The sequence below is a fragment of the Sceloporus occidentalis genome, unplaced genomic scaffold (genome assembly GCF_023333645.1).
Source record: "Sceloporus occidentalis isolate IW3139 unplaced genomic scaffold, rSceOcc1.0.p SCAF_169, whole genome shotgun sequence".
NCBI lineage: Eukaryota > Metazoa > Chordata > Lepidosauria > Squamata > Phrynosomatidae > Sceloporus > Sceloporus occidentalis.
In genome coordinates, this window is record NW_028317149.1 from 6,336 (window position 1) to 78,424 (window position 72,089).

The 72,089-nt window shown below is 40.1% G+C and overlaps 1 protein-coding gene across 2 annotated transcripts; it reads right to left on the reverse strand.

The window, feature by feature from the left end:
• Window positions 1-15,652: 15,652 nt before the first annotated feature.
• LOC149279353 (unconventional myosin-If-like) lies at window positions 15,653-56,506 on the reverse strand. Of its 2 annotated transcripts, XM_089501245.1 has the most exons (28): window positions 56,372-56,503; window positions 48,812-48,901; window positions 47,817-47,911; window positions 41,228-41,315; window positions 38,349-38,438; window positions 37,791-37,922; window positions 37,307-37,441; window positions 35,606-35,738; window positions 35,154-35,350; window positions 34,044-34,124; window positions 33,108-33,194; window positions 32,435-32,521; window positions 30,692-30,859; window positions 30,549-30,563; window positions 29,644-29,729; window positions 29,217-29,298; window positions 27,406-27,512; window positions 27,215-27,313; window positions 26,816-26,960; window positions 26,205-26,319; window positions 25,625-25,794; window positions 25,051-25,196; window positions 22,383-22,529; window positions 17,254-17,402; window positions 17,043-17,120; window positions 16,782-16,971; window positions 16,108-16,277; window positions 15,653-15,729 (listed from the first exon to the last, which is right to left on the reverse strand). In XM_089501245.1, the coding sequence occupies exons 1-28, from the start codon at window positions 56,447-56,449 to the stop codon at window positions 15,653-15,655; spliced, it is 3,237 nt and encodes a 1,078-aa protein (XP_089357371.1). In that variant the 5' UTR covers window positions 56,450-56,503. The 2 variants fall into 2 exon arrangements, with proteins under 2 accessions (XP_089357371.1, XP_089357372.1); XM_089501246.1 differs by lacking the exon at window positions 30,549-30,563 and having other exon boundaries at window positions 56,372-56,506.
• Between the last annotated feature and the right edge of the window lie 15,583 nt (window positions 56,507-72,089).

Below are 72,089 nucleotides of genomic sequence, written 5' to 3' on the forward strand. Positions count from 1 at the left end.
ATATCTTTTGAAAAAAATGTTAAATATTATTAAAAAAAAATATGGTAACATGTAAAAATCCCCACTGTCACCAAAAAAAAATCGGTTTTTATGAGCAAGTGCTACAATTCTTTATCTTCACAAAAATTCCCCTCAAAAAGGTGGCCTTTTACCTCAAATAACCCAACTAACCCATGCACTCAGGAGATGTTGCTGAACACATATTGGGGTGTTGTTTGGCAGTGACATACCAGGAGCTGTAAATTTATACCTGGAGTACAACGTGTGTGGGGAAAAAATAAAATTTTTTTTTTACTACCATAAAGTTTGACAAAGGCTGATGGTAGAACTAAAGCATGGAAATGGTTAAAATACCAGCATTTGAAATACCTTGGGGTGTCTAGTTTTTAAAAATATATGGTTTGATGGGGTTCATTTCATTGGCTTGCTTCAAAGATACCCGAAATAGCACATGGGGAAGAATGACCAGCTTTGGGGAAAAAATGGTTTTGAAATAGCAAACCACTACTTGTACTTACTGCCCAATAACTTGCAGAAAAAAGCAAAAAAAAAACCATTGGGTATTTCTAAACTCAGGACAAATAGTAGAGTCTATTTAGCAGGTTTTTTCATTGGTTAGTGCAGATGAGTAAAAGTTTTTTGTTTAAAAAGTGAGAAAAGGTAATTTTTTAACAAAAAATCTTATTTTTTTTATAGTAAATTAGATGAAATGATAAAAATAATGGTATCTAAAGAAAGCCCTGTTTGTCCTGAAAAACCCCAATATATAATATGTGTGGGAGCATGAAATGAGAGAGAAGAAAATCACAGCTAAACAGCAACAGAAAAATGTTAAAACTGTTAACATTGTTAAAAATGTTAAAAAGCCATTGTCCCACAATATACGAGTAAGAAACAGTATTGTCATTAAGGGGTTAATGTCCCTGACAAGCCAATAAAGAAGAATGCATATTGAAGTACTGTTTGAATTACATTACATTACACTTACCTGAGCAAGAAGCTGCAGCCCTGCAGCTGCCCTCTTCCTCCATGGTCTGATGATCCTTGTCACTGACTGGTTGCTTGAAGTGCATATGATAGCTGGGTTGTCCCTTTAAACAGCTAAAATGCCACTCTTTTCCACTAAATTAACCAATTCCGTCCCCTTATGACATACCTGTACATCTTATGTACGTCTCGCATCTCCCTGGGGCACACGGGATTGATCATCGAGTACCGGTACACTATTATTCAAGGGGTACTTGATCTTGTTATTGGGCATTCCCTTCCAGTAGGTGTCACTGCTGATACCCACCGCAAGTTCACTTGAGGACAGGGGAGCATTAGTAGGGTCTTTCTAGAAATTGCTGGCCTCTCCTATTGCTCACCCTGCTGGCTGATTGCAATTATCGTAAATAAATGCTATTTGCTCCAATAAATGGATATTTAATTTAATGTATTTAATGTATTTATAAATTAAATATCCATTTATTGGAGCAAATAGCATTTATTTATTATGATTGCCGGCTCCCAATGTTTATGAGGGGTGGAGCCTGGATGGTGCACGGCCTCCTGGTTCCCGATCCTGTGCCTCGCTATGCCGGCTATGTGAGTCTCCGCCTCGGTCACTATGGATACCGTGATGCCACGGAAGTCTCACACTTCATTCCATTTACTTGCGAGACTTCTTCCATAGACAACGTCAACGCCTCCTGTGACGCTACGATAGTCTTGCGGTACATGCTTTTTATCGCCATATTTCTTGCTAATAAATAGACAACGTCTCTGTAGAGTCAGTTATGCGCCGTTTCTTTGCATCTGAAGAAGCTCTCTAACGAACCGCGTCCTGCATTTGGCGCCAGCCTGGCCAGGCATAACTTACTCTATAGTGACTTTTAAACCAATGCCCCCACAGTCTTCCAAGAGTCCGTAAGCGACTGCTTTCAAGACTATATACAGAGGTTTGTTTTTGCACCTCTGGCGAAGAGAAACAAAGCCCGGAGCCCATTGTACCCAGCAATCACATCATCTCTACCGTTACTACTGTTACCACTTCTTCAACACATACGTTAGAGTCAAACCTCAGACCCCACTAATATGACGTCGCGGGTGAGCTTAATTATGCTTTGGCCAGTTCATATAACCAAAACCTTATATTATGTTTATATATTTGTTGCCAACTTTATCAGGGTGAGAAGCGCAGACAGTTTTTGTTTTTTGTATACATTGTACAGCCAACACACTGTGTTTGCTGCATGCTCACACTGTTTGGTAGGTCTGATATTATACATTTGTATTATTTGAGCCTGAGACTAGCTTAGCGCACCAACATTTTTTCTTTTTCCCACCAATATGCCGGCAGGGAAACTGTTTGTGCACTCCAGGTACAGAGAAGCCTTATTAAATTTGCATCACTCCTCCAAGATTGCAGGTCATTCAGACTTTAGTTTCAGTGGGACAATACTTTTGGTGGGCATCTTGGCGGAAGGACATTAGAGACTTTATTAAGGGTTGTTGTATTTGTGCCACCACCAAGATACCTCGTAGATTAACTCCTGGGCAATTAGTACCACTGCCCATTACTAACCAACAATGGACACACATAGCAATGGATTTCGTAGTTGACCTACCTTCCTCACATTCGTTTACCATCATCCTTACTGTGGTAGATCGATTCCTCAAGATGGTTGATTTAATTCCCCTACTGATGTTTCACTCTGCTAAAGAACTTGCCTGTATATTCGTGAAGGAAATAGTACGGATTCATGGCTTTCCACACGAAATAGTCTCCGATTGAGGGGTCCAATTCTGGAGAAACTTCTGTAAAAAAAAAAAAAAATTACCCTGTCATTTTCAGCAACCTATCACCCTCAGTCTAATGGAGTGCTGAATGAGCCAATAAAAACATGGAACAATATTTAAGAACTTTTGTGAATGATACTCAAGACAATTGGTCCGAATTACTCCACTAGCCGAGTTCTCCCTCAATATTTCTTTTCAAAGTGCCACTCACCATCTTACTGCGTAAATTGCTTTCATCCCGTTTCATTTTCATCTGAAACCTCTGTGCTTGGGATTCCTGATCTCGATTCTCATATTCAGCACCTTCCTTCTGTATTGAACTCTGTACGTAGTTCTTTGACCAAAGCCTCCTCTACTCAAAAGAAATATTTTGATTGTAAGAGAATTCCAGCCCCTGGGGCTAACTGAAGAAACCCATATTACTTAGTGCTGCCAAATAAATCTTTAAGGCGAGGATTATATCCCCCAAGTGCATACTTTGGGGCTAACTGAAGAAGCCCCCAGCAAATGTGAGTAGCCACTTGTGGCCTTCATTTTATAAAAAATAAGCTTTAAGAGACATATTGCACTATTGTGTTTCTCTTTCTTTCATATATTCACATCCGTGAGAGCGCAGCCACTAACCCCCTTGTGAACTACTCTACCTGTCCAAGCCAAGAAGAGGAAACCTTGGCAAGTGGTTCTGCTGCTACATCTACAATAATCTTGTTTATAAAAGGACTTTTTCCTGCCATACAGTGGCAGTACTACTGGGTATAGTTTCTTCATGAGAAACCCTCCTCCTTACTCATAAAGCCCCTCTCACCCTGAAAGGATCCAGTTTTCTTCTTGTCCCGTTCAGGGACGGACGTTCACTGCGGCTGGGGGATGTCTTCCCCGAAGATTTCAAGTCTGGTGAGGTGCACGGGTTGTTGCCTGGGGGTCTTCATCCTCCGATTGCTCCCCGGGTGGAGAGCAGAGCGAGGTGCCCTCTGTAACAGTGGTTTGACGGAGGTTCTTTTATTCCTTTTCTGGCTGTGGGAGCATGCGCAGTGGGTGGAAACCTTTAAAAGGTTTGGATTAGTCCTGTCTGTCTGCATGGGCATTGTTCAGCACTGGACACCATGTCACCAGCCCCCCCCCCGGTTCAGAGGATTTGGAGGTAAGATTTTTTATCTTTTCCTTCATTTTTCTCTTCCTCCAGAAGATTATTTTGTGTGTGTGTGTATATATATATATATATATATGTGTATGTGTATAGGTCTATATGTGTGTATATATATGTATGTGTATGTATATGTATCTGGGTATGTATGTATATATGTGTATGTATGTATATGTATATATATATATATTATATATATAAAAAAAAACTTATTGTCTTTTGCCAGATGTCTAGTCCGGTTTCTCCGGGGGATAAAGACAAGAAACCTGCTTCCATTCCTAGGAAGGCCGCTTTTAAATCAAAGCATGCGGCTTGCTCTGAGTGTGCTACCCCTCTTCCTGATGGATGCAGGAAAAAGATGTGTAATGCCTGCTCGACAGAGCAACTTTCTAAAGACAAACAGAAAGACTTGCAATCCTTCCTGGGATGGTTCCAGGAAAACCTAGCACAGACCTTTGAGGCATTTCAGGTTTCTGCAGCTCAAGCTCAGTCCAAGGTTTCGAGTAAATCCTGCAAACGCAAAAGATCTCGGTCATCCTCCAGATCTGATCTATCATCAGGTGAAATCTCTCAGTCCTCAGGCTCTACAACATCGTTCAGTTCGGAGGATGAGGCTGTTTTTCCTCCAAAAGAACTTCTAAAATTCACCAAGGAGGTGACTCGTATTTTATCAGACGAAGAGGTTGATAAAATAAAGGGCTTTCCTGTCCTTCCCAAGCTGAAGCAACTTATAGAAAGAGAATGGAAATACCCAGGGTAGAGGGCTTTTCTCCAGGCATTTTAAACACCTATTCAGGCTCCAAAGTGAAGCGTTGGGATGAGCCCCCCAAGGTTGACGTCCAAGTAGCTCAGCTGTCGAAAAAAACAACCATTCCCATTGGAGGAGTCTTCGGCCTTAAAGACTCAATGCATAGAAGGGTTGAGACTTCCTGCAGGCGTATATTCCAGGCATCAGGTGCGCAATGCAGAGCGGCTGTGGCTAGTGCAGCGGTCTCTAGGGCTCAAAGTTATTGGATACAAGCCTTGGAAGAGTGTTTAACGGACGATCAAGACTCCGAAATTTCACGACTACTAAAAAATTTGAGATTGTCAAATAGTCTTTTTATGGATTCCTCTCAGGAACTGGTGAAGATTTCAGCTCGCAATATGGGCTTATCCTCGGTGGCCCACAGAGCTTTATGGTTGAGATCCTGGACGGCGGATACAGCCTCTAAGGCATCCCTCTGTGATTTGCCCTTTGAAGGGAGTAAATTGTTCGGAGCCCCATTGGACGACTTGATTAAGCAAATGTCTGAGACTAAAAGGGCTCTCCCTCAGGATAGACGTTCCAGATGGAGTAGGAGGTATCCGTATAAAACCACCAGGCCCTTCCAGACGTCTTCCAGATCACAGAATTTTCTTTGGAGACCGGAAATTCCAGGATCGTCCCAAAAAACAAGATAAGAGAAAATTCTGACAAAGTAGGAGTAAGGCTGCAGCAGTTCACTCATGTTTGGGAACGGACAACACATAACAAGTGGATTTGGAAAATCATCTCAAAGGGATACAAGATCAGTTTCATGTCTCTTCCCAGAAGTCAGTTCCTGATCTCCTCATATCCATCCCATATAAAAAATTTAGCGCTTCATTCGGCTTGCCTATCGCTCCTTTCAAAAGGAGTCATAGAGAGGGTTCAAGCTTCCAAGGTTTGTATTCCAGTCTAACGTATTGGGAACTGCCTCCTTCAGATCAATTGCTGGACGATGGGGCTCTGCATCTGGAACATCTCCAGATGTTCAAGTTGACGGCCTGGCTACTGCAAGGATGATTCTGCGGGGTCAAGGTGTTGAGGATGATCTTTCTGACTTGCTGTTAAAATCTGTTAGAGGGTCTACTTCAAGGATTTATTTTCGGGTCTGCCGTCAACTCTATTTTGCTGTTTTTAAAAGATTGTTTTTCTGCGGGCCTCAGTGTCTCGACCCTAAAAGGTCAGATTTCGGCTCTTATTCATTTTTTTGTGGAAGATCTAGCTTCTCATGTGCTAGTCAGACGGTTCTGTAAGGCCATCTCCATTCAGCGTCCTCCGAGGAGAATTCACTTTCCGGCCTGGGATCTTACCGTGGTTCTTCACTCTCTCTGCTCGACTCTGAACCTTTGGAGAAAGTTCCATTGAAGCTCTTATCGTTTAAGACTGTGTTTCTAGTGGCCAAACGTGTGGGAGAAATTTAAGCCCTGTCATCATCTGAGAAGTTTACCATCTTCCATCAGGATAAAGTTGTTCTCCACCTGCAGCCTTCCTTTCTTCCGAAAGTTTTATCCAAATCCGCTATTAGTCAGCCTTTAGTTCTTCCGTCATTCTTTCCATCTCCCTCCTCTCCAGAGGAAGCTAAATGGCACATGTTGGATGTCAAGAGAGCCCTTGAGTGTTATATTTCTAGGACTTCCACCATCCGTTCCACTGACCAACTGTTCGTTACTTGGTCTGGTCGTTCAGCGGGGAAAGCTGCCTCTAAGGCTACCCTGTCACGATGGATCACGGAAACTATTCGTATGGGCTACCAAGTCTCTGACGTTCCTCTATTATCTCCTGTCACGGCCCACTCCACTAGGGCTGTGTCTGCCTCATAGGCTGAGAAGGCTTCCGCCTTTGCAAGGCGGCTACTTGGTCATCATTCAATACCTTTGTTCGACACTACCGGCTAGACGTCTTCTCACCCTCTGCGGCGGATTTCGGGCGTAAGGTGCTCCAAGCGGTTGTTTCCTGAGGAAATTTGTTTCCCTCCCATTCTTTAGGGATCTTGGTACATCCCAGTAGTACTGCCACTGTATGGCAGGAAAAATTTGGCAGTACGGATTTCCCTCCCTTTGTTCTGAATAAATTATTTGTTGCAAGCAGTTTTGTGTTCTTGTTATTTACTGGATCCTTTCGGGGTGAGAGGAGGGTTTCTCTCTGGTTAACCCTTTTTTTAACCGGTAGCGTCTTGTCCAAATGAAGAAACTATACCCAGTAGTACTGCCACTGTATTAAGGAAAAAGGAATTTACGGTAAGTAAAAAATTTCCATTTTTTTTAAAATGTATTTATTTTTTAAAAAATTGCTTTTAGCGCTTTTATCCTACCCCTTTTGAGAATACCAGCCCCTACTTACATGCACAGGGATAAAGTATGGTTATCCTCGCTTTCTTCCTCGACCACTCTGCCTCTCTGACATTGGTGGCTTTTGCCAGTCCTGCCTGATTCACTTGCATCAGACCTACTCTGCTCCACGGGATCCATCTTACAGTATCATTACACCTGGGTTTCTCTCTAACCACTTTGTGACAATGGCTGATTTTATGTTTTGTACCCTTTGTTACAATGGCTGTTTTAATATTTCTGCGGTGCTCATGTTTAGCTGTAATTTTCTTCTTTCCCGTTTACTGAACCCACACAAGTTATATATTGTTTTTTCAGGACAATAATGGTTTTCGTTTAGATGTCGTTTTTTGATTGTATCATATCACTTACTATTTAAAAAAAAAAAAAAGTATAAAATATGGTGAAAAATTTTGAAAAAAGGACTTTTCTGACTTTTACTAAAAAATCTATAATGAAAACAAAACCTGCTAAATAGATTCTAGATATTTAAAAATACCCAATATATTTTTTTTATTCTGCACGTTATGGGGCAATAAGTACAAGTAGTGTTTTGCTATTTCAAAACCATTTTTTTTTTTCTTCAAATCTGGTAATTCTGCCCCATGTGCTATTTTGGGAATCTTTGAAGCAATTTCCCACACACATTTTACTTTAGGTATGAATTTACAGGTATATGTCACTTTCACCAACATACCAATATGTGTTCAGTATCATCTCCTGAGTATAGTGATACCACCCATGCATGTGTTTGCCTTGCTGTTTGGGGGCAAAAGGGCCACATTTGGGGCATGCACATTTTTCAATGTTGAACCTTGACATTTGGTAATCCTGTCCCCATGCCTTATTTGGTACATCCTTCTTCTCCTGGCCAATTCTGTCTGTCCAATAAAACCATATATTTTTAAAACTAGACACCCCAGGGTATTTCAAATGCTGGTGTTTTACCTCTTTCCATGTACACATTTTACCACCAGCCTTTGTCAAAGTTAGTATTTCTTTGTGTGTATTTTCCTGGTATATGTCACACAACATCCCAACATGTGTTCAGCAACATCTCCTGAGTACAGTGATAACCCTCATGCATGGGTTTGCTTGGTTGTTTGGGGATAAAAGACCACATTTGGGACGTGTGCATTTTTTCAAATTGAAAATTTTACATGTGGTCAACCTTCCCTCCTGTGTTAAGTGGAGGGGAACTCTGATCTCTGACAGCTGGGGAAGGTTGCGCGATGGACGCAGACAACCCCCGCTGCTAACTAGACTTGGGCACCAGGGGGCTCTTCGTGTTCGTCTTCGTGCTCGTCTTCGGGGGGGGGGAAACCTTCGTATTCCGCGAATATTCGCCCGTTCCTGTCTTCTCTTCGGGCGAATATTCGCGGACATTCTTCGTGCTCGTTTAATCTTCGTTTCCTTCCCGGTTGCCTAGCAGGGGTTAATACGGGGTTAACAACACATCGGAGCAGCAGCAGCTGCCGTGAAGGAACGTGTGTGCAACTCTATTGGTCGTTTCGGCAGGGGGCTGGTCTGGCATCAACGAGTGAATTGCAGAACGCACTTCATTCGTTGATGGCAGGCCAGCCCCCTGCCGAAACGACCAATAGAGTTGCACACACGTACTGAGGTGTACTGTACACAAAATGACCTAGAGACAAATGCTCCAAGGAACTTGGCCTCCGTTTATCATACACAATCACACATCCATAGATGTTTAATAAAAGAATAGGGATTATTTTACATTTTTAAATTGATTTTGGACCACTTGTTATACATGCCTAACATTTGCTACCTATTCACAATGGCATACTTTGCAACAACCCAACTTTTACTGGACAGGACTGGAAAAAAGCAGGACTGTCCACCAAAATCTTGGGTGTGTTGGCAGGTATGCGGATGGAAAAATGTTGGACAAGAACTAAAAAATAGCTTAGGGTTAATGTACGGTTATGTTTAAAATTAGTAGCAGTGCACTGGTTTGGTTAAAGATGTATTATGTCTAAATAATAATTTAATTTTAATTTTAATGGGTTTTTAAAGAAAAATTAGGGGTTTATTTAAATGTATTTTAAAGTTAGATTTATTATTTAGTACTTTATTATATTTATTTAATGTTTATACTAGTGCTACCTACCGAGCTATAACTACCAACGTGTATTTGCATACCTAGATAGCTAAATTAGATGGGACAGGAAAAAAGCAGGACTGTCCCTGAAAAAGTTGGGTCTGTTGGCAGGTATGTGGATGGAAAAATGTTATAGTATGAAATGTGAGTTATAGCGTTAATGCTAGTGAGTGTAGAAGTGAAGCCCAGGACAAATAACAAGAGGAAAGGTCCTTGTGATTTGTGCATTGTACGTGTATGTGTTGTGTGTTATGTGTGTTGTCACTGTGTGTTATATGTGTTGTGTGTTATGTGTTATGTCACTGTGTTATTTGTGTTATTGTGTGTGTTATGTTTGGTTGGTTGGTTGTGTATCAGAAGCAAAATAATGAAATGGAAATGGAAAAGGCGAATGAGTGGGCAATTGGCGACCCACTCACCTGTTTCACCCCAGAGCAAAGCATCCAAACACTGTCAGTCCTAGACGTTTGGCAGCGGACTTCCAGAGCTCAGACACAAGGCCCTAGCGTAAGCTGGCCACTCCGGCGGAGGAAGCAGGCGTTGCCACACCGCAAACAGACGCAGCCAGGGGGGAGAAACTACCCTTACCATTAGGGACATTTTGGGCATGACTCTAGCCAGGAAGCGAACTGGCACAGAAGAGATGCTGGCACCACCACCACAACCACCACCACCACCAGCAGCAGCAGCATTGAAAAATGGGAAAGGCGAATGAGAGGGCAATTGGCGACCCACTCACCTGTTTCACCCCAGGGCAAAGCACCCAAACACTGTCAGTCTTAGACGTTTGGCAGCAGACTTCCAGAGCTTAGACACAAGGCCCTAGCGTAAGCTGGCTACATTGGCGGAGGTAGCAGGCATTGCCACACCGCAGCAAGTGCAACCAGGGGGGAGAAACTGCCCTTACCATTAGGGACATTTGAGGCATGACAATAGCCAGGAAGCAAACTGGCATTGAAGAGACGCTGGCACCACCAGCAGCAGCAGCAGCAGAATTGGGAAAGGCGAATGAGTGGGCAATTGGCGACCCACTCACCTGTTTCACCCCAGGGCAAAGCACCCAAACACTGTCAGTCTTAGACGTTTGGCAGCAGACTTCCAGAGCTCAGACACAAGGCCCTAGCGTAAGCTGGCCACTCCGGCGGAGGTAGCAGGCTTTGACACACCGCAAACAGATGCAGCCGGGGGGGAGAAACTACCCTCTCCATTAGGGACATTTAAGGCATGACACTAGCCAGGAAGCGAACTGGCAGAGAAGAGACGCTGGCACCACCAGCAGCAGCAGCAGCATTGGAAAAGGCGAATGAGTGGGCAATTGACGACCCGCTCACCTCTTTCACCCCAGGGCAAAGCATCCAAACACTGTCAGTCCTTGGCGTTTGGGAGCGGACTTCCAGAACTCAGACACAAGGCCCTAGCGTAAGCTGGCTACACCGGCGGAGGTAGCAGGCGTTGCCACACCGCAAACAGACGCAGCCAGGGGGGAGAAACTACCCTCTCCATTAGGGACATTAAAGGCATGACACTAGCCAGGAAGCGAACTGGCAGAGAAGAGACGCTGGCACCACCAGCAGCAGCAGCATTGGAAAGGGCGAATGAGTGGGCAATTGACGACCCGCTCACCTGTTTCACCCCAGGGCAAAGCATCCAAAGACTGTCAGTCCTTGGCGTTTGGGAGCAGACTTCCAGAACTCAGACACTAGGCCCTAGCGTAAATTGGCTACACCGGCGGAGGTAGCAGGCATTGCCACAACCGCAGCAAGTGCAACCAGGGGGAGAAACTACCCTCTCCATTAGGGACATTTGAGGCATGATTTCAGCCAGGAAGCGAACTGGCAAAAGATACTGGCACCACCACCAGCAGCAGCGTTGGAAACGGAAAAAGGTGAATGAGTGGGCAATTGACGACCCGCTCACCTGTTTCACCCCAGGGCAAAGCATCCGAAGACTGTCAGTCCTTGGCGTTTGGGAGCGGACTTCCAGAACTCAGACACTAGGCCCTAACGTAAATTGGCTACACCGGCGGAGGTAGCAGACGTTGCCACACCACAAACACGTGCAACCAGGGGGAGAAAGTACCTTAAACATTAGAGAAAAAAAAATTTAACTTTCCAAACTAAGAGCTGGGTAACCCAACTTGGGCAGATTGAATTTAAGAAAGGCAATCTGCTCCATCAGATGAGGTGCCATGCGTGAGCGCTGTGGACTCAGTATGTTTCCAGTCATAGAAAACACGCGCTCACTTTGAACAGTGGTTGGCGGACATGATAGTAGCTGCTGCGCAACCCATGAGAGTGCAGGCCACACACTCTTCTTTTCATCCCAGTAGCTAAGAGGATCAACATTAGGCACGGAAGGAACTTCACAGAGGTAAAGTTTGACCATTTCAGCAGCACTACTCTCCTTTCTGCTGCTAGCTCTGTCAGATGGTCCAACTATACTCCCAAGTGCCTCTTCCCAAAACGCAGCTGCTCCACTCAGCTGTGTTGTGCTGCTTGTGGCACTGCTGCTGATGCTGCTGCTAGGAGTAGCAGACCACATCATCTCTTCCTCCTCCTGCACCTCTCCCTCCTCGGACAGCATTCCCATTTTACGCTGCCAGTCACGCACCTTGTTGACCAATTGCTCCCGGTAGCTACTGAGAACATTAAATTTCAAAGCTAGCTTTCCCTTAATTCTTGGATCGCAAAGGCACGCTAGCATCATTTCGGGACTCTCTTCCATTCCTTTGCGAAGGTGTACTTTTAGCAGATCCTTCAGCTTCCTGACTATGGCTGCTACATCAGGATGTAGAGTGTCACCTTGAACAGCCTCACGGTTTCCAAGGAACACATCCATCTTGCTGCCTAGATGGGAGAACACTGGGATTACCTGGGCCAGACTGGCAGTGTTTGAGCTTAAATTTTCTGTGGCATCCCTGAATGGTTAAAGGACTGCCACTAGCTGGGCGATCACTGTCCAATCCTCCCTATTCAATGGAGAGGTAATCCCAATATTGTGCTCTGAGGCAAGATTATGGATTGCCCTCTGCTGCTCCAAAATCCTGTCCAGCATGTCTAACGTGGAGTTCCACCGTGTACTGACATCCTGATGTAGGCAGTGTACGGGAAGACCTGACCTCTCTTGCTCTTCCCTCAAAAGTTGGCTAGTCTTAACACTATGGTGAAAGTGCCCAGCGATCTTTCTGCAGCGGGACAGAACTACTGCTGCCACATTAGTTCCTTCTGACATTGCTGCCTTCACTACAAGATGGATGATGTGGGCTGCACAGCGCACACCAACAATATGACCATCTCGCAGCGCTTTCACCATATTGACACCTCCGTCAGTTACCACAAAACCAACTTCAACATTGGTGCCCGCCTCTGCTCCCACCCAAAGGCTAAACATTTTCCTCATTGCATGCAGAATATTTTGGGAAGTGTGCTTTTCATCCATCACTTCTGCATGGAGAAGGAATGATCGGTAGCCTGCTGCAGCAGCTTCCTTGGGCACACCGGGCTGCCACCAGTGTGCTGTCAAAGAAAGAAAGGCATGCTGGCCGCTAGGTGCACTCCACAAATCTGTTGTGAAATGAACACACTGACCAGCATCCTTGGAAACACAGGACCGATACAATGAGGGGACAATGTTCCTACTGAAAGTGGAACGTGACGGAACTGTGTATTGTGGAGCCACAGCCACCATCAATTGTTTGAAAGGCTCCCCTTCAATCATGGAGAAGGATGCCCCTCCAACAGCAATGAACTGACCAATAAGTTGCGTTACTTTATTGGCCTGCTGTTTGGGCATTGTTCTCTTGGAGTGAAATGCCCCAAATTCTTCCAGGGTGGGCTGGGCATGCAGTGCTTCAACCTGCCTTGGTCTCTGGCTGCCAGCACTAGCTGCTGCTATTGGCTCAGAAGCAGCTGTTGGGGTTTTACCACTGTCTCTGGAGATGGTACTAGTTGTTGTTGTAGTACCACGGCCACCAGCTATGCTGCCTGCACTACGTTTTACTACTGCATCTTTCCCCAATAGCACAGCGTTGTGTTGAGTGCTGAGGTGATGCTTCATGCTAGCACTGGTAAAATGGCCAGACACTTTCCCTCTGCTTATTAGCTTTCCACAATGTTTGCACTTTCCATAGCGCCCGTCTTCAACATTTTCAAAGTGCTCCCAAATTGGGGCGCGCATAGCCTTGGGGTGTGCCTTGGGTGCTGCTTCTACTGCTCGGGGTGGATGAACAGCGGCAGAACTAGTGGTGGTGGCACTGGTGGTACTACCAGTACTGGCCATAGTGGGACTGCTAATTGCTTTAAGTCTAGCAGATTTGGTAGATTTTGCTCCTGCTGCTGGTGGTGGTGATGATCGCAGCGGAGAAGGTGGAGGCTCAGGGGAAAATTGTTCACTAGTCATTTGGACACTGCTCCCTGAGGAATCTGATTCCTGACCACTCATCTCCTCTACTTCCTCTGGCTCATAGTCTAGTTCTTCATTAGCCAGCTCAAATGGAATTCCTGCTAGGCTGGAGCTAAGACTGATATCGTGACTAGTAGTAGTAGTGCGAGCAGGAAGAACAGACTCTGCACTTGGCCTCTCAGTCTCAGGCTCTTCTGCTACCTCGCTAGCTGGAGTTCCACTATGTGTAGCCATCTCTCTGTCTTTACAAAAATATTGGTGGCTTGCTAGAGGTTCTAGGAGGACATGGCGTGGCGGTACTGGGGAGAACAGTAGACGCAGCACTAGTGGTGGTAGAGGTGGTGGTGGTGGTTTTCCCTACAAAGCAATGAGATCGCTTTGGTTTTGGAAAAACCCTCTGAGTCTTGCTGCTAATTTGGCTCTGCTTGGTACCTTGCATGCTGCTCGTGGATGGGGAAGATGCTGCTTGGGGCAAAAGGCACTTCTTTTTACTGACTGGACTAGTAGAAGTACTAGTTGTGCTACCCTTTAACTTTGAACGTGCTTCTGGTGCTTTAGGCTTTCCGTAATAAAACATAGAGCATGTGGGCCTAGCAGCCCTACTACTGCCTGCTTGTGGTGCCTTTCCTTTACTTGATGATCCTTCAAGCAATGCTTCCCCAAATGATAAGCGAGAGCTTGGCCTACTTGGCCGACTAGACTGACGCAAAGGCTGCATCTTAGAACTGGAGGTGGTGCTGCTGGTGGTGGTGGTAGATGGAGCTTGTCCCTCCTTAGTCCCAAAAGGAGGATCCATTTCAAATTTTGTGTTGTGTGTGTGTAGTGTAGTGTTTAAAAAACTATAAAAAAAAAATCTTCGATTCTTCGTGGTTGTGAGTCTTCGTCTTCGCCTACGTTTTGCCGGCACTCTAGTCTGTTCTACGTTCCTTCAGAAGAACAAAAAACCGGCCTCTTCGTGCTCGTTTTCATGTTCGCCCGAAGATGAATGCGCAAGTCTAATTGCAATCCCAGACAACACATAGAGCATAAAGATATATTAAATATTATTTAAATCAATGAATGTTACCCTTTAAAGAGTTAAATATACGTCTAATTGTATAACGTAATGGGATGTTCACTGTTTTACCCTTCACCAAAAAAGAAAAATAGCAGGGAAGGAAATCCACCATTGTCTGTATAACAAAATAAAACATTGTATATATACAATATATATACTTTCCCAAGTACACCTGCTTGTGTGGAGTAAATGTGATGGGTGGTCTAGTCCACAAAAAGCTTAACTGCTCATTCCTTTTGTTACAAAATAAATATATTTTGAAAATATGCACAATAGCAGGGACCAAATAGTTTGCCCTACATGCCAGCCAACACTCGCTACCTATGATCAGCACCTTTTAGTGTAAATCCGAGGGTTTCATACTGGAAATCTGCTTTTGAACATGATTTTGCATTGATGGGTGAGGCTCAGTGATGTTTCCTGTCTGAGGCAAACCCTTGTACCAGAAACCGTCCATCAGTGTTGTACGTGAAAATGCGCCGCACTACTTAAGCCATTATGTTTTATGCTGTCATTAAAGGTTTTAAGGCAGACAGACATTTTTTCTTTGGTGGCGTCAACCTAATTTGGACAGGAAGCAAGTAATGATGTGATATATGTGCAATGTATCCAAAGCTTTTTACTTCAGTCTTGTTTTTAAACTATAGTAATATTTCCATTGCTACTTGGTTCTTGTAATTCCCCTTACTGTTCTTTAACAAACAACACGGTGCTTAATTTGCAGGGTACTCTTTATTGTCTTACTTCACTACAAAAAAATTCATTCTGTTTTGCTTACTTTAGCAGTAAATTCATTTTTGTCTTGAAATTAAGATTGTCGATTTTTGGACTTCCAAGCACCACTAATGTTTTTGTGCAAAAAGCATTTTTTTCTCTCAAGTATAAAACCTATTACATTTATAAAATTGAGCTCCTACACGTCCTTTTAAAATTAAAGTGGGATCACATTTTGACCTCATAGCTATTCAAAAGAAAAGAAACAAAAAAAAAACCGTGCAGGTTGATGTCTTTTTGATTAGATTGTATTTTGAATTCAAATTTTCTGCACATAATTGCCAGGGAATAATCCTTCCTTCCCATGAAGTCTTCCTTTCCACCAGCCTGAGGGATCTGAAATAGAATAAGTAACATTCTAAACAACCTAGTGACAACACTTGATTACTTTAAGCAAGATGATTAATTATAGTCATTTTTATCAGTGCTAGTGAGAGTCAATTTGCACATATTAATATGCCATGGGATGAAAGGTTATATATAACAGATGTATGTATTTCTAGGAAAAATCTGTAAATACAGTACATTTTAAAATTTGTTTAAATAATTATATTTAGCAAAACTAATCAAAACCTGCTGATTGTTTAACGTGTAGCACTCCTTACCAGAAATGTATATATATTCTATAACTATGCATTGTTTAAAAAGATAGAAACCGGCCGTGGGACAGATTCCTTTTTGTATCTTTTTTTCTTGAAAACTTCTGCAACGCACCTTCTAGGAGAATATCAATTACATCGTTGACACTAAAGCTAAGCTCATCCACATCTTGTCCAATGTACTGGTAAACAGCTCTGCAGCGAGGACCTGCAGGTTTGGGCTGAGGTTTAGGGCGTCCTACTGCAGGTGGTGGTCTCTGCCCCACACTCTTCCTTCTGTGTATTCTTTCACAAAATAAGATACGGTAAATAAGGTAAAGCAGTTTTTAGAATCTGTATGTATTTAGGCAATTTATAGGCAAATAACATGCTTTCTCGTTGGCATCATTTAGAGTCAAAGGAATATCTGGCTGAATTTGCACTCCCTAATGTAAATTAATACAGCTAGATAGCAAACTAAGCCCGGAGTGTAGATTCTATTCATATCTTTGTGTCTGTGTTCTAAATTACAACACTGTGTGAGCATGGGGGTAAATAGGGCAGGTATTCATTGTCAGCATGCAACTGAAATATGAGAGATAACCTGCTACTTTTAAAAAAAAAAAATCAATATTTTAGTGAACACTTTTATCTGTTGGATCGAAACATTCTGCTCATCTAATTTCTTTTGGGTTTTGCAAATATGCAATACTTGTTTGTTAACAAATAATTAAACTGTGCATTGACTGAATTTAATATATGCTAATTTGAATGTAATGTACATAAACTCTGCAAGGGCTATCCTCTTACCCAGCTACACCCTGGTCTGGTACATTGAGGAACTCCATGTTATGGTCAGAGGGTGCTCGGCTCCTACGAGGGGCAGGGTTTCTAGGAATGGCAGCAGAAGGTGGTGCTCTGACTTGTTTATTAGTCTTGGAATAGGTGGGGTTCCTGGATTTACTTGCTGGAAAATTAGGCGCCCCATTTCTGAAGGATCCTAAGATATCACAGAGTTAGAAAAAATGAATATTAAAAAGAATAAATGTGTTATGTAATTTACATACTCACCAGATGGAGGTGCGGGAGCTGATCGATTTGGAGGAGGTCTGTATGAACGTTTTTGAAAAACTTCTTTTCTTGTGGGTTCTGTAGATGAAAAAGCAGAAAATGACAACAATATCGACGTGTTTAGTGTAATCTTAAAGGAACAGCCATGCCATTTGTAGTCAACCAAATTTTTATGTGTCCTCAAATGTTTTCATGTAACCACAATGCTTACTTGAGTTTTTAGGCAGCCCATCACCAATTGAGATGGCCAGAGTCTTTCCTCCAGGCTTCAGCTGGATTATATCACCCTGTCCCCTAATGAACTGTAGGTTTCGTGTTCCGCCACCACCCCAGCCTTCTTTCTTCACCCGGAGCTGTAGTCTAATTGTGAAACAGTAAGAAACATGCTGGTATACGCACATATTATACAAACAGAAAATACACAGATAGCAGTATATACTTTTACACACAGAAAAAATAATAAAGCATACATAACACATTAACAAGTATACATTGTAATTACAAATTTACAAATATCCATATAGGTGCCCTGCTTGATACATACCATGTAAGATATGCAAAGATTCATATACCTAACCACAACAGTAAATCTTCTGGCATAATACTTAACCCCTTAAAGCTCTTATGACATACTGTTGTGTCCTGGAAAATGATGAACATACCGCTAGTAGGTAATGGTAGATTCTTCGTTTTTGCATTTGCAGCAGTCCTCCTTGCTGATGCAAGGAGGATCAGGCTGTTTGTCACACTCCGTCAGCAGGAATCAACTTTGCTTTTTTGTGTATTAGAGTCAGAGAAGCACTGTTATTTGAAGGTAATTGGGATTTATGTATATGTGTTCCTGTGTGTGTGTGTGTATATATATATATATATATATATATATATATATATATATATAGTGTGTAAGCATGAATGTGTAATTGTGTTAGCGTGTGTATGTGTGAGCATAGATGTGTACCTGTGTGTGTGAGCATTGATGTGTAATTGTGTATTTGTGTGTGAGCATGGGTGTGTAAGTGGGTGAGATGGAGTCTGTGTTAGTGAGTATGAGTAAGTCTGTGTAATTTGTGTGTTTACATATGTTTTATGTTGGGGCGGAGTTAATTTTCGCATCAGGGCCCAGTAGTTTCTAGTTACGCCCTTGGTGGTGGGAGCTTTTAAGAAAATTATTTAATTTCCATTGCTGTTAATACTTGTCCTTTATGGGGCAATAATGAGGGGAAAATACTTTTTTTTTTCTTTTTAACATGATATTATATGATGTAACCAGTGGTGTATTTAGGTTTTGTGCTGCCCTAGGCCTGACTAAATGTATGTGCCCCCTAATCATTAGTTGCTCCACCCCTTTTCAGCATAGACCACACCTCTCCCTGTTTATGACCCACCCCTTCATCTGTAATTGCCACCTATTTCTCTTTTGGTCCCACCCCTCATTGTTTTTTTTTTGTTTTGTGCACCATTTCAAATATTTTATCAATTAATTTAACAGATAATCTTTAACCCCTTAACGACAATTGCCGGTCCTGGCACGACACGGAAAAGCATGTGCTTTACAACATTTTAAAAGTTCGCTAGATGGTCCAGACCATCTAGAGAACTTTGGCTCCACTTGCAGGTTGAATACAGGTACTGCATTCACCATGCAAGTCAATGGAACCCAGCTTTCTAATCACAGTGTGATTAGTAAAAATAAATTAAAAAATAAAATAAAATTAATAATAATTAGAAAAAAAATAGTAAAAAACTAGTAAAATGTAAAAATCATTTCCCACTGATGTCACTATCAGGGGAACCTCCAAGTTGAAAAAAAATGTTACATTTTTTTTAAAAAAGACAAAAAAAAAAAAAATATATATATAAAAAATATATTTTTGTGAGCAAGTCCTAAAATTAGCATATTAGCTTAAAACAATTCTCGCATGGAAAGAGTTAAAATACTGGCATATTAAATGCCCGTGGGGTGTCTACTTTTAAAAAAGGTATGATTTGATGGGGTAAATTGAATTGGCCAGGTTCAACAACGTCCCAATTAACACCGGGGGAAGGATGGCCACACACCTAATTTCCAATTAGAAAAATGCACACGTACCAAATGTGGCCTTTTAGTTCCCACAAAAATGACAAACCCATGCATGTGGGATATCACTGCACTCAGGAGATGTTGCTGAATACATTATGGGGTGTCGTGTGACAGCGGCATATACCAGGAGCTGTAAATTCATACATAAAGTAGGTGTGTGTGGGAAAAATACACACACAAAAATACTACTGCAAACTTTGAAAACATGCTGGTGGTAAAATGTGTGCATGCAAAGAGTTAAAATACCAGCATTTAAAATACCCTGTGGTGTCTAGTTTTGAAAAATATATGGTTTTGTTGGGCACACTGAAATGGCCCGGCTCAAAGATGTACCAAATAGGGCATGGGCAGTGGATCCCCAAATGCCAAAGTTCAACATTGAAAAATGCGCATGCCCCAAATGTGGCCCTTTTGCCCCCAAACGGCCAGGCAAAATCATTCATGTGAGGTATCGCTGTACTCAGGAGATGTTGCTGAACACATATTGGGGTGTTTTGTGATAGTGACAAATACGAGAACTTTTTAATTCATACCTGAAGTAAAATGTGTGTGGAAAACCAAATGCAAAAAAATGACTACCACAAAGTTTGACAAAGACTGGTGGTAGATATGGTGCATGGAAAGAGTTAAAATACTAGCATTTGAAATACCCTGGGGTGTCTAGTTTTCAAAAATATATGGGTTTATTGGGCACACTGAAATGGCCCGGCTCAAAGATGAACCAAATAGGGCATAGACAGTGGATCCCCAAATGCCAAAGTTCAACATTGAAAAATGCGCATGCCCCAAATGTGGCCCTTTTGCCCCCAAACAGCCAGGCAAAATCATTCATGTGAGGTATCGCTGTACTCAGGAGATGTTGCTGAACACATATTGGGGTGTTTTTTGATAGTGACATAAACGAGAACCTTTTAATTCATACCTGAAGTAAAATGTGTGTGACAAAACAAATGCAAAAAAATGACTACCACAAAGTTTGACAAAAACTGGTGGTAGATATGGTGCATGGAAATAGTTAAAATACTAGCATTTGGAATACCCTGGGCTTTCTAGTTTTCAAAAATATATGATTTGATGGGGTAAATTGCATTGGCCAGGTTCAAAGATACCCGAAATGGCACATGGGGGGAAGAATTACCAGATTTGGAAAAAATGGCTTTGAAATAGCAAAACGCTACCTGTACTTATTGCCCCATAATGGGTAGAAAAAAGCAAAAAAACATAAAAACATTGGGTATTTCTAAACTCAGGACAAATAGTAGAATCCATTTAGCAGGTTTTTTCATTACCTTTTATAGATGAGTAAAAGATTTTTCAACTAAAAGTTAGAAACAGTCATTTTTTTCTAAATTTTTCACCATATTTTATACTTTTTTTAGTAGTAAATAATATGATACAATCAAAACAATGTCATCTAAAGAAAGCCCTTCTTGTCCTGAAAAAAACAATATCTAATGTGTGTGGGTTCAGTAAACGGGAAAGAAGAAAATTACAGCTAAACACGAGCAGCGCAGAAATTTTAAAAAGGCCATTGTCACGAAGGGTATAAAAAGTAAAATCAGCCTTTGTCACGAAGGGGTTAAATAAAATAATGAAAAGTATAAATGTAACGCTTATCACCAAGATCAAGAGCACCCACATCAGGTATACTCTAACAATCCCAGACAGTCAAATTGGTTACCGTACATTCACACACCATTTGCCACACCACAGTCCCAGCATACATCAACATCAGCACATCCAGTCTTTTATACTAAATGGCTTGCTGAGCATAATCGGAACTTTAGTCCACAGTAGCTGGAGTGCCAAAATTAGCCATTTAGGGTTGCCTCTTTTTCTTAAAAAAAAAAAATACTGGCAGGGGGTTACTGGTTTTGCAGCACCCCTACCTGCCCAAAGAAGAGTTGAGCTGGCCATCTCAATAATTTTCATGGCCAACCCCACACACGAAAACTATTAAGTGGATAGCTTCAATTTTTCTTCAGCCGGGTAGGGGTGTCCAAGCAGGCGGGTAGGTACTGCTTTTTATGCCACCCTCTGTAAGGTGCTGCCCTGGACCTAGTCCTAGTCGACCAAGGCTCTGGATGTCATCTAAGTATGACTATAGCAAAATAATGAAAACTGCCATGGCTTCCCACAGAGAAACTTTGCCTTGACCATTGGCATTCAAAGGGTTAAAGGAACAGACAAATTATTTATACACATGTAAATAACCTTTATCAAGTTATTTGAAACATTGCACTGAAGTACTTTATTGTATATTGAGCATCACATTAACCAACTGCACTTGGCTTGTTGCTTATTTTATAAAAAAAGATGCACAAACCAATTAATACGAGAAAATCTAAAACTTTGCCAAATGCCAATGGTACAATGATTTCTATGGCAAAGCATATAGTATCTCAAAGTATATCAACAAGATTTTATTATAATCCTTTTTATGATCTGTTCGTTAATACACATTTTTGACAATGGGATGATCAAATGAAAATCTTCAGAAGGTTCAGTTCACTTTAAAGAACAAACCTTAAAGTATACAATCTGATTTTTTGAAATTGCTGGCAAATGTCTAGATTAAATAACACATTTTCCTGATAGTTGGAGCACAGCAGTGGTGGAAGGTAACAAAGGTTGCCACGTGTTCCTTAAAGAAATACTGTCCATAGTTGTGTTTCGCCGCCCTGGAGCCACAAAAAACGGCAGAGCCATCCAATGTTACATGACCCTACGAGATTGAGCTTCAAGCTCCTTGGTACAGGTACTCTGGTAAAGCACTGTCAACAAAAGCTGATTACAAGAAAAGGCAAGAGAAGACATGGACGCAGAAGGGTAGAAGGTAGGGAGACATTGACAGAATGAGAGAGTGAATGAATGAGAGTGAAAAAGTGCTAGAGTGAGAGCAACGAAATATAAATGAAAATCTGGAGCGCTCTGCTTTCCAGATCCAATGAGTTAAATACCGTCTGTACCGGTAAAATACCACCGGGGGGCAACCCTAAAGGTAACAGGCAGACTAGATGGGCTGAATGGCACTTTGTCTGCTGTAAAATTCTAGGTTTCTGTTTTTCTATTTCTCCCAGAGGGCATTGTCTGTTAAGATACAAATGCATTCTACCCAAATCTAAGAAGGTCCTTCTTCATATAGTATTTGTGGTGTAAAAAAACAAACCTATCACATGTACCTATTGTACAGAACTCTGGATTATGATCCACTATATAAATCAATACATAATAATCATATTAATAATATTGTGTCTTACGTGTCAGAGAAGTTCAGAAAAAATTTAGTCTTGGTAATTTCCTCATAGCGTTTGCATAGCAGGCTAATAAGTTCCGTTTTGAACACTGACTCCAGAAGGGTGTCATGCTCTGCCTCATGCAAGATAAAAAAGTCATCCTGACGGGAGCTGAGATGGGGAAAAAAGAGAGTTAGCTGAACAAGTATAGTTTCTTTGATTGTAATAATCTATGTTGCATATAAAATGCGGCATATGAAATCATGTGTGATGTATAACAAATGCAAATGTAATATGTGTCATAATGCATGTATAACCTAGTTGAAATTCTGGTTAAAGCTGTCAAAGTATCCTAACAATAATCAATCCAATAAATGGAAAATAAATTAAATAATAGCAAGGATATTACTTTTTGCTTTAAAAAACTTCTGTTAATTCAATAATAATAAACATTTTACAGAGTTGATATGACTTGAAGCTCTGGAAATAAGGGTTTACATTATATTAGGCAGTTTGAGCCTTTGGACTATGTACTCCCCTCCCAGGTTCTGCCCACTGCCTGCCCCGATTCAATCTTTTAAATTTTTGTTCTTTTTATGAGACTAACTTTGTTCAGAATTAGTTTCAATTTTACATCATTTCATATCAAAGTAATCCAAAACAATTGCACATAGCAGTTTCACACAGTTTACAGTCCCCGACACTTGTGATGTATTTATAAGAGGTGTGCTACCCTAGATCTGACCCTCTCAGCAGACCTACATGATGTTTTGTGACATCTTCCTTGCACAGGGTGATTTTATTATGCTGAGCGTTAGAATATGATGCAATTTCCTTATGCTCTGCCCAGGGGCGTAACTAGAAGCCTCAGGGCCCCGGTGCGAGAATCTGTTAAGGCCCCCCCCGACCCAATCTACCCTCCTCTCACACCTTCTACCCCCTCCCCCCCTTCTCAGGCTACATTTTTGTTTTTTGTTTTTATTTCCTTTTATTTGCCAACCTGCCCCCCACCAGTTATGCACATCTGCCCCAGGCTTGCCACTCTGCCCCCTGATATGCCTTTTAACCCCCTATATGCCCCTCTGCCTCCAGAAATGCCTTATACCCCTATACGCCACTCTGCCATATAGGGAGTTAAAAGGCATATCATGGGACAGAGTGGCATATAGGGGGGTATAAGTAATTTCTGGAAGCAGAGTGGCATATAGGGGGTTAAAAGGCAGCGACAGAGTGGTATATAGGGGCTTAAAGGGCATTTATAGAGGCAGAGTGGCATATAGGGAGTTAAAAGGCATTTCTGGAGACAGAGTGGCATAAAGGGGGTTACAAGGCATATCATGGGGCACTCTGCCTCCTGATTGGTGACAGAGGTGACACTGGGGAGCTGAATGGGGACAGGGGTGACACTGGGAGGGGCTCATTGGGGACAGAGATTACATGGGGGGCTGAAAGGGGACAGAGGTGGCACTGGGGAGCTGAACTTGTAAACACATACAGACACAGAGATTTCTTTTTTTTGTTGAATCATTTAAAAATAATTTAAAAAAGCATTATGTTGTTTGTCCCCCACAGACACACTTACATACACACACATACCGATTGTTTTTGTTTTAAAAAAAATACAAAAAAAATTATACAGTTTGTACAAAAATAAATTAGTTTACTGGCCTTCTACTTCTTCCACTTTGGGGCTTTTTCATCTTGTCCTCCGTCCTCTGGTATCTGCAGACCGCCATTCTCTATGCTGACAGGATGTCATTGACATGACATCCGGTGCTCCAGTAGTCTGAGTGCGAGGGGGCGAAGCTTTCACCCCTCACGCTGCTCTCGGTCTCATCATCACTAGGCGGCCGTCAGATTGCTGGAAATGTAAATCTAAACGGCCGCTGCGTGCTGATGCCGCTGGCCGGAGATACTTTAATACTTTTTTTATTTATTTAATATGCCGGATCGGCTTGCCATATTAAAAATAAATAAAGTATTAAAGTAGCTCCGGCCGCAGGCATCAGCACGCAGCGGCCGTTTAGATTTATATTTCCAACAATCTGATGGCCGCATAGTGATGGGAGCAGCGTGAGGGGTGAAAGGTCTTTGCGAGGGGGCGGAGCTTTCACCCCTCACGCTGCTCCCATCACTAGGCGGCCATCGCACACGGCCGCTGGGTGCTGATGCGGCCGGCCGGCACTACTTTAATACTTTCCGGCTTGCCATATTAAATTTAAAAAAAAGTATTAAAGCAGCGCCGGTCGGCCACATCAGCATGCAGTGGCCGTTTAGATTAGATTTCGGCCGGCCTGGGGGGCAATTGTCCACCTGCCCAGCCCGCCCCTTCCAATCCCGCTCCGCCTGCCGCCGGGCCCGTGAATCTGCAGGCCCACCGGGAAATTTCCCAGTATCCCGGTGGGCCAGTCCGGCCCTGCTTGGGCCCCCCTGAGTGGCAGAACTCCAGGGCCCGGTCGCAGTCGCGACCCCGGTAGTTCCGCCACTGGCTCTGCCTTAGAAAGGAGATCTACCCCTGACAGAGTGGAACTGAGGCAACACATTTCATTCTGCATTTCAGGTAAAGGGATGAGACAAAACACATCTGTACTTTTGTGTGCGTAGTAAGCGTATCTGTGTATTGTTGATTTTTAAACTTTGAAAACCTGTGTAGCTTATTACCCCCAAAAATATAAACTAGGTTTCAGCTCACCTAAGTGAAATACTTCGTAAACACTGGATCTCCATCTTCTTTTTTAAAACTTCCTTGATTTGACCCTTTTCAGGTCCCTTCTTCACTTTTTCACGTCCAATTAAATAAAGGTATTTGGGACTCAGGATAAGATCTCTCTTAATAACCTATTGGTGCAAGAATGATTAGATTAAGAACCGCACACAAGAGTTAGATAATACTTATTCATATCTATCCTCAGTTACAGTAACAAGGTCTTATAATATAAACAACATTTAAAAACCATGAGACATAAAAAAACCTCAAACGTTTAGATGTCTACCCACTGGGCCTTGTTTCAGAATGTGTATATAAAACTTTCATATTTTTGGCCCAAGCACCTAGTCTTTGTATTAAACATGTTTTTAAAATATTATAATATTCTTTCAACATCTTATTATTCTTAACCTGGGAATCCTGCCTATAGTAAATGCAAATATTCAATTTTTGAGTATAGGGCTAAATCTTTTCGCCCTTGTTTTTACCTAGATCAGAATATATAAAGGGGATATGTCAAAATTGACAAAGTTTAGTTGTTGATCACGTAATGTCTTACCTTGAATCGCCTGTCATATTTGTTAACTGAGTCGGCAAAATCAATCCTTTCACGTTTAGCCATGAACTGACGGAGTTCTGGCTTATCTTCCATGCCCAAGTAGTCCCCGACAAAGTTGCGATTAATACTATTTCTTCTGCGTTCTTTTAATCCATAAAGAATGTTTGATGCTAGGGAAGAGGTGATAGAATGATTATAAAACAGTGGTATAAGCTGATCATAAAATTGTCAGTCTTAAATGTATGGGAATGCATAGCTGTGTTGCAGAAGAAAAGACAATGATGTCCTTCAACTGCAGCTCTTGTCGGGTTTTCCTTTAAAGGAATCCATCTGGCAACTTAGGCCCTGCTGCAAATCAATGAATTACTTGAGGTGTATATTTGTGAATAGCAACCCTCCTATACATTATAATTAATTACAAGAGACATATCATGGCAATTTCTTTGACTTGAGATAAAATTTATGCTTGTTTTTATTTTTAGCTAACATTTTTTTTTCAATTGCAATTCAAGGAAGGAGTGCTATTCGATTTCTTGTGGCAATTTATCCCCGCCATAGAGTCCAACTCATTGTCTCTTACCTTCTTCTCTCATTTGCTCATATTTCTTCTTAGCTATGTAACGTCTCCAAGCTTTTTGTATTGTCCTAGCAAAGGTATCAAACTTTCTCTCTCTCATTTCTTCAAGTAAAAAAAGCTACAAAATAAAATGCATTGTTATTCAATGATGTAGAAATAGCATCAAACAAAAGGATTCTGTTCACTATTAATTTTGTGACAACAGAGATGTGTTAATTGCCCAGTGTGTCTATAATATTCAATATTAGTTAATGAGTTGTTATTTATGACTCCATCACTTCTGTAGCATTTGAAGCTTGAGAGGGAAGATGTACAGTCATTTACACGCTTAGGTACAATGTCTTAGATATGTAAAAAACTTGGCTGGTAAGGCATTTAAGGATGGGTAGTACAAACAGAGATATACTAGGCATTTAGTACATATCATGACTTTGTGACTGTGTGCAATTGCATGGAGGTTTGGTGTTTCAGTCGAAGGGGCATTGAGCAATACAGTGTTTGATCTGTGGGCTAACAGATCAAATCATAGATCTGTACCCCCCCCCCAGCCAGTAGATTAGACTATAATCTATTCATGCAGATGTTATAGAAGTGAATATATTTTAGAAACCTACCGACTCTGGATTCTTGACAAACACCTTTGTTCTTCCCATTTGGTACTGATCTGAGTCCATATTCACAGCCTTTAAGAGATGCTGTACTCCCTGGCGTTCATCTCCTCTCCACTTTGGCCAGGTTTCTCGGGTCAGAATAGCATATCTGGCAAAGAGATTGTACAAAATTCTCAATTATATTGCATGGTGAACCACACAATAATTTTCATGATACGGATATACGGTATATCATGAAAACCCAGTATGTTGTCACTTATTTACTGGAGCTTAAGTAAAGGCCCTTCACACCGCAGTTTCTTCCTTTTTTAAGTACCAGTAACATTGACTGATTGACAATTTGAGAAACTCAGGCCCATATCACCCTTAATTCAGATGTACCCTCTGGGGTTTTTTTTGTACCTTTGTAGGAATTTATTAAATACCCTACGGTAGGCATAACCAGCCCTCCGTACACGGATATTTTCTTTGAGGCCCAGATATTCCACTTGATGTTTGACTCTGAAATACAAACAGATATTGTACTATATTTTTGAGAGGAAATAATAGAATTTAATATATTCTCCACACAAAAGTGCCATTCTCATTTTTACCTGCTCTCTTCCCAGTCTTTTGGCCTCTTGGTCTCATTGGGCTTAATGCAGCGAATGTAGTGAGGTGTGCACTTCATCAGAGTATTGACAAGATCATTGGCTTGTTTCTGCAGCAAGGACAGAGGCCTTGGTGTTATTACAGTAGTTAACAGTGGCATGGTAACTGGGAGAATATTAATAATTATTATTTTAATCACACTTTCATCCCTTTTCATAAATCACTATTTCCTTGTTGTGTATAGTCATGTGAAAATGGCTACTAGTACCTATCTTGAAGGATAGCCCCAGTGTTAAGTGCCTTAGACAAATTATGTCTCTGGTACCCATTCCTTTTTATTGAAAATGAAAAGCAGGTTGTATCAGCCCCAAAATGTCAGTGCACTAGGTTTTCAGCTAGATTACAAATATGGTGGCCCCAGCTCAGTAGTTGAAACTGTGCATATAAGAAGTCATATACTATTAGTGTTTTACAAAAAAACCATCTTGCTAATTTTTACTTACTTTTTAAGTAATTTTAATTACTTATTTTTTAATTTAATTCGTATTGTGTGTACTGTATAGAATCACTGCCAACCAGCTTATTATTAAATGTGTGATGTGCACTGACTGGCTACTTTATTAGGTACACCTGTTCAATTGCTTGTTAACACAAATAGCTAATTAGCCAATCACATGACAGCAACTCAATGTATTTAGTCATGCAGACGTGGTCAAGACAACTTGCTGACGTTCAAACAGAGCATCAGAATGGGGAAGAAAGGGTATTTAATATACTTTCAACGTGGCATGGTTGTTGTGCCAGAGAGACTGGTCTGAGTATTTCAGAAACTGCTGATCTACTGGAATTTTCATGCACAACCATCTCTAGGGTTTACAGAGAATGGTCTGAAAAAGAGAAAATATCCAGTGAGTGGCAGTTGTGTGGACGAAAATGCGCAGACTGGTTCGAGATGACAGAAAGCCAACAGTAACTCAAATAACTACTCGTTACGACCAAGGTATACAGAATACTATCTCTGAACACACAACAAGCTGAACCTTGAAGCAGAATGTTGCCTGGTCTGATGAGTCTGGATTCCAGCTGTGACATTCATATGGCAGGGTTAGACTTTGGCATAAACAACATGAAAGCATGGATCCATCCTGCCTTGTATAAACAGTTTAGGCTGGTGGTGTAGTGGTGTGAGGGACATTTTCTTGGCACACTTTGAGCCCCTTAGTACCAATTGAGCATTGTTTAAATGTGACAGCCTACCCGAGTATTTTTGCTGACCATGTCTGTCCCTTTATGACAGTGTACCCATCTTCTGATGGCTACTTCCAGCAGGATAATGCACCATGTCACAAAGCTCACATCATCTCAAACTGGTTTCTTGAACATGACAATGAGTTCACTGTACTCCAATGGCCTCCAAAGTCACCAGATCCCAATCCAATAGAGAACATTTGGGATATGGTGGAACGGGAGATTCACATCATGGATGTGCAGACGACAAGTCTGCAGCAACTGTGTGATGCTGTCATGTCCATATGGACCAAAATCTCTGAGGAATGTTTCCAGCACCTTGTAGAAACTATTCCACAAAGAATAAAGGCAGTTCTGAGGGTAAAAGGGGGTCCAACCCGGTACTACCTAAGGTGTACCTAATAAAGTGGTCAGTGAGTGTATATTATATTATTATGTATGTGATGTTAGATGGTTAGAAACTATTTTAAACTTTAACTTCCAGCTACCCATCAGCTTTTACAGATGTCTCGTGGATTTTAATGACTAGTGCCCTGAAGGACCAAGAGAGACAGAAAAGATGTACCTTAATTTTGCTGCTTGCTGTTGTTGGCCTGCCTTTCTTTTCAGAATCCAGCTTTTCTGGGAAGAGGCCTTGTATAAACTGGCTGGGGTATATATAAAATGTTATTTAGAAGACAAAGAAGCTGAGAAAAGAGATGAAATCAAGATTTGTAGAGTTTAGGTAAGAAATTAGTTAGGCCAGAGTCTAAAAGTGCAATTAACTTAACCTTTTTAGAGTGAGAAAAATATTGTAGTTAAAATTAATGTTTTATTTTGGAATGTTTCCCAGGGCATCTAAGTTCAGCCCATGATGACTGTGTGTTAAATTGGTGAATATGTTTTAGCTGATCATTAGATTTCTTAATATCTTAGTATTTCTTAATATAATAAATCAATTAATGACTGGAGGCTGTTAAAATAGGAAAGTCTCAGCTTAGACACCATCTTACTATTCACTGCTCTGCATTAATTCAATGAGGTCAATAAACAGTACATCTCGATTCTTCTCGCAGAAGCCCTCTACACCATACGATACCTGAGGAGAAGTGAGAAAATAATTCAGAAACGCAATTATGGTTCCTCCTCAGAAATCAATTAGCTCCTGTTTTTAAGACCTCATGTTCATCCATCCAGAATCCACCTTTCACCCTTTTGACATTTTGCCAGTTATCTTATTTTCCTTCTGTATTTATTTAGCAATACACTATTGTGACTATGTCTAGGTTTTCTAGGTTTTTGTGGGCACTAGACATAAATATTTATATAACATAATTCATAAAAAAGATGAATTATATATAAATGAAATAATTTAAATATACAAATCTCTTTGCAAATTAGTTTTTAAGAAAAATTAATTTTTAGACTTTTGTATTCGGGTGAACATGAAAACAAACACGAAGGATATGTTTTCGTTTGTTCACCCCGAATACCGAAGCAGTGAACATGGTGGTAGCAAAACCACCTTCCGGCGACCAGTAGGACCTTTAACTACTGATGGTGAAACTCCACCTGGGGAGGCCATTGGTCTCCCTGCTCCAAGAGTTAAAGGTCTGTACTGCCAGATGAGCTCCCAGCCGGCGACCAATAGAGTCACCCCAGGCCAGGTGCACTTCATTGGTTGATGGCAGAGGGGGCCCCTGGCAGCGACCAATAGAGTTGCTTGTACAGACTTTTAAAATCCTGGTGCCGAAACCTCTGGTCTCCCCGCTCCAGGAGTTAAAGGACCTTTAACTCCTGACGCGGAATTTAGCCTGGGGAGACCTTTGGTTGAACACGAAGAAGAACACGAAGAGTTGGCTGGCGCCTAAGTCTATTAATTATGATGATATATCATTATGAAAAGTATGTGTCATACTTGTATAGGTCTCCCCTTCATTAAACAGAGGGAGACCTTTTAAACAAATATAGGCCCTGGAGAGCTGCTAGATCAGCTTATATGTTAATGCCACCCCTGCTCATAGTATGGTTAACCTAACTAGAATTGGATGATATACATACCTTTCCTGCGTAGTGGTGAATAACAAAGCCAGAATTCCAGTTGTTGAAGTGTTCATGGGTCCCAACAGCTGCCTGGAGCTTTTGTAGTAGGGTCTGGTCTGCTCCCCCACCAGTGGCATGCATGGTAGCACACACATCATCCAGAACACTCATAATACCTGGGGGATTCTAGAGGAATATTTCATTTTAGGTATAAGTCACACTCATCTTAGTAAAATTTGTAATTCACATAATTAACATAGTGGGGGTAAGATCTATGACATGTGCATTTTTTAACAGTTTTATATTTATAGTTTGATAGATATGTATTTGATATATATAGTGTATTTTATGTTTTCAACATTCTGTGTAATGCCAGTGTATGATATAAATATATATTCTAATTTCACATTGTACCAGAAGAATGTATGATATACCATAAATATATTTTAGTTATAGACTACCAGTCGCCAAAAAAATATTTTATTTAAGGCTAATGATCATATGAAGCTATTTATTATCACATAGTTGTTTGGCTCTTTTTTTTTTTAAATCATAATGATAAGAGATATCACCCCAAATGACCCTGATCAAAAATGTACATACCCTTGAATGTTTAGCCTTCTTACAGACACACAAAGTGACACACAAATTAAAATGGCAGTTAAAGGTTAATTTCCCACATCTGTGGCTTTTTAAATTGAAATTAGGGTCTGTGTATAAATAGTCAATGAGTTTGTTAGCTCTGAGATGGATGCACTGAGCCATGGGGAGCAGAAAATAACTGTCAAAAGACCTGCGTAACAAGGTAATGAAACTTTATAAAGATGGAAAAGGATATAAAAAGATATCCAAAACCTTGAAAATGTGAGTCAGTACTGGTTAATCACTTATTAAAAAGTGGAAAATTCAGGGATCTCTTGATACCAAGCCAAGGTCAGGTAGACCAAGAAAGATTTCAGCCACATCTGGCGGAAGAATTGTTCAGGATACAAAGAAAAACCCACAAGTAACCTCAGGAGAAATACAGGCTCTGGAAAAATATGGTGTGGTTGTTTCAAGGAGCACAATACGACGATACTTGAACAAAAATTAGGTGCATGGTTGAGTTGCCAGAAAGAAACCTTTACTGCGACAATGTCACAAAATGGCCCGGTTATAATCTGCCTGACAACACATTGACATGTCTCACAGCTTCTGGCACAATGTAATTTGACGAGACCAAAATAGAGCTTTATGGTCACAACCATAAGCGCTATGCTTGGGGAAGGGTCATGAAGGCCTATAGTGAAAAAATACCATCCCCACTGTGAAGCATGGTGGTGGCTCACTAATGTTTTTTTTGGGGGGGTGAACGCTAAATGCACAGGGAATTTTGTGAAAATTGATGGCAAGATGAATGTAGCATATTATGGGAAAATACTGGCAGACAATTTGCATTCTTTCGCACAAAAGCTGGGTAGGGGACGCTCTTGGACTTTCCTGCATGACCATGACCCTAAGCACAAGGCCAAGTTGACCCTCTAGTGGTTACAGCAGAAAAAGGTGAAGGTTCTGGAGTAGCCATCACAGTATCCTGACCTTAATATCATCAAGTCATTCTGGGGAGATCTCAAACGTGCGGTTCATGCAAGACGACCAAAGGGTAAAAATACCCTGAATTTTATCATTATTATTTGTAAACCTTAGTTATTATGGTCAAATGTAATTAAATGTAATGTTAATTATTTTGCCTGTTTATCATTAGCAACCCATGTTCCTCACCAGCTTGTTCTCGATAAGGTCACAAACCACCTTATTGTTGAAGTACTCAATGGGGCTCCACTTTATACCTTCAGCCACATACTCCTCCTGTAAAGACATATTTAGCCCAGGTTACCCATACAAAGTACTTTTACTTCAGTAAATGAGCAGTTAAAATACATTTTGTCTCATGTGTCACATGGTATACTAGATATTAAAACCACTCAAATTGTATAAATATTGCTTCTCTTTATTTATTAATACTAACACACTTGTTTAAGTAAGAAAACCCAGACCACTTTCAATCTTATAAAGCTTGTTTTTAATTTGCTGTACACAGGATGCTTTTCAAAATCCACAAGCACTCCTTTAAAAACAATAGCTGTAAGATCTACATCATTCCATCTTTAATTTCTTAATTATACAACCCATAGTGCACTGCACAGCTGTTCCCGACAATATGCTGACAGGGGTATAGAAAAATCTACCATCGTTTTCACTTTGTATGGTCATCAGCAAAAAGCATCAGGCACTTTAACGACTAAGTACCTGTAAGAGAGGGAACGCTTGATCCCCTGGCCTTAAGGAAACATTTTTGGGGACCTGGTATTCCTTTGTGGACTTGCAACTTTACCAGCTTGGTTAAACCATGACACCTCTGGTTTTTAACTTAAATCACACCATGTACAATTACCTGCTCAGCTTTTAATGTAAGCTCTATGAAGATCTGCTGCAGCTTCTCATTGACAAAGTTGATACAAAATTGCTCAAAGCCATTTTTCTATGCGAGAGAAGGATAGAATAAAAACAAGTTAAATCCACATTTTTTTTCTAGAACTCTTATCATATTAAGATCTGGATGGAGTAGTCATTCATAAATAATTTGGCAAATCGAAACATCAATTGAAATTCTTAATCCCTATTACTTCATTATTACATATGCTTATGCGTATGCTTACTTATTTCTATTTGGTGTTTGTAATGGTCCCTATGTTTTATATGTTCATACCACGAATGTAATATGTATAAACCATGCAGGGAGTTTCTCTTGGCAGTATACAATGTTGAATGGATGATCACTTCATTCACGAAGACTCGGTTAACTCACATAGGTTCTTTTACTTATTAATGACTAGAAATCAACGGGTTTAGGCTAGTGATGTTTTGTCTCCAAATTGTATTGTTGGTAGAAGAGAGTTGGCAACTTTAAGTCCTATCAGATCACATATGCCAAAGCTCAGGGTGCCTCACCCATTCTATTTCGAAAAATAGTCCATAAAAGGAGTCCAAAAGGGATACAGTAATGTTGAAAACACTACTTAAAGTCTTTTTGTTTTACTGTTGGCCTCCTTTTTTCATCCTGCGCTACCTGCCAATTCTCACGAGGGGAGGGGGATAAGCATATGTCACTTATTCTCACTGTGCCTCTGAAGTTCCAATTGCTAAAACATATTTGTATAATAATTATTAAGAAAGAACAGTAACGGTTACTTTGTCTAAGCCGTTTAAATCACTGGTAATGCAAATTATAATTTTATACAATATTTTTATGCAAGCAGTCCTTTTCTGGTAGTCTTCTTACAACTCTTAGAAAAAGTAGTGCTGTTTAAAGGATTTTCCACACACTTACCTGGAATATTTCAAACCCATATATATCCAGCACACCAATGTTGTACTCCTGATATGGTTTCTCCATGGCTTTGTTTATTGACTATAGGGAAAAAAAACAAGAAAATATTGTCAACACAACACACAACTGAGTTTCTGCCTGTTATTCAACTAAGCTCCATGCTTATGTGTGGAGGAGTGTTCCCTGCATAGAACAAACCTCTTTATCTCCATATAATTTCAGGAATATTAATATTAAAATAAATTAACTACCATATGTCAATTTAATGACACAGCAAATTAATATATTTATTTGGATTAACAGTCCCTGTATGCCTAGGAACTGGAGGCCGACCAACAATTAGAAAAAAATGAAAAATCTAAATTAAGTTTTGAAGGTAGTTGAATAAAAATCGGATGGAGCTTGAACATAAAAGAGTGAAAGTGGAATAGGAATCATTGTCAAGGCTTTATGCACTTTTCCCATAAATTATGGTAGTCTAGGCAAATTCCTAGTCCGTATTAAGAGTAATCTGGTCCTGGATAGAAATCAGAATTGAAACCATACTCAGTTAAACCAACTTGCTTAGCAGCTTGGTTTACAGCATAAACCAGACTGCCTCGTCTCATATACAAGACCCCCCCCAGACAAGCCAGGGCAAGCGAGGTGTCAGACCTACTACTTAGAGATTTATTAAAGAAGGCAGAAACTTTAAAAGTCAGAGGCATACTTTAAATGATCTAAGAAGAAATGGCACATAACATCTTATGAAACAAATTGCTTTTTATAATATGATTGTAGCCCTGCTAAAAGATTTACAAACAGTGCTGCATGGTGGCCGGTTGAGGTGGCAGTTTACTTGCTATGGGCTTGAGCCTGTCAATAATATACCATATCTGCCACTGCATTGCAGTTAAAGATGCAGTGTCTGTGCAGATGGAGAAGGGCAACACCACCACTAGTAAGGCAATCTTCTGTGAGAGTAGGGATGCTGAGATGGAATGTGAGGCTTAGAGAGATTACAGTGAGTGCACGTGTAGATGGTGGAGTAGGAAAAGCACCTTTACACAAAGGTTTGCCTATAGCTCCATCAAACATTAAAATGTCCCTGCCTCAACTCAAATTGCTCACCTCCACCAGGAAGTCGAAGACCCGAGCATAAAGAGCTTTAGACAGGGCATCTCGAGTGTAAGCAGCCTGCTCTATATTTAGGGTCACTGTGATGGATTCAGAACGTCCACCCCACTTGCTGTCCATTTTACGGCTGGTGAGTTTATTATTGAGACGGTCCTTGTCTATACCTAGCAGGTAGGCTGGAAAGGCCAAGTCTGGAACACAATAAAGTGAAACAGTTAAGAGGAAAACAGTGGTTTACATATGACTTAAACCATGATACCTGCCTCCACTAATTTTTTATAGTGTTTGCTTTGATCCTTCTATTTTTATAGAACCCCAATATACAATATACAAAAAAAACACATTGAGCTTCTAGGGAAGATTGACACAAAAGATTTGGGTGCCAAAGACTTTGGAGGTATATGGATTTTCCTGGAGAGGTACACATCCTTTTCAAATTTACTTACGGTCTTGATTCTCAAGCTTGGCATAGTTCCCGTGCTCCAGAAAGCTAATGTTCCCCAAGTGCAGGATGCCAGCTGTAATCTGCAGAACCAGCTGCTGTTCCTCTACAGAAATACCAATGACCTGCATGGCATTCTAAGAGGTGGATACATGAACAGGGCAGAACAGCAAATAGTGAATTAGAAAAGACACACAGAGTTTTACTATATGTATTATCAAAGCAGAATGGAAAGTGATTTGACAAATAGATTATATCAGTGGTCAGTAAATCACAACATAAAAAACTATACATGGATATGTTAGTATGTTTTTCTTAAGTTCTAGGGCCAGTGTTAATGAAGTTCGGTATAACACTGCAATATAAAAATAATGGAGCACCATAATTAATGAATTAGTTCATAAAGGCTTTGTTTAACTACCATTTGTTATCCTGATATCAAAGAGGCATGGATGTAGTGTAAGCTGTACTAAAGTCAAATGATCTGTGTGCAAGGTAAGAGGAAGAGAGAGCTGTGCAAGCTGCACTATAGATGGAAGAGTGGGAGAGAGGAAGAAAAAGAAAAGTGAGAGAGAGTCTGCGTGCCTGTATGCATATGTATAAGTCGTGTTAGAGTGCTTATAGTTACATAGGCTGAAAAAAGACATGCGTCCATCAAGTTCAGCCACATTTGTTAATTGCTGTTGATACAAAAGTGTAAGTGTATGATGTTAGAGTGTATGTTAGTTAATTTATGGTATTAGCATGTGTGACTGTGAACATATGATGTTAGCACGTGAGTTCACAAATGGTTTTAATGTACGAAATATGGTGTTAGCGTCTGTTTGAGCATACTGTCTTAGCGTCTGTTTGAGCATTTGGTGGTAAGCATCATTGTGTGTTTGTCAATGTATTGTGTCATTGGAGGTGAGCCTAGGGTTAATTGAAGAATGAGACATTCCATTGGAAAAGCTGTAGGGAAACGCAATGACATAGAAGCGTAAGAACGTGGTAAAGAGGAGCCAGCAGAAACCAAAAAGAAGCCCTGGACACTCCGTAGAAAATACACTCTTTGGATGAACTGGAAGTTATGATCCTTAACTGGTTGAGTGTCTAGATGCTGCTCACACTGTTATAACTTTTAATGTAAGCATATGGTGTACTATTTTAGTAAAAATGAATATTTATTCTAATATCGGCTATCCTGTTCTCGTTTTTACACCCAATCTGTGTGGCATCATCTTTTCAAGTACATTCTGTTGAGAGGGCGCTCCATACAGATTCAGACAAAAAATCCGAGGTGGAACGCCCTTACATACTCCTGATAATCAAAAGCTTTAATAGGCTGTAATAGGCTCCACCCTTATGAGTGTATGTGAAGGGGGGATATAGGGTTTAACATTTATTAGACACTATATATACTACACAATGAGGATTTCTACTTTTTTGTATTTAAGTGCTTGCTAAGACATAGCAAGATAGTGTTGAGTTTACAAATGTATGTGCACCCTCAGATTTTTACTTATAATATGATTTTTCACCTGCTAACATTCTAATGGGACTATTACATCTGGTTCATGGGTGTAATTATAATTTATTCAGATCAACTCCATGTCCCATTAGTAGCCCAACACTGTGTATCAAGATATTTAGCATTTCCTTTCGCTCTCCCATTACATTTATTTAATGCATATAAAAGTAAAATAAAGGATCAGACAGGACATACCAGCATTTCATAAAAATCACTCCTATCATCTGTCCCTTCTACTTTAAAGGTTTCAGACTGATTTAGGTAGAAATAATAATCAGCTGACATTATCCCCAGGTTCTGTTTTTGTTCTTGTGATGCTCCCTCTATGAGCTGCAAAAAACAAATAATTGGTTAAATGTCCAAACATTTAAAGCTTAGAAGTGATCCAAAATATATTCAAGGAGAATAACAGGCTCTAAGAATACAATTGGTAAGCTACTCCTGCTTATTTATGACCAAATATGATCCAGTTTAATCCCCATACCACATATACAAGGCATCAGTAAGTGAGTGTGTTTAGTACTTGCCTCTTATCATATATGACCCATATACAATGTTGTAATATTTCAGTTGCTTCAGTGTGGCATCATATTGTTCATGTCTTAACATCTTTGTCAGTTATAGATTTAAAATAACACAGTCCTTTAAACACTGTAAACATGCAATTCATGCTATTCACCTGGTAGAAAACATGAAAATTACGTTCATTCTCATTTTGATTGACCACACGGGATTTTTCCAGGAGGAAGTTCGAAATTTTGCCCCCATCAGGTTCTCCTCCACGGCTAAACTGGATCTCGAAGTATTTACCCTGCATGAAGAAGTAAGCATCAGTAGTTGGAATTCATTAAGGCATTAAAAGTCTCGATAAGAAAGAAACATAATTTTTTTCTGTCTCCTACTAACTAATATAATGAACAATAGTAAATATACTGACCAATTATTCCTCTTGTTTCTTTATATGTGTAAACTTAATCTACACACACCTAATTTATAAAAATGCTTAGCACATACAAAATTCAGACAATAAAACCATAATAGCATAGGATATTATACATTGATGTCAGTTGAGTTTTATGTTTTCATCCTTTATTATGATAGGATTCCTAAACTCTAAACTGCTACTGTGATATATCGTGTAAAACAAAGGAAGCTTAATCTGAACCCTTGCTCAAACCTCTATACCCTAGCACACATATTCATTTACAGTAGTATTTTAATCTGATGGTATACTCACAAATCTGCTGGAGTTGTTGTTTCTGACTGTTTTAGCATTGCCAAATGCTTCCAGAAGAGGATTGGACTGAAGAATTATGTCTTTAACATGCTGAAAAAAAGGACATTACATTTTAATTCTTACATGTAAATCCGAATGACAGTAAAACCAAATGAATCCAATTTTATGTGTGTTAAGTTGCATCATTTACAGACACACATATATAGAAGTTGTAACCTCATTAGTCCAGTGGTGTCAATATCAAATAACAGATGAAATAAGTATCTTGTGATAATACCTTTTTTATTGGACTAACAGAATTTTCGAATGACAAGCTTTGAGGAGCTTTTCTCCTTTTCTCAAGTCTAAAATGTGGGACACCATTTCACCCAACATGACCACTCAATCAAGGACCTAAAAATCAAGCTGCTGAAAGGAGACTTCAGTAATACCCAAGAAAGAAAAAAATTTGAAGTCAGAATGATTCAACTTTTCAACAGCAAGAATAGAGGACTCGATGCCGATTTGGGTTTCCTGTCCCACTACACAGGATTTACATGAACCCCCCCACACACACCTGCTAGATGTACTGTATTTTTTAGTGCGCCGTGTTCTATATATACCTGTATATATGACATGTGTAGACATATACATTCCCATCCCTAAATTCATCACTGTATTCTATTCCCTGTATGTGAGCACTAGCATATATTTGTTTTCCTGTGGCAGTGCTAACCCCCCCTCAAAACTCCCACGTAGAACATTTATGACCCTCTGGAGGGACACATACTTTTAAACATCTCATCCTCCCTTATCAGATCTGGGCAGCAGTGTCCTTTTGTTTATGTGTCGTTTTGATCAGAAATGCTTTAGACTTGAGAAAGCTTGTCATTCCAAAATTCTGTTAGTCCAATAAAAAAGGTATTATCACAAGATACTTTTTTCATCTGTTATTTGATATGTATATATATATATATATATATATATGAAATGTTCAAAAGTATAAATCAATGGTGTCCAAGCGACAGCAAATGTAATTATGAAAAGCTGTTGTAACTAGTAGATTTTAATTACATTGTCATAAAACAACATAAAAACTGTACACACGTGATGTTACATAGACAAGAAACGCATGAGTCTGTGCATATGTGTATCTGTATGCATGGAATCCACTTTCAAACTATTGGTGTTATTTTTGTTTAACTCACAATAATGTTTTCAGCACTTATATATATACCAGGGCGTATTCCTGTTCCTGTGACAACACCGTGAAGGCTACATTGTAACCTTATCACAAGCCCATCAAGGAAGTTGTAATGTGCTTCCTGGAATCAACCTACATAGTCTTAGTAGTCAGTGTATTACCTTGTAGCTTTATGGTTTTTCTTACAACTGTGTAGTTCCTATTTAAAGCTATTATTATCACAAATATCTTTGATATGAAAGGTTTTTTTTATTAAAAGAGATTTTTAAAGTTTCATATGTTTTTAAAATAAACTCTTTATGACAAAATTAAATTTAGTAAACAATAACGCTAAATTCTATGAAGCAAACTGCAAATTAAAATTTTCAACTCTTAACTGCCTTGAGACATGCAACTGGAAAACCCATAATATATATATTTTTTTTACAGAGAATCAACTCTACTTCAACACTACTTCCCATTTCAGTGCACTTACGTTCTGAAAATAACCACCAGGAAGTGAAGACAACAGAAGTACTGTATATGTATATAATGTGTCTCAGCTCTACTTATTTTCCCTTTATGGTTTTCATATTTGCATATAGGAATGAAATGATTCTTGAATTGAAACAAGATATATTTTGGAATAACATGTTTACGCTAAACATCCTAATGCTAGTTTTGCCTATTGGATAGGAGTGGAACTCTGCTCAGACTTCCATGGGAGGACATGTCCTGCCACTCTGTAGGTGTTATTTGTTGTGAGAGGGTCTTAATCTAGATGTCTGTGCCAAGACCTCCACTCCCTTGCCCTGTTACACTGTTGGCTGGTCAAAATAAAAACTAAACCCACAGATCACAAACCCCAAAGCATAGCACTGAAAGTGTCTGATGATTCAGTAGGTTCCATAGTCAACCGTATATAAGAATCAACACATTAAGACAATCAAGCAGCTTCATCAATTGAGTTAAAGAAAAAAACAAATATGCAATCAAATTAACACTACAACATTGTTGATAATGACAGACACTGAGCCAGATATTGGATGGTGATTATCAGCCAATCTTCCTAGGCCACAAGTAAATTACTGTGCATGCTCTTAACAGATTTGCCAGTTCAGTGTATTAAGGGTAAATCTGCAGACTTAAATTGTTACCCTGCCTTGGACCTGTTGGAATCTAAATCCAGCTCGCTTCAGCCTGACGGACCATCTTTAGTAAATGATCAAGGATTAATGTGACCCCAAAACATACAGTATGCAAATTAAGGTACATCCTTATAAAGCAGATATGAGGGGTACTAAACTGATTCTACCAGAAGAATGACTGAATTTTATAAGAATCCATAATCATTCATGGATTGTCATGCTGTTAGCCTTGTAAGTCATTGTAAAGTATCTTAAAAAAATTAATGTGTTTCACCAAGTAGATGTATAACTCATCTTGGACCTGCAAAAATATTTGGGCAAGGGGCAGTAAATGGTTAATGGGAATTAAATGCATCCACAATGGAAGATTAGAATCAATTTTCCACAGCTTCACCTTTTCTGTTACTACAGACTTACATACAGTCTGCAGTATGGCAGATTCAATTCTGTAGTTTATGTTACCCTGCAGCAACACTATATGTTAACCCAACCGTGTATATCACCACTTTGTTTTTCAATCTGAAGTAGAAAAAAGAGTTATTTCAAAAGCTGAAAGTTGTTCAGGTTACCTGTACTTTGCTGCCACCACCTGAGACCTTGGATATATATCCCATAATGTATTTGGCTGCCACAGTCTTCCCTGCCCCACTCTCACCACTGAAATAAAATGCGCAAAAGAGAAAAAACTGAATGTCAAATTTTTTAGTTCCATCATATAGTTGCTTTAAATGTATTGTTTATATTTATTCTGTAATTAAACTCCATTGAATATTTTTTTTTTAAAAAAAGTAACTTAGGTCACTGGATGTGCAGTGTAGGTTTGGTTGTTTTGAAAAAAATTCAACTTCAAGGTATACAACATTCTGGTTAACATTCTGGTTATATTAAAATTAATGATGCTCTGTTTTTGCAGCTGAGGAAGTCATAGAATGAAACGCGTCCTGGCCAGGCATAACTTACTCAACAGTGAGTTATAACCCCTTCTTTATTGTTTATTGCTGTTTTGGATCTTTTGGAGATATATATCCCAGTATTTACATCTCTGTACATTTGTAATTTTTTTGTCTATATGTTTTGATTTATATTTTTAATTTATGCTCTTTGTTTTTTTTCTATAAAAAAAATATATATGTTTTTACATTCATGTATTGTTTGAGCGCTGTGTTCTTTTAGTTAACTCTTTGTCATTATAGATTTTCCCTAACCAAGTGGAACTCCATAACCCTTAAGGACTAGCTGCTTTGTTAAAAACATCTACATATTGAATACTATGTACTATTTTTTCTTCACACTTTCCTCACTGATAGAGATAAGACTGGTAATTATCACTTGATTTCACATATTAAATGATTTACTACTTTTTTCTGAAATTTTACTTCCTTTTTCCCCGAAATGTAACTGTATTTCTCCCTCTTTTACGTATGCAGGAGCTTGATATGGGCATTGCATATGCGGAAATCCTGACGCAAATTAGTTTATATACAGGGTTATTACTTTTTTTTATTGCTATGGAGCTCTTCTGAGCTCTTAGAAAATTAATATAACTATTTTCATTTATATACAATGCTTCTTACAGTGCATACATTAAAATTACCGTATATGACAAAACTAGAATTCACAGTCAGAGAAACTGATATATTAGATAAGGAGGGCCCTGCCTATGGGTCTCAATGCCTAGCCTAGTACAGTCTCAAAAAGGGACTGTCACTCTAAATACAGGAGCACTTGGGGAAATGTAGAACTATAGTAGCACCACATGCAGTGCCTTCTGTGGGATTTCTTGCGTTGTCCATTTTTCCTGGGTCCATTCGACCCAACATTGGACATAACTGAGCTGTATACCTAGGAACCCTCTACTGACCCTGGATTTAATTTACGGTGAAACTAACTCCAGTTTCTGCATTTGCCTCTTAATGTGTAGAAGGAATGGCAGTATCTGAGGTCATGGTTCCCTAAAGGTTTCCTCCATAGTTGTTTTTCCTATACCGAGTGCTGTAGGCTGACTTGCATCTATTCACTAAGAAGTTGAATGGTCAGTCGAGTTAAGAGTTAACTCAAATGTCCAAATTTGACAACAGTCACATGAACTTGCATGCTAACACTTGCAAAATAACAAGAAGAATCATCAATCTGCAAGAATAAAAGGAAAACAAAAAAGCACTGGATTAAAAAGTGGCTGCTGACTACATGAGAGTATGTTTATATACTCCTGTGCACCAGAGGCACAGCGTTAGGGACATGTACACTGATCAGCCATAACATTGTGACCACTGACAAGTGAATAACGCTGCTAATCTTGTTATCATGGGACCTGGGTGGGATATATTAGGCTCAAGTGAACATTTCATCCTCAGAGTTGATGTGTTAGAAGCAGGAAAAATTATGATGGCTAGACAACTGGGTCAGAGCATCTCTAAAACTGCAGCTCTTGTGGGTTATTCCCATCCTGCAGTGGTTAGTACCTATGAAAAATGATCCAAGGAAGGAAAAAGTGGTGAATAGGTGACATGGGGGGAGGGGGGAGCTGGCCTATGTGCTCAAATCCAACATACGAGCTACTGTAGCTCAAACTGCTAAAAATGTAATGCTGGTACTGATAGAAAGGTGTCAGAACACACAGTGCATCGCAGTTTGTTCCATATATGGCTGGTCAGAGTGCCCATGCTGACCCCTGTCCAATGCTGAAAGTGCTTACAATGGGCACCTGAGTATAAGTACTGGACCACCAGGCAATGGAAGAAGTTGACCTGGTCTGATGAATCACGTTTTCTTTTATATCACTTGGATGGCCGGGTGCGTCACTTACCTGGGGAACACGTGCCACCAGGATGCACTATGGGACAAAAGCAAGTCGACAGAGGCAGTGTGATGCTTTGGGCAATGTTCTGCAGGGAAACCTTGGGTCTTGCCATTCAGGTGGATGTTAATTTGACATGTACCACCTGCCACAAAACAATAACCGCTAGACCTGGAATGGTTTGAGGAACACAAAAAGTTCAAGGTGTTTCCTAGATTTCAATCCAATCGAGCATCTGTGGGCTGTCCATGGAGGCCCCACCTCGCAACTTACATGACTGAAAGGATCTGCTGCTAACATCTTGTAGCCAGATACCACAGCATACCTTCAGAGGTCTAGTGGAGTCAATCCCTCAAAGGGTCAGAGCAAGGCTGCTTTATTCAGCGGGCAAAGTGGGCATTTGCCCAGGGCCCACTAACCTTCAAGGGCCCACTGGCAGTCATACTGTCGGTTTGGGGCTAGGGTGACCACATGTCCCGGATTGCCCAGGACAGTCCTGCAATGGGAGTTTCCGGGCAGCCTCAATCCAGGACAATGCCTTGTCATGGCATGAGGAGTCTGAGTGAAGGAGGTCTCAGCCAATCAGGAGAGACTTCTCAACTCTCCTGATTGCCTGAGAGTTCAGAAGGCTGAGTTCCTCCTTCACACGAACTCAAAGTAAGCTGCTGCCAGCACCAGGTATGTTTGACTATGTGTGTGACTGTGTTTGTCAGTGTGACTGTGTTTGTCACTGTGTTTGTTTGTTACTGTGTTTGTCTGTATGTGACTGTGTGTGTGATGTTTCTGAATCTATGTGATATACTATAATATATAAAATGTATTTTATGTGTATGTGACGGTGAGCTTATGTGTATAATTTTTTTTAAAATACATTTTGTTTTGAATTTTATAATCAATTTATTTTCCCTCAGCCCCTTTTCCACACTATATCCTTTATCCCGCCCATACAGCACCTATCCCCTCCACTACACTACCTACCCCCCCACTTCAGCACCTGCCCCCCCACTACAGGACGGGAGGGGGGCCCACTATTATATTGGCCCACCAGAGCCTTGAATCAGCCCTGGGTCAGAGCTGTTTTGGCTGCAAAAGGGGAGCCTACGCAATATTAGGCCATGTTATGGGTGATCGGTATATTGCATTTTTAATTTCCTTCCTAGAGCTCCACAGACTTGAATGGGATTTTGAAGTGATCTTTGGTTGGAAAAGAAGCAACAAGAGAATACAGGGAGCAAAATAGAACCAACAAATGACTTTCATGTTTTGCACTAATAGCTCTTAGTCATAGGCAACATAGTATAAAGCATATGAAGCATTGGTTGGACAATGTTTTCTTCTTTATGTTTTGTCTGTATTATAATGACTTATTAAACTTATTGATTTAATGAAGATTGTACACAAATATTTGGTATTTTCATTGCAGGCTGAGTGTGGGTTTTCCATGAAGTTTTGTAACAAGTGTTTCTTCTGTAGAAAAGCTTCACATTACCGAGAATGGGTCCAAGTACTCCGAATAACATTGACTTTAACCCTCTTTTGTTTGTTGTATGACTAACAAGCATACTCAGGCAGACACACACTAACATACATACCTAAACATACACTAACATTGTCAGGATTCGAACCCCAGCCCTGCAAACTGCCAGGTGTGGCTGCCCCTTTAAGAGGTCTGCCTGGAGTTGATCTCCTCTCCACAGCTTGCTGTTTTGTTTGTGTATCTGTATTTTATGTACCTTTGTGTATTTGTGTTCAGCTGTGTTGGTTATGCTATATCCAGGCCTCCCTCACCTGAAGCCTATTTCATTACCACACCTGACCTAACCAACCGGCTTTATTACCCGCACTGCCTATTGGATTTACCCTTTTGTCAGCCTAGGGGCGTACCTAGAGTATTTGGCACCTGGGGCGGATCCTGTATGTAGCAACATACACACTTTAAACCTCCCCCAAACACACTTTAAAACTGCATAGCTATAGTTATATACTGGCGCAGACATTGAAGGTGCAGACATTGAAGGTGGTACAGCATAACTGTTATCACTATATACTGAGGCAGACATTGACAGTGGTACAGCATAACACCTATCACTATATACTGAGGCAGACATTGACGGTGGTACAGCATTACTGTTATCACTATATAATGAGGTGGACATTGACGGTTGTACAGCATAACACCTATCACTATATACTGAGGCAGACATTGACGGGGTACAGCATAACACCTATCACTATATATGGTACACCGAAATGAAAATTTTACTTTTATTAAAAGTAAGTAACACATCAAAATTGGACAAAAAAATTAAATAACAATATTAATATATATATATATCTATATATATCTATATATATCTATATGATTGTTAACAGCAATCACACTCCTATCATACCCAGGCATACCCAGGTTCTAGCATGTACTGGTTGCCTGGCCATGATAGGAGTGTGATTGCTGTTATCAATCATATATATATATATATATTAATATTGTTATTATTATTGTTCACATGTGAACTCAGCACTGGAGGCATAGAATCAGACATACAAATCCCGTATTTGCAGGTATAGAATAATAATGTATGGAAACATAGCACTACAAGTATAGATCAACTGGAAAGCACATAAAAACTCAGCAATAAAGGTATAGATAAAATCCCCTAAATTACAGGCATAGATGACAGGTTGCACAACCCAAAGCCAGCCTTGGCGTCCACACTGCCCACATAGTTCTTGACCAGCACCCAAATTACACGCATAGGACCATCTTTGTCCCCAAACAGCCCAGCATGAGTCAACTTTGTCCCGAAACCTGATCAAGACAACCTTTATAAACCTGCCCAGCCCTGCAGTCTGGGCCTGCCGTGTGCCCTGCAAGTGGGCAACCTGCCGTGTGCCCTGCAAGTGGGCAACCTGCCGTGTGCCCTGCAAGAGGGCTTCTAGCCGTGTGCCCCAACCCGAGGGCTTCTAGCCGTGTGCCCCAACCTGAGGGCTTCTAGCCGTGTGTGCCCCAACCCGAGGGCTTCCTGCCGTGTGTGCCACAACCCGAGGGCTTCCTGCCGTGTGTGCCCCAACCCGAGGGCTTCCTGCCGTGTGTGCCCCAACCCAAGGGCTTCCTGCCGTGTGTGCCCCAACCCGAGGGCTTCCTGCCGTGTGTGCCCCAACCCGAGGGCTTCCTGCCAAGTGACTTTCCTTGTTTATATTGTTGTACCATCATATGAAATACAACTCTTAATCCTGATCTTCTGTCTGTGGTTTATTTCCTGCGCCTGGAGTACAGACAGAGCCCCTCGTATCCCCTGCACCTGGGCTCCTATCAGACCTGCTCCCCCGGTTCGTGATACCGGCGGTGGGAGCGCGACGCCTCCGTCTCCCTGCTCTGCCTCGGCACGGGCTGGTTCACTGCTGAGTGCCCGAATATGACGTCATATTCCGGTGCTCAGCATGACATGCCGGCACCATGACAAAGTTAGAGGGGCGCCGAGCAGTTGCTAGACGCCCCTCTCTCTCCTCCGCATGCAAAAAAAAAAAGTCTGCCCGCAACCCGGGCAATCCGGGACATGTGATCACCCTAGGTGGCACCCCCCTGATGAGCGGCACCCGGGGTGGACCGCCCGCTGTGTCAGCCTGCTACCTTTTTGACCTGGACTGCTTACTGGATTTACTCTTTCACCTGCCTGTTACCTTTTTGGACCTGGAGTGCCTATTGGGTTTACCCCTTTTGCTTGCTACCTGTCCCAAACCCTTTTGGATAGTTACCTGGACTATTCTAACTTTGTACTCCCCAGCAGTCTGTATACTTGATATGCCTCCTACTCTCTTACTTATGGTGAGATGTATCTGCTTTGTTTAACATACCTGTATTCAAACATTCAGCTTTTGTCTCATTTGTGAAGTGTTTGTCTATCAATATGTGTGGACTCCAACATCCAGTAAGGGCTGTGATATAATGAGCCTGATAAACATACATGCTCAGACACACACTAACATACCCTGACACATAAACATGCATTTACTTACTTACATACATACCCAGGCAGATACATACAGACAGCCTCACACGCAATTGGCTCTTTGCCCCCCCTTGATCCTCCCATGGACTAGATGGGCCGAATGGTGCTTATCTCCTGACACATTTTATGTTTCTATACTCCCTTATTGGTCTGGAGTTTGCAATTGTTTTTGAGTATGGAAATGACTATTAAAATCTACATCCTATACATTTTTTCAGAAGTGTCATTAGAGTTTAGTGTGGGTTACAGAGTCTAGAAATTCCTATGATCACTTACATGTTTTATCATGTTTACAAAACATTTTTTTTTTAAAACATCGGTCAATGCACTTTATTCATAGATGACCCTTACCTGATAATGACACACTGGTTTTCAGCATCTATCAGCATGTTACGGTACATATTGTCTGTTAGAGCATAGATATGCGGAGGATTCTCATACTGTGCCTGAGTAAAAAGAGACCGGAACGTAACATGGTTTATTGTTTTATGTAACACCCGCTAGTTAAAGTTTCTTCTTATGCCATAGCTACTTTATATAAGCAATCAATTCAATCATGACAACTGTTCTACAAAATGTTTCATTAATTTGTTTACCATAACAATCTCCTATTTGGTCTTCACTTTCAAATAACTTTTACTGTTATATTACTACATCACTTTACATATTTAAAACCAATCCAGTTGGCAGGATCAACTGGATTTGAGACAGTTTTGACACATGTGCTGTGCTAACTAGCATGCTATCAAATGTAGAGATTAGGAGATATTTTGTACACTGTTTTATGGGTTTTGATGTATGTGGAGAAAAAGTGCTTATCTCCTGACACATTCTAGTTTTCTTTTCTCTGGAGTTTGCAATTGTTTTTGAATATGGGAACTACTATTAATAAAATCTACATCCTATAGTTATTAGAAGTGTCATTAGAGTTTGAGTCTAGAAATGCCTATACTCACTTAAATGTTTTATTATGTTTACATGCTATGGTATACTATGCTACTGTATAAGAAGGAAAAAACCACAAGTTAACTAAATCTACAGTCTAGAGCATAGACATTGTCTATAAAAAGATGAACCCTCTAAAATGCTGCCTTGTCTAAGCTGTCATGGAATCTCAATCATGTTTTAGTGATTCTTAAACGATCAGGCCTATAGTAAGTGATTTTACATACAATCACTGTTTGACGGCCATTTTTAAGGGCCCATAATCTACTACAACTATTTAGTAGGAGGCACCGGTTTAATGTCTGCACATTTCTGCTACCATGCCTCCATCCCTCACTTACCAACACCAATAAAAACATAAGAACGAGACACTAATAAAAGATGTAGCTATAATTACTTACAGCGCCTTGGTATAATTCAATTTCTCTCTCTGTGAAATAAGGCATCTGCTTAAACGGATTAACGGAGATTAAGACAGATCCTATATATGTCTTTTATATGACAGAATTGTAAAGGAAAACGTTAAAATGCGTAAAAACAGATGCAATTTATTATACTGTGAGATATACTGTAAAAAAGTCCATAACATGGAGAACATGAGACTGACTGCATGCAAAGAACTGTTGGCTATTAAACTACAAATTTTAGTAAACATCTCTTTTGGGGAGTTAAGTGAAGTACAAACATCCAGAACCCAAGTATGGCATTAACCTGGCTGGTAGAAAATGAAGCTGTTACTTTGCTTAGTGCCCTGCTCCTAGCTTTCGCAATGCAGCTGGAGTCAATGGTACTTTCTAACATGAATACCTAAACAAACATGTTGTTGGTGGTACATACAACCTATTGTAGAGTACAGTTACATGTGCAAAGCTAAATGATCACCCAGATTGTGGCGATCTGACTCTGTTTCTTTACAATACACATATCCTTACTTTTAGTCATACAGTGTATAAAACTATGGGAAACCCTCTTAATTATTGAGTTTGGGTATTTTAGTCACACCATTTGTTGATAGGTGTATAACACGAAAAGCATTGGCAGCAGGGAGTGTGGTGCTCATAGGATGTCACCTTTGCAATAAGTTAGTTTGTGAAATTTCTGCCCTGCTAGATCTGCCACGGTCCACTGTAAGTGCTAATATTGTGAAGTGGAACAATCTAGGAGTACCAATAGCTCAGCCACAAAGAGGTAGACCACACAAACACTGACAGAGTGGGGCCTCTCAGTCCCAAAGTGTGTAGTGCATAAACATCTTCTGTTCTCTGTAGCACCACTCACTACTGAGTTCCAAAATACCTCTGGAAGTGCTGGGCATCAGGCGCTTCATGAAATGGGTTTCTATGGTGGGGCAGCTGCACATAGGCGAGACATCACCATGCAAAACGCCAACCATTGGTTGAAGTGATGAAAAGCATGCCGCAGCAGAGGAAACGTGTTCTCTGGAGCGACGAATCACACTTCTGTAAGTATGACGGATGTATAGGTGTTTGGTGGATGCCAGGAGAAAGCTACCTACTGGAATGCATACATCCTACTGTACTGTTTAGCTAAGGAGAGACACCGGTCTGGGGCTGTTTGTCAGGGTTTGGACTAGGTCCATTAGTTCCGGTTAACGCTAGAGCATTTAGACAATTGTTTGCTGCAAAGTTTAACACCAGCATTTCAGCTGGTCCGTTCAGATACAAGTGAAGCTTCTTGGTGTTAAATGTTGGACCACTCCTTAATAGTACTTGAAATAAGGTGGTTAACTAAATACCTAAAATAGACATATGTATCAAAATGCAGTTCAATTTAGAGTTTCACTATTCCGATGGCACTGGAATCAATTTATTGCACAATAAATGTAATTATCTTACTTCCCAGTTAAAGAGAATGAAATATTAAACTCCTTCTTTATAGCATTTTACATTATATTACATTTTATTTATAGCATACCTGCAGACTCTGTAGCACTATTATAATAGTGGAGAGTGAAGATTAACAATAGTAATAATAATATAAAAAACTATACAAAACTAACAATAGTACACAATTAAGACTGGTACAGAACAGAAGAAAAGAGCACTGCTTTTGGGAGTTTGCCATATACCCTATCACGGTGTTCAATGAGAACCACTATGCACTGTACCCAATATTCCTCCATTGCCTCCCACTGGCATCCTAGCCAGTTTCACAGGAGGCAGGGCATACAGAATGATATGGTGCCTGCCACAGTACAAACGTATGCTGAGTCACACATCCTGTAACACAGAGGAAGGAAACTAAGGCCTGTGGGTATCTCATTATTTAACAATATGCCAGTATATTGTCAATGCATGGATAACAGTTGGATGCACAAATACACTAACAGGGGACCATTGACATATAGTTTTGTGGTCTGATTTAAGTTTATGGACCACATACAACCACCAGAGTATCTACATTAACAAGGTTCTATGTTTGAGATTACCCTAAAATGAATGAACTTGTGTTGTAAAGGTATGCAGTGACTGAGGCATTATATGGGGTGACAGTTGTCAGCTTTCCCATGTACACTAGTATACTGCAGGTCTGCCATTGGCCGGGTAAGCCTGTTACTGTATGTGTAATTATGTTACTGTGTGTGAAAGTAATGTTAGAGCCGGTGTTTCTATAGTGTTATATAATATACGCAGTATAGTATGGTGTTGGAGTGTCAAGGGTAAGCTTATGGTAAGTGGCGCCCGGAAGGGGGAGAGGAAGAGCAGGAGAAAATAATGTGTGTATGGTGGTAGAGCGAGTTTGCATGTTAGTATGTATGCATGTTAGTTATAGGGGGCCTTGAAGAAATACTGCACCCAGATGCCACTAAACCTAAGCTTTCCCCTAAGCTTGAGCTGTGATGAAGACAGAGTGATGGGTGGCCCAATGAGATGGACATGGGGGCGCTGATGGGAAAGATCGTGGAGCTGGTACCGGACCTCAAGAATTCTTATAGAGGCCCTAGCATTGTGAAATCCAATCGTCACCAAGTAACTAAAATGCATGACAATTAAATGTCTAAGTCACCTCTTGATCATGGAAAAATGGCCAGTTTTAAGTCCAAGACCCAAATACCAGATAACATAGCATAACCAATGCTACCTACCAGCTTTTAATGACTGGAAGCATGTATAAACACCAAAGTCATAATCATTATCAATAGCTGTTGATAAACTACTAAAATAGACCAGTGGTTGTCATACTATGTATCTAACTCTAAATAAAATTTATATTGCAAATATCATTGCTTATGATAACACATGTATGTTCATTGACACAAACAAGTCTGTGCTTTGGTCGTTATCAACAATTTATAAATAGAGCCTCCACACATCTTAAACAGTAATTTTAATGTGGTATTTACATTCATTATGGTTATTGATTTAAATATTTGTGTAATGTGCTGTTTCACAGATCACCTCTTCCTTCCTCCCATCTCTTTCGTTATCTTGTCCATTTAAGGATTTTAAGACGCAAGCCACAACTTCTCTCTCCTTCACCTCCTCCCACTCACAACACACTAGAACAATCCAGTTCCAGGGCCCTGGTGGTGTAGTATGAAGGAGGCTGTGCAAACTGATACAAGGCGATGTCAGGAGTACAAAAAAACCTGGCAGTTGTTAAGGAGACCCAAAGGACAGCAGTTGTGGGCCTCTATGGAAAGCTTGGGCCCAAGGCAGCTCCTCATTTTGCCTCATGTTACAGATGGCCCTGGATAAAAGAACAATATGTGTCCTATCCAACCAGTGAAATTATGAGCTGTAACATAACTGCTATACCATCCCTGTGTTTGATGGTTGTTGGCATAGGGAGAGAGACACGAGCATATCAAAACTGAAGCTGCATAGTATGGATGGAAGGCCTGACAATGTTCTGCTTGGGAGGCAAGCCTACTAATGACTAGTAGTGCAAATAACCACAGTAGTGCAAGAAAATAAACCACAATTCCCATTGTCAAAATCTAATTACTCATTCACCAAAAAGTGTGTGCACAGAAACCTAGAAGAATAGCACATAAATATGGTTTAATGCAATGTGTTGTTACTCTAAGCACCCTAATGGCTATATGTGAAATTGTCCCAAATCTTCTTTTATTGGAGGTTTAGTCACCAAACAGCATGTGATTTGGCCAAAAAATGTAAGTTGAGGGTTTGCAATGGGAAGTGCAAGCCCCCTCCATTTAACAGTATAATTTAAAGAAAAACAAAAAAAACTAATGTAAAAATAGAGGTTCCCAGAACTATTTAACTAGTCACGGTAGTACCACTATAGCAACTATAGTACCACTTCACAAAAAAAGGTATCAGGGTAGACTCGGCCAACTACAGAGCAGTAAGTCTTACATTCAAGGGAGGAGGATATCATCTTGCCTCTTTACAGGTCAATGGTAAGACCTCACCTTGAATATGCAGTACAATTCTGGGCACCGGTCCTTAAAAGGGACATTATGGAACTAGAAAAAAGTGCAAAGGAGGGCTACAAAATTAATAAGGGGATTGGAAGATACTAGTTATGAAGAGAGACTAAAAAAAATTACATTATATACGCAAAAAAAACAGCGTCTATGAGGGGATATGACAACATTATATAAATATATGCAGGGCCAATATAAAGAGCTCTTCAGAGACTGGAAGAGCGCAGGTTTCATAGACGACAAAGGAAGGGATTCTTTACAGTGAGCACAATAAAGGTATGGAATTCACTGCCAAGGGAGGTGGTGTTATCAAATACATTAGACGGCTTTTTTTAGAAAGGCATGACATACAGGGGTGTAAATAGAATAACATTAATATTTTAGAGCTTCTTGATCCAAGGAGAAATCCGATTGCCTATTGGAGTCAAGAAGGATTTTTTTCCCCTGATGGCAGAATTCGAATTAGCTTAATTAGAGTTTTTTTGCCTTCTTTTGGATCAAGAATAGGAAGGTTGGGTAGAAGGGTTGAACTTGATCGACTTAGGTCTTTTTTCAACCTTATGAACTACGTAACTCTCAGTAGTTCGCAAATTAATGCTAAAGAAAAGTCTTGTTAAATATCTGCAAGTAAATAAATACAGTAAATCCTGTTAGGCTAACCTAATTTATTTTGGTCACGGAAGCCTCCATGACTTGGGACTTTGGGGGCGCCTGGAGGCTGTATTTCCTATTATAGAAAGTGGATTGCATTATATACTTCCAGCAGGCGACAGTGGACACTAATTGCAGTGCAATATCTGGTTCCCTTGCTTGGATTTATGTGTAAGTAACCCTGTACCTGATTATAAGTACAGGGTGGCACAGCGAGAGAGCTAGAGCTCTCTAGATCCCAGTTTCCCCTTCCTCCTTCCTGTCTGACCAATATTATTGGTTCTGATGGCAGGTTTGTGTAAGTTGGTGTTGGTTGCATAATTTGCATATTATCTGCATATTGTGTTTTGCATATGGTGTGATGCATGCTGGTCATAGTTCACCGCCAGCCTATTGAAAGGCTCTTGGAGCCTGGGGATGATTGTTTCCTCAATAAAGTTAGCTCCTGTTTTACCTCAATATGAGTCTCATGTTGTTATTGGGGTAAGCTTTGGTGCTGCCCTTGTCAGGGTGGTAAAGCACTGTATTGCTATGCTTCTGTATACTACAGTGCCGCTGAGGTTCCCGGAGAGCTATGATTCCTGCTGTTTCTGACACTAGTCCTGCCTGACAGTTGAAGCTTCGTGTTCCCGGTGGCCATGGGGAAAAGGAAAGCCTGTCTGGCGGGTGTACCCAATCAGGGTACAGGTCGTTCCTGTCACAATTTTTGACTGGGTAACTTAAATAATTGATCAAGGAGGTCCTATTGATATAGCCTATCTAGATTCCAGGAAAGCATTCAACACTGTCACCATAAAAAAACTAAAAAATAGCAGTCTAGCTTTCGATGCCAAAATAGTTGAGTGGATAAGACAATGGTTGAGTGACAGAACTCGGAAGGTTGTAGTTAATGGTGTATATTTAGGGGAAGGACTTGTTACGAGTCAGATCAGTATTGGGACTCATACTTTTTAATGTTATTACAGAAGGTCTTCTGACAGTTGTGCAACCTTCTGAGTGGAAGTCAAATGGCAAATTATTTAAATAAATTAGAAAAATGGTTGAGAGTGCGGCAGCTGCAGTTTAGTGTTGATGCATTTAAAATAATATTATATAAAAATCCCAGGGCAGAATAAAACATTGGGGATACTGTTCTTTCAGTGAGAATTGAAGAGAAGCATTTCGGAGTAATTGTTTTTGATGACTTAAAGGTAAGCAGTCATTGCAATAAAGAGTCAAGAAACAGCAAGGAGGGTGCTGGATTGTATAGAAAGAGGCATTAGTAGCAGGCAGAGGGAGTTCTTATGCCACTTTACAGATCTTTGGTCAGGCATTACCTAGAGTATTGTGCACAGTTCTGGAGACCTCAGGGGCATACTATCTTTGATAGTGTTGCAGAGAAAACAGCATTACAGTAACGATTACACACTGTACATATTTCACATATTGCATATGTTGCATACAATTACTCACATAAATGTTGTACAATGCATTTTATTACATGCAAAATGGCTCATATACAAGATATTGAGCTTTCTGTCTCATTTTCCTCCTTGCACTTGCTGGGAGGTGTACTTGAGTACACAGGGCCGGCCCAAGGCAAAATGCCGCCTGGGGCGAATTTTAAAACCCTTCCTCTCCCTCCGTCCCTGCCGCCCCCCCCATTATCTACCCTTCCTCTCCCTCCGTCCCCCCCCCCCTTGTACTTACCTTTCAGCAGTCCTGCGGCGAATCTCCCTGTTCGGTCTCGGCTTGTAATGCTGAGCGCCGGAAATCTTCCGGCACTCAGCATTACAAGCCGGCACCGAGACCGAACAGGAAGACTCGCCGCAGAGGAGAGAGCGAGGGGCGCCGAGCGGGTACTGACAGCTTGGTAAGCGAAAACCACTCGGCGCCCCTTTCTCTCTTTCGCTTTTTTTTTTTTTAAAAAAAAGGGCTTGGGGCGGCAAAGTGCCGCCCCTTCAAAAGTGCCGCCTGGAGCAGTTGCCCCACTTGGCTCCATTGTCGGGCCGGCCCTGTGAGTACACTTCCTGCACATGCACTGCAGTACACCAACTGAAGTCATGCTAAATGGACTTCAGTATGCATTAAAATAAAAAAATATGAGCGGAATGAAAGGGTACCTTTCAGTGAGCTAGAATAAACTACGTGTACGTAGTTTCACTTCACTAAATTAAAAAAATCACAGATGTTTGAGGTTTTACAAAATGCAGAAGGCATGGTTGTGAATCATAGCACCCTCAACAAGCAATATAACATTACAAAATGTAAAATTCCTGAACAGGAGCTAAGATATCTAGACCTAACTGTCTGTCTGCATTGCTTGAATTAGAGCAACTGAACAAAAATGAGCACACTTCCTGGTATACAAGGGGATGAAAAGGTGTAGGAACAGCATTCACCCAGCTGTAGAATATTGGAGACAGTGATTGACAGTTACACCGTGACAGGCCAAAACAGGCATGACAGAATGTAAACTTAAGAGTCTGGAACAGTACGTCACTAAATGTTTTCAACCGGGAGCACTACACTTTGGGCTTCAAAAAGAAAAAAAAAACGTTATACATTTCTATACTTTGAAAACTAAGCCTGAGCAGTTGGATGAAAAAGATCTTATGTGCATTTCTCTTTAAGCGCATTATGCTAAAGATGCCTATAATTACAACGTGTCACATTTTAATAGCAGTACAAAACAAATGTGGCCAATAAAGAGAAATTTCCTACAAAATCGAATCTAACAAGATACAAAGTTACAAAGCAGCACGCTTTGTTTAAAAGTGTAGGTCCTCTAAAATTGAACACTTTCTTGATTTATCAATCACTTCAACAAAGGCCTTTCTGGGAAGGAGGAGCAGAAATAAATAACAATCCTTAATTCCTTAAATATTTCTAATGTAGTGGAACTATGAAAGGATACAAAAATGTAATCATCTAGGTATCTTTTCTTCAGGTTCTCCACAATGGCATCCTCTGTGATTTTTGATAGAAGGACCATGTCATCAACTCCACTTTGTTTAACATTTTGGCTCTGCCAGTGGTACCTTTCCTTGCTACCCTGGGGGAAAAAAAGAGGATTTTTATGAGATCAGATTTTTTTTTTTTAATAGGATCTATAAAGACCAAAACCTTGCCAAAAAATATTCAGTTTTACCAGGGATATACTGCAAACAGGCCACAGTTTTAGGATATTGCAGATTTAGCTCAAGCATTGGATTAAACATAAATGAAACTACTTGGTTCGCAACAGAATTCTGGAAACACAGAGAAAAGGTAATGATATCACTTTTTACAAAAGTTAAATTTCATGTTAAAAGGATGCTATATAGTAGTCTAGAGGAAAAGAGCAGCACTTAGGATTCTCCTATATGCATTACCCCTTCCCCAACCCTTAACTATTTTGCGTGCGGAAGGTGTGTTTGCCAAACAAATCTCTATGCACATGATATACTTACCTCCAGTAAGCCCTAGCGCTGGCGCATTAACCCCTTAAGGACAATGGGCGTCCCCTAAACCCATTGAAAACAATGCATTTTGAGCCCGTACGGGCTTTGTCATTAAGGGGTTAAACACTGCAAGTCCTCAATTTGACAACAAACATGAGACTCTCATTGAGAAGCAGATCATGCTGCTGATAAATCCATGACCATTTAGCAACTGTTCGTCTCATAGTAGTAGAAAATACTGCAACATGCTATCATACCATCAAGTGTGGAGAACATAATGTGTGCCTGCATGTTGGATCTTATGGATATTCACTTGGTCTAGAAGTCCAGCCATTTTAGGTTAGCTAAGTAACACCGTTTTATCTTAGCACTTAGGAGATGCCTTGGTGCAGGGCCCATACTGACCATCTGGTACACAGGGAAAATGCCATTTGGGCCATGGCTGTTATGGCCAAATTCTTATTTATATTGCTGCTACAGTGGTTGTGGATAAGCGTGGCTGCACACTGTTAGTCCGCAAAAATGTAAAGCTCGGCTGCGCATATCCAGCTGACAGCTGCACTTATGGGATTTGGTGGCTGCTACCTTAAAGTACTAGGGCAAATTCCAGTCCGTCCAAATTACACTACTAAAGCCTCATGGTTATTTAATGGCCATATTGCCATTAAACCCAAGCCAGATTTGAGTGCTGGTAATTTGTTCTTCTTTATACTTTACTAGAATCTTTTACAACATTGCTTCCTGTAGACCGTGATACCAGAACAAAGAGTGGCTCCATCTTTCATTATGGGATGTATAAGTTGTACACATTCTTGACTATTCTTCTAATTTACTTAAATCACTTGCCAACTCCAGTTTTTTTTACATTACACAAGGATACAACAACAGAGAGATAGGACTGGTATATTTGTTTTGCATGTTTCAACACAGCAGACTGAATTTTACTAAGCAGATGGTCTAATAGTAGAAGAATTGTCAGTGCTTGGTTGGTCTTAAGCCATAAGAGATTAATCATAGCTATCCAGTTTAACCCTTAAAATATAATTCTGAATGCATCCATAAGTGGAACTATAATGCATAGGTTCCTGGGGTGAAAATGGTTGGTTGGTGATGAAAATATTTTATTTTTAATATTTTTTTTTTATTTTTTTTTACAGGAGCTACAGGTCTATATGCACTCTATATTATATATATATATATATAAATTTATATATATATTTTTTTTTTACGGGAGCTACAGGTCTATATGCACTCTATTATCTACTCTGGAAATGATTACTCGTTTCAATAAAAGTTGAAATTCTTTAGATTTAGAGTATTTTTTTCACATTATTGGACTTTACAGGCACTTTCCCAATCGTTCCCCACCCATTATATGATGTAATGGGCCATGTTGATATTAGGAACTATTTGTTTTTATATGTATCTTATTTATGACTAATGTGTTCTTCAAATATACTTTCAAAATGGTTTGGCTGCATTGTGTAGTGCTTATTCAACTTTCATTGATTCTAATCTTATCTAAATATTGTAAAAACTGTTAAACAATTCTTCTTCTGCAGATCTAAAGTTATTTTTCTGTAGGCCTTTCAGTTTAGAGAAAATGTCATGTACTTTCTGTACATACTGTTTTCTTAATCTGTTGATCTGTCTACTGTTTGAGCATTCAAGACTCTCTATTTCCTTTTTTTGCTGGTCAGTTACAAAACATATTACAAAATTCACAAAGAGGAACTGTCAAATCAAAGGTAAAACCAAAAACACTGAGAATCATCTATCACTTGTGTTAAAAAAAAAAAAAAAAGCATGATTAATGTGTTTTACATGGATGTAAGGATCTGGTACTTCACAGTTACATTTTAAAATATACTATCAGAGTAGCCCTTTAGGAACAGCGTGTTAGGTACATATATTGTAAGACATTGAAGAGAATTTGCAAATGTTATTAAATTACTCATCTGGAACAGATCAAGTGTAAAACATTCTATAATTATGTATGTCAAGCATTTTCAAGCACTGTATTATCTATTAGCTTGGAGTAGGAGGGGGGTGAATCAGCTTTCTTTTATTTAATTTCTATGAATGTAGAGGTTCAGCACCAATTTTTACAACCATTCTGATTGGTAGCTTGGTTACCAACATGATGTACGTTACTTACAGATGTTAATATATAAACAAATTCAGGGGCGTAACTAGAAACCATGAGCCCCTGTGTTCGAAAAGTGCCCTGAGGTCCCCTAACTTCACAAAGAAACAGGTCCCACAATGCCACCTTTGCCAAGAAACAGCTTTTGAGTGACACCTTTGCCCCAAGCAGCTTATCAGTGCCATCATAACCTCAGGCCGCGTCCTGCAAGGGTAGGCTCCGGGTAGTTGGAGCCCACAAATTCCCAGGTATGGTAATGTACATCTGGGATGTCCTGGGGTATATATTAAAGGTATCTGTTCCATCTACTAAAACATACATGCTAGAGAGTGCATTCAAATGTTCAATCATTACTGAAAATCTTTGAATCCTGTCCAAAAATGCATTTTTATAACAACCATTTTTTAGATGTAATGTTGTTTTGTATTATTACCTGTAGGCTTTGGAGGTAGGACGCACTGGCATAACCCTTCTTCCTGTCTCCTTGTACCGGTATAAAATAGTTTCTGAGTATGTTAGTGTTTAGGTATGTGTGTTAGTGAATACATGTGTGCATGTATATGAGTCTGGGTATTTTAGTGTGTCTGCCTTCGCATTTTAGTGTCTGCTTGGGTATGAACATGTGTTAGTGTGTGTCTGCCTGGGTATTTTAGTGTATGTATGTTATGTCAGTTTGGGTATGTATGTTAGTGGATGTATGTGTGCATGTATATGTGTCTGGATATATTAGTGTCTGCCTGAGTATGTATGTGGGTCTGGGTATGTTAGTGTGTGTGTGTCTACCTGGGTGTTTTAGTGCATGTGTCTGTATGTTGCTATGTGTCTGGGTATATATGTTACTGTCTGTTTGGGTATGAATGTTAGTGAATGCATGTGTGCATGTATGTGTCTGGGTGACTTAGTGTGTGTGGTTATGGGTATGCATGTTAGTGTCTGCTTGAGTATACATGTTAGTGTGTGTTTGGCTCAGTATGTATGTGTGTCTGGCTATGCTTGTCTGCCTGGGTATTTTAATGTGTATGTGTCTGGGTATGTATGTTAGTTTATGCATGTTTGTCTGCCTAGATATGTTAGCATGTGTCTGTATGGGTATGTACGTGTGTGTCTGATAAACTCTTTGAAATGAAAGAACCCTATCTGATGAAATGTAACATTTATTAATATACAACTAAATAGAGAACAATACATGTAAGACAAACAGACAATTTGTCTCTCAATAACCTCCATCTGGACAAGGCACAGTTGTATCCCTTGTGGTTGCTAATCAGTCCTGCAGAGCTGCAGCTATAACCCTATATTCCTATAACCTCAGGTGCAGACTTTTGCTCAACAGCCCCGTGTAACTGCTCCTGTGTATCTATTCAGTATCTGCAACCTGCCTCTGGATATCATGATCACTACCTAAACCCTGTCTGATATATCAAGACGGATGGGAATAAAAAAAAAGCTAATTAAATCCAAAATAATTAAGCTCATGCCTGTTTTGCTGTAGTTATCCCTATTATCAGGGGATTTCTAAAGAGGTATGCCAGTATGTGTCTGGGTATGTATGTTAGTGTATGCTTGTGTATCTATAGATAGATCAGCTGTCTGGAACACTGAAAAACAAATGACTTATCCCTGCTGTCTTCCAGGGGATCGGACATTATGGCACAGCCACCCCCACTCTAACTCCAAATAAAATCCATAAAATTCATCACAAATAAAACACACGTAATAAAAATACTCTTTTTTTCTTTTGCTTTTCTCATACACCTGTTTTGTGGATTAAAACTCCCATCACCTTCTGCCAAGCTGATAAGGGTGGTGAGAGTTGAGGCCCACTTGTGAAAATGTTTTTTCATCTTAACTCTGTTTATATAGCGTATGATCATTTAACCCTTTATTTTCTGTGCGCCTACCTTGCCCGATTGCACAGTAAAATTAGCATTTCATTTAGTGTTCCCTGTAGAGTACAAAAAAAAACCTATGCATGTAGGGTATTTCTGTAATCTGGAGATTCAGCTGAATACATATTGGTGGGGTTTTCTTCAGTTGCATGCAAACAATCCTCAAAAACAAGGAAATCTTGGTGAAAAAGCAACAAAAAAAAAAAGGTGAGCAACTGTATGCATGGCAAGTGTCTAAATGCCCCTAGTGAAATACGCTGGTTTGTCTTCTCTCCACAAACATATACGTTTGCGGAGGTACTTTGAGCTGGTGGGCTGCTAAACAGTCCCAAATCATACATAGGCGTCTCAATTTTTTTTTTAAAAGTTCAAGTTTAGAAACTTCCAAAACCCATTAATAACCTATGGGGTATTTTTGTAATCTGTAAATACAGCTGAATACATTGTGGTGGGTTATTCTGGAGATGCATTTAATCACCCATTGAGTATTTGCTTGATCACTAGAGTCCAAGAGGCTGCCATCAGTCAGGGAACTGATGCCTCGCTATTTCTGCTGATAGGAAGCTGTACCGCTACGAGAATGTTGAACTAGTGGTACAGATTTTTTAAATTGGCTAGGTAGGGCTTCTTGGGCGGAATGCAATTCTCCTTTACATTGTCGCTAACATCATAACAGTGAGAGGTGATATTCTTTGTATTTTTTTTTTTCAATTATGATTTAAACGTTTTATATTAATTAAAATACTTAAATGAATAAAAAGTTTTATATTAATTATATTCTTGTTAAATTGTTAGATTAAGTTCCAGCTCCTTATTATGGGGGGTGAGGCACTGGTGCATTTTATCCCAGCAAACAACCCTAAGAAACATGGGAAGTTTGGTGAAAATTAACGTTACGCCTCCCTTTGTAAACATTAACTAGTGTAAATGTCTGCGTTAGTAAAACGTTTTTTTAAAAATTGTTATTGAAAATAGAAGGTTTTATATATGAAAAGTTTCAGGCTTCACTTTTTTTATAAAGTGTCCATTTTTGTTCAACACATTGCCTCGCACATTCAACCCACTGCTGTGTAATCAACCATGAAGTAAACTTGTGAAGCTTGCACTTGTGAGTTATGGTGTGACAGGGAATGGTCTGTGTGGCAATAGTCACACCTGACCACTGAAACATTTAGGTGAGATGTTCGGTGCTTCCTGTTATGAATACAACTGCAAAGGAAAGCAATGGCAACAAGCATGCAATCTGTATGAAACAGGAAGATAAGTGACATTCATTTTGTGGTTAAAAATATTGAAATTGTATATAGTATATTGCACTTTAAACTAGTTTAGCATGTTAGGAGCAGTTAATACATTAAGCTTTAATTATGTTTTCAGATCATTTTAAGCTACCACTCGAGTGGCTTCGGTAAGTTTAAAGTATATGGTTCAGTACATGATTTAGCAGACACTGCACCAGAAGGGATGTTATAGTGAAATATTACTTCTGGTTTTTTTTTGTTCTTTTAAATTCCGAAGCAGATTCATACAGACAAGCAGTTTCATATTCCTTGTCATTGATGTTGCGATATTCCTTAATGCCAAGGCTCACTCTAGACAAAAACTTCGAGTCATCATCATCATCATAGTAATAATGATACAAAAAAAAAAAAATATTAACATTGAAATTTAGCCCTACCTATAATTCCACTTTTCATAAATATTTGTGTGTTAATTTGACCAGATCCCTATGTAAACCAGATTATCAGAAAGTGCAGAAAATTTACAGTAAGGAAATAGTATATATATATATATATATATATATATATATATACATATACATATTTTATTGATTAGATAAAAAAAACGCACAAGACATAATTAATGATTTTCCACCCATAGCCATCCCCAGGTGGGGGATATACGGATGGGGTTAGCCAGAAACCAGCTGGAAAGGTAGGGGCTGTGATAAAGTGCTGCACCCCAATTGAAGATTAAACACATTGACTCGGAGGGCTCGAAACTAGCTCAGATTTGTTGCGTCCCTGGGTGATATCCAGAGACTTCCCATACATGATTATAGCTCACGGCTTCTGCAGAATGTTAGGAGCCCTAATAATTTCTTCAACGTGAAGACCTAGCTTTGCAAAATGCATAGTTAATTATGTGAGATTGCTCCCAACACATTTCACTGCTATAACGATGCATGATTGCATAGGAAACTCTCCAACAGGGGGGAGCTGGCGAGGGAGCAATTGTTCTCTAGGCTGCTCTGATTGAAATATTTTGGGAAACTATTTGAGGCTTTGTCTGCTTGTCTGACATATATGTCTTGGGGTACTTGGCTGGACTTGCCTCATGGGCTGTTCTGTTCACCAGGGTTGATCCTTCATAATGCATAGTGAGGTTGTATGTTCAAATGTTTACTTTTCCAACAATACCTTAGTTTATTGAATGGACCGTATACTGTCTGCTTATAGTAATACGTCAGATTGACTATAGGTTTATGGCTCCAGACATTTTCATCCACAAGAGCATCCGATGAAGCCACCAAAGCTTCTAAAAACTTCTTTAATTTAGTTTATTATTTTTCTTCAAGGGATGTACAACAACCTTCCTTCTTTTACTTTATACTATTCAACCGTCTTATTTATATATCTGGTATTTCTGGTTAAAAACACACATGGCTGAATATCAGATTTACACATACTGACATCTGCAAAACTACAATTTTAGATCCTTGGCAGGTTGCAGACATAGAGAGTGGGGGTGGGGGTTAGCAGCACTTTAAAATATGCCATTATTTGTTAAAAATAATTATCTCCGTTAATGTCAATATGACTACATAGGTAATATTTAAAAAATATGTTTGATGTGTCAAACAGAACTAACATTTATAGAACTTTATAGGTTTTAACAAGCAGATTAGAAGTGGGCAGTATCACTTTTAAATATACTAGTGAGAAACAGACATAGAAGCCCCATTGACTGTTCCAGAAACACTCTAGTCCAGGTGCAGGGTCTCTATGAGAAATGCCCATATGAACAACCAAGTAGGAAACCTACCATTTTTTAAGGCTTATCCAGGGTCTTGATTTTGTTTTGCAGTGATAGTCTTCTTTACCTCTTTAAAATACCATCATAATCCAGAGAGTATTGGTGTAAAAGGACATTTCTTGTTCCCCTGCACCCAGTTAAGAGACAAGTTAACTATTGCAGCAGTTCCTCTCTCTATCTTATACTGACTTCCTTTTTTGTTTTAGTTTTTTTTCTGGGGTGGAGTATGATGGTTGATGCTACAAAGAGGAAAAGTTAAGCAGTATACCACTAGTCAGGGCTGAACTAAGAGCATCATGGGCCTGGTGTTGAGGATTAGAATTAGTATTACATCAGTATCAGGCAGATAGTATAAAATAGAATGTGATAGGATTGGGAATATATCAGTACACGGGACGCCTGAAATGACTACAAATTCAAGAGCGTGCTTTATCTCTAGAGAAGCTCTGCCACACCAACACCCAAACACACACACACACACACCAGGACAGGCTCTGCCACACTCCCAAACACACACACCGGGACAAGCTCTGCCACACCGACACCCAAACACACACACCAGGACAGGCTCTGCCACACGGACACCATAACACACACACACACACCAGGGCAGGCTCTGCCACACGGACACCCTAACACACACACACCCCAGGACAGGCTCTGCCACACTGCCACCCTAATACACACACCCCAGGACAGGCTCTGCCACACGGACACCTAAACACACACACCAGGACAGGCTCTGCCACACGGACACCCAAACACACACACACCAGGACAGGCTCTGCCACACCGACACCTAAACAGACACCAAGACAGGCTCTGCAACACTGACACCCACATCCGGACGGGCTAAGCTAACCATAATTTTTATTTTTCCACACTGCTCATGTCTTTTGTGTTCTTGCCCCCTTGTGTATTGCCCCCAGCCATCCCTATGTGTATTTATGTCCCCAGCTTGCCCCTCTGTTTGGTATTGATTTATGTGATGGCCCCAGCTGCCTCCCTTGTGTATTGATGCCACCAGCCCCCACATGTATTTTTGCACTCCAGCGAGCCCCCCATTGTGTATTTATGCTCCCAGCCAGCCCCACATTATAGATTTTTCCAACCGGCCAGCACCCCATTGTGAATGAATGCCCCCACACCCTTGTGTATTGACCCCGAACAGCCCCACATTGTGTATTTATGCCAACCAGCCAGCCCCCCTTTAGTATCAAATACGCCCTGGCATCCAGATTGCATCCACAGGACTGCCTAGCACTCAGGTTGGAAGCATAGGACTTGCCATCTTTGCCCCCAAAGCAGCCTCCCTGTGGCATCTGTGCCCCCAAAACAGCCTGCTTGTGGCATCTGTGACCCCAAAACAGCCTGCTTGTGGCATCTGTGCCCCCAAAACAGCCTGCTTGTGGCATTTGTGCCCCCAAAACAGCCTGCCTGTGGCATCTGTGCCCCCAAAACAGCCTGCCTGTGGCATCTGTGCCCCCAAAACAGCCTGCCCGTGGCATCTGTGCCCCCAAAACAGCCTGCCTGTGCCATGTCCCCAACTTACACATCCATGCTATCATACACACATATTCATTTACAGATATTCTTTCAGATACTCATTAATTCACTCAATCTTACATACTCATTCATACAGCCTCCCCCACCCCCTTACCTGAACTGCAGATGTCTGGTGCCGTTCGCAGACTTCTGCAGGGGCCTGCTGCTTCCTTCTGTGTTGCTCGCACTCTGGCCAGAGATTGATGTGCTAGGCCTCTGTCCTTTAGCAGCCTGCCTGTGCCACCTCTGCCCCTTTAGCAGCCTGCCCGTTCTATCTCTGCTTCCAAACAGCTTGTCTGTGCCACCTCTGCCCCTAAACACTTATACATTCATTCACTCACTCACTTCATTATTTCACCCTCCTGCACTCCGTTACCACCTGCCGATTTCACCAGTGTAGGGACGGCTGAGCAACACTAGGGTCGAGCAGATATTAATGCGGCCCGAAAGCTTACTGCTGTGGTGCCGTGCTCACTGTGGTAAGATTAGATTTTTACGTATTATCTACTGAGTCTCATAAGATTCCTTAGTAAGATTCCTTATAACCAGGGTGTTTAAATTATATTTTACATATACAAACCCTGTAATATATTTGAAATGTGACAATTTAATAAAAAACGTTTTATCTTTCTTTGGGTTTATATATTGCAGCAGCGATAAAATAAAATAGGGTCTCTTTAATAAGATTGATTAAATAGGTTAAAGTTATGATGTTAGTGATAATTTGTATTAAATATTATTTAAGTAATTTGATTCTATAATATGTTTTACTAGTGATTTAATGCTTATTGGGTTTATAGCTGGTGAATATATATTTTATGTATGTAGATTTTTTTATTGGGTGGGTTCACCCATATGTTTTTGATAGATTGATAGCGTAAACTGTATATAAAAGGCAGAGACGCTAGTATTTTTGCCATGTATCCTGTTTGGTTCTGCTAGTGATTAGTATGATATGAACTTTAGGAGACGTCCCACAGTTTTTGAGAGGTGCACAATTATCTTTTGGAGACGAAGATGCTAACAGAAGAAGTGATTGACAATTGAGCTATTTCATTATCTGCTACAATCGGTTTTGTGAAAGTTTGGAGTATCTGCGTATCATGGTGTAAAGTAAAAAGTGCAGAAGATGCTGTATGACTTCTGCTAGGGAAGTTAAAGGGGAGAGCTGTGTCTCTCAAGGGTGATTTAAAGAAAGTACAAGCAATATTCTACTATTATATAAACCAGCAAATAAATGCATAACTACCCCCGCTGAAAACGCTGGCGGACACCATGATGGCTTGTGACGTGACAATGTCATAACATCACGAGACACCTGTGAATGAGACAGAGTTTTTTTAAAGTTGTCTTGTGACATTATGTTGTGTTCGCATCATGTAGCAAGCAGCATTTTCAGCTGGCGTAATTATGCCTTTATTTGCTCGTCCTGTATAATGCATAGCTAAATAAAGTGAGATTTTCCTCAGTCTCCTTACCCATTTAATTTACTGAGAGGGTGAGAGTCGAACACACTCTCTGCAGAAGTGGCATCTACACATGGTATAGGTATATTAGGGGCATAACTAAAAACCACAGGCCCTCGGTGTGCACAAATTGCCCCGTGGCCCCACAGACTTCATTAAGCAACATGTCCCAAACTGCCACATTTGCCCCCAAACAGCTTGCCTGTGCGACCGTTGCCCCCAAACTGCTTGCCTGTGCCGTCTGTGCCACCAAACAGCTTGCCTGTGCCGTCTGTGCCCCAAACAGCTTGACTGTGCCATCTGTGCCCCCAAACAGCTTGACTGTGCCGTCTTTGTCCCAAAACAGCTTGTCAATGCCCCCAAGCACCTTGCCGGTATCACCTTTGTCCTCAAATAGCTTGCCAATGTCCCCAAACAGCTTGTCAGTACCCATGTAACAGCCTGCCTGTGCAATCTCTGCCCCCCAAACAGCTCACCTGTGGCAGACTGATATTCTGCGAAAGGTACTAGGACTGGGCTGCTGAGGACTGAAGTAAAGTCATTTTCTCCGATAAATCCCCTTTCCGATTGTTTGGGGCGTTCAAAAAAAAAAAGCTTATCCGGAGAAGACAAGGTGAGCACTGTCAGGCTCAGTAGACAGTTTATTGTAAATATGCGTGTAGTAGGTACATGGACTGGTTACCCATTCAGGCAGAGATGGTACGAGGGTGGAGTTGCGAGAGTTTAAATGAGATGCGGCGTGAACCCAATGAACCATACATGAGGTTTACTACAGTCAATTGGCATCTTTGTGTTATTATGGGAGTCTTTTTGCCTAAACCATGACCAGGTAGCAAATTTGACACCTCTCCTAGCCAGAAAGGCACCGTTTTGACCCTGCAAAGAACCCTCCAGCAAACAAAGGAGTTACAAACTCAGCCCCTTTTCTACTAAAGGTTATATTTAAAAAATTAAATATAGATCCAGGGCTTAACATCTGGGGGTCCTCGTATGTATATTTGAGGTGCCCCCATTCTAAAAGAATGACACCAGACAAGGTTGGGGTATCTCCAATTGTTTAAGAGATAACAAAAGTCTGATGTGTTAGATCACAGAGTGATCCTGTGGCATCTTCACGGAAAGAGGAAATTCTGACAAGTCTGAATCTGAAAATATAACCTTTATAGAAAATACATATGTAGGATGTTGTAAATGGAAAAACCCCTTTGCTACGTGTTAAAAAGGTGGCTCTATCTCGTAGCCACCCCTATCTTTCTGCCCCGTTCATCTCAGAGGCCAGCCTAAAATCTGACCTGCAGGCAACAGGTATAAAGTACCCTGGACTTCGGAATTAAAGTGTGCTTATTTGGGGGCCAAGATCTAACTTTGAAATAAGTCACCATTTTCCTACCGGAAGCTCCCCTGGGAATAGAATCGAGTACTTCTGTAAGTAGGATTTCTATTAATGCCATGTGATTTAATTGCTAATATCTTTTTTTATATGTACTGTGAATATTTTTTTTATTTCATAATAAATCATTCATTTATTAGGTTCCTGCCTTTGTCTAATATAAGAACCACATTTTCCTCGAAAATACTTTTTATTTTATAGTCTGTAATTTGCATAGATGCTTGGCTAATCGGCATGTTCAGGTATCTTTTATAAGCGTTTTAACCAGGTTTGGTTTGGTTTGGTGGCAGCATTATCTTTATATTACAGTGGGAGGTGTGTAAGTGGGACGTTTTGTCATTATTTTTCGGTCTGGTAAAGACAGATAGTGATTTAGACCCTCTTACAACTAAAATAAGTCACGTGCCCGCTTAGAGTAGTGCACATTTGTGACAAGCTCTACCATCAGTCCTGTGTCATGCCAACAGGAAAGCATTCTGAGACCATTTATGTGTGGGTTGCTTCTCAGCCAAGGGAGTGGGCTCATTCTCAGTTTTGCCTGAGAACACACCCATGAATAAAGAATGGTACCAACACATCCTTCAAGAGAAACGTCTCCCAACCATTCAAGAACAGTTTGGTGATGAACAATGCCTTTTCCAGCATGATGGAGCACCTTGCCATAAGGCAAAAATGATAACTAAGTGGCTCAGGGAACAAAACATCACAATTTTGGGTACATGACTAGGAAACACCCCAGACCTTAAATCCCATAGTAACTTGTGGTCAATCCTCAAGAGGCGGGTGGACAAACAAAAACCCACAAAATCTGGCAAACTCCAAACATTGAGTATGCAAGAATGGGCTGCCATCAGTCAGGATGTAGCCCAGAATTTAATTGATTGCATGAAGGGCAGATTAAAGGGAATAATGCTTGTAATTATACTTCAGTGTACCATAGTAAAATCTGACAAAAATATCTAAGAACCCTGAAGCAGCAAACTTTGTGAAGACCAATACTTGCGTCATTCCCAAATGTTTGGCCACAACTGTAGTTGTATCTGTTGTAACTGTAGGAAGCAAAACTGGGATACTTTCATGTACCCTTCGTCTATTTTCCAGAGATACAGGCTGTATCTCCTACAGTTTTGAGGCTAAAGCTTGTGGGATTCCACAGGGTCTTAAGATATTTCCTCAATGATCTGAGAGGAAGGCTTGTAACATTTGCTCCTATAATTACATTTGTATATCTGTACTTTTTGTGTCAAGGAACAAACATTGTTTCTGTCATTATATAGACATGCTTTCATTTTTCTTCCTCTATGTTGCTGTAAGGCCCAGCTGATAAGTGTATGACATGGCATTCCAACAATTAAAGGACATGTGAATGTCAGCTTCTTATCTGCTACTATTAAGACATTTGTGCAGGTCAGTCATTGCAGATAGATATATACTTGATTTTGGGAGCAGCGTTTTCATATAGGATTATGTATACTGTATATAGTGCCCATTCTGTACATTTTCCCATAACTCAGTCATTGGTTCCACCAACCTTCTGGATGACTGTGAAATGTAGTCATTATCTGCTCCTCAATGATCTATTTGAAAACAGCAAGTCAGGCGCAGAGATATATTGATCATGCATCTTACGTATTCAAAAACACCCGCATTAACATAGTTTTTAACACAGCACCTTAAATTGAGTGTCATATGAGAAATTTAAGCAGATGTTGATTTTTTTTGTTAGGAAGGCATAATAATAAACATTGTAGGAATAAAAGATGTTTAATGGTTCTGCCTTTTTATGATTGAGGAGACATTTGCTGATGAACTTGGAAGAACACATTTTATACAGATATATAAACAAGATAACATACAATAGTAATGCTTGAAACGTGTGACATCAGGGATGAATCATATTGCAGTCAGTTGTGATGTATGTGTCTATAATATAATTAAAAAAAATAATATGTGTCTGTTCAATTTTGCCGTTTCCATCTCAGGGATACACTTGTGTTCAGTAACCATTTGTCATATATAAAACTGCTGTTCTTGTCTGATTGGGTAGGGGTTAAGGTGATTTGCAGTATATTGTTTGTCTAGTATTCAAAAGGAGAACCTGTTTTTAGAACCTGTTTTAACTAAGAGCATTTCTAATCCCACTTTATGTATAGCCATTTTCACTAACACTATATATGTGTATGTTACAGCACAATATCAGGATAAAAAATGCAAAGCATTCTTTTTTTATATTAAAGAAAAGCCCTTAAAAAACCACAAGTTGGTATTAGAGCAAACTGTTCAGGGTGTCCGCAGTGATTTGCTAGAATCCATGGGCATTCAAGGTTGCCCAGTTAGATAGGGGGTTATATAGAATAAGTTGTTCTGATTCAAAGTCGTGCAAAGAACTGCTCTTTATACATAACCTACCAAGTCCATTTCGGTGTCAATTGGGCAAAGCACCATTGCTTCATTGGTCATCCATTTGGTAATAACAGGGTTAAAAGACAGTACTTTGATGTTTACAGTTACTATCATAAATACTAAGGGTCAGGATAGGAAAAGAAATAAAGCACTTGATCTAATTGAACAGTACAATTAGTATGTTTTACAGTGTCACAAAATGATGGCACCATTTGATGATGTAGTACTTTACCTGCCCTTTAATAGCAGCTATGCTGACAGTATTACAGAGGATTCTGGGAATCAAGTGCTTGGTGACATGTATCGGAGGGATTTGGCATCTTTCCCGAAAATATATGCACATAGCTTAGGAGCCCTTAGTGGAATAAATATAACTTAATAGCACCATTAAAGAATAAAACAAGAAGAATTAAACTATAGTTACAATAATTTTCTTAACAATGTGTGAGATAGAAGGTATATAAGAAAGGAAAGATGTTAAAAGCCAAGCATACACAAACTCCCAGCCATCCAATATTATGGATTAAAAATTAGCTTATGACAAATAATAACATAAAAGTATTACCATGCCAAACTTAATTGGGAACTAAAAACAGCACAGAGGGGGACATGCTAATGGACATGAACAGATTGACTTTAAGGCCAGCGAACGATAAATGGCATGTCCGGCCGCCTGTTGGATATGCATTGCTTCTCAATACACTCAAGATTTTCAGACCACTTTTTTTTTTTTTTTTTAAACTTTACAGTTGCAGTGCTTGTCTCAATGGCCAAAAGGTTAACGGTGGTAATTTTATAAATTCAGAAATACTATTTACAGTTGATTTAAAATACATTATGTTAGGTTCAGTGAATTAAAATAGAATCGTGAGATCACGTTCCAGGCTCCTCCTTTCAGTCTTAATGCCACTGTTCAGTTTGAGAGACAGATAATGATAAAACTAGGTAACAAGTGTCCTACATTTACAGAAGTTAAAAAGCAGCACACGCAGTAAAGTACTACCTTAGATCAAGCTACATTCTGCAAGAATGTAATTAGTTTTTGCCCAACGAACAGGAAAACCATCATTAATGCATTAAGTTACCATGACATGCAATGGGGATTAGTGCGTGCATGTTGCAAACTAAAGAGGCAGGTGAAGCAGTATACAAAAATAACTAAAACATCTAGTAATTCTTTAATTTTACATTTTCTTCTAGGGTTTTTTAATTAATTATAATAAGCACCATCTCTTGTTACAATTAATTGCTAATTCTATTAAACGGCATTGCAGTTTTCTAGTGGCTGCTCATGTAAACTTGACTTTGATAGCTACT

What these genes read in the sequence shown, in the direction of transcription:
- LOC149279353 (XM_089501245.1), bottom strand. Translation starts at nt 56,449, where the DNA reads ATGGTCCTTCTATCAAAAATCACAGAGGATGCCATTGTGGAGAACCTG. An exon ending in TTGAATTATACCAAGGCGCT is followed by an intron (nt 47,912 to 48,811) that starts GTAAGTAATTAT and finishes CTTTTTACTCAG; the next exon opens with GCACAGTATGAGAATCCTCC. An exon ending in CCAGACCAGGGTGTAGCTGG is followed by an intron (nt 16,278 to 16,781) that starts GTAAGAGGATAG and finishes ATTTTGTGAAAG; the next exon opens with AATACACAGAAGGAAGAGTG.